The sequence below is a fragment of the Carya illinoinensis genome, chromosome 7 (genome assembly GCF_018687715.1).
Source record: "Carya illinoinensis cultivar Pawnee chromosome 7, C.illinoinensisPawnee_v1, whole genome shotgun sequence".
Classification (NCBI taxonomy): domain Eukaryota; kingdom Viridiplantae; phylum Streptophyta; class Magnoliopsida; order Fagales; family Juglandaceae; genus Carya; species Carya illinoinensis.
The window spans coordinates 13,036,458-13,108,546 of record NC_056758.1 but is presented as its reverse complement, the minus strand read 5'-3'; the positions used below and the strand labels follow the sequence as shown (position 1 = coordinate 13,108,546).

The 72,089-nt window shown below is 35.7% G+C and overlaps 2 protein-coding genes and 1 non-coding gene across 6 annotated transcripts; 2 read left to right on the top strand and 1 right to left on the bottom strand.

Annotated features, from left to right (window-relative positions):
• The first annotated feature begins 30,938 nt into the window (after nt 1-30,938).
• On the top strand, nt 30,939-35,076 carry LOC122316820 (F-box protein At5g03970). 4 transcript variants are annotated; one of them, XM_043133620.1, is made up of 2 exons: nt 30,939-31,105; nt 33,692-35,076. In XM_043133620.1, exon 2 carries the CDS (start codon nt 33,709-33,711, stop codon nt 34,915-34,917), a length of 1,209 nt encoding a protein of 402 aa, XP_042989554.1. In that variant the 5' UTR covers nt 30,939-31,105; nt 33,692-33,708; the 3' UTR covers nt 34,918-35,076. The 4 variants fall into 4 exon arrangements, with proteins under 4 accessions (XP_042989554.1, XP_042989555.1, XP_042989556.1 ...); XM_043133621.1 differs by having other exon boundaries at nt 33,689-35,076; XM_043133622.1 differs by having other exon boundaries at nt 30,949-31,081; nt 33,689-35,076.
• A 742-nt stretch (nt 35,077-35,818) lies between these two features.
• Nucleotides 35,819-52,259, bottom strand: LOC122314893 (myosin-11-like). Its single transcript, XM_043130532.1, has 37 exons — nt 51,728-52,259; nt 50,280-50,408; nt 49,257-49,400; nt 48,991-49,136; nt 48,733-48,889; nt 48,567-48,625; nt 48,099-48,258; nt 47,858-48,007; nt 47,636-47,772; nt 47,396-47,542; nt 47,154-47,255; nt 46,939-46,996; nt 46,753-46,854; nt 46,240-46,277; nt 45,893-46,019; nt 45,633-45,803; nt 45,330-45,461; nt 45,087-45,196; nt 44,896-44,956; nt 44,450-44,627; nt 43,516-43,934; nt 42,441-42,539; nt 41,986-42,207; nt 40,895-41,034; nt 39,117-39,228; nt 38,986-39,033; nt 38,586-38,840; nt 38,322-38,477; nt 38,029-38,235; nt 37,642-37,782; nt 37,314-37,384; nt 37,112-37,211; nt 36,976-37,032; nt 36,815-36,871; nt 36,612-36,692; nt 36,380-36,462; nt 35,819-36,269 (listed from the first exon to the last, which is right to left on the bottom strand). Exons 1-37 carry the CDS (start codon nt 51,728-51,730, stop codon nt 36,146-36,148), a joined length of 4,683 nt encoding a protein of 1,560 aa, XP_042986466.1. The 5' UTR covers nt 51,731-52,259; the 3' UTR covers nt 35,819-36,145.
• Nucleotides 52,260-66,622: 14,363 nt separating this feature from the next.
• LOC122317594 lies at nt 66,623-66,729 on the top strand. Its single transcript, XR_006244522.1, has one exon. It is a non-coding gene; the product is annotated as a small nucleolar RNA R71 (small nucleolar RNA).
• The last annotated feature ends 5,360 nt before the right edge of the window (nt 66,730-72,089 follow it).

The window sequence follows — 72,089 nt, the reverse complement described above, 5'->3', positions numbered from 1 at the left end:
AGAAACATTACGAGGTGGGGGTTTTTCTTTAAAAGTCTTCATTCCTCATAAAATATTTCACACACCTTGTACATTCTTTCATAAAGAGATAAAACATCTCATACATTCAATTAACTCTTATCACTTTTCTTTGGCCGGTATACACTGCTACGCCCTTTGTGTTAGGGTTAGTGGTCTTTTGGACTTGGACTCTGCCCATTGCCACATATGAATCATTTTTCGTTAGGATGGAACCATTGGGTGCACTACCAATGGAATTGATCTGGTATTGCAATCTGCCACTTTCCTCTTTGTACATCATTCATTTGCTCATGCTCGTTACGTAGTTTCATACATTAAAATTTTTCTTTGATTCATTTCCTTTTTATTCAATCATTCATCAGTCTATTTCATTTCATAAAACTTAATTTCATAGCATAAATACAAACATCATCAATAAACGTTATTTCATTGTGTGACGCTCCCAAATTAGGCTTGGGATTGGACGGATTTTGAAGCATTGGGACATGCAATACAAGGTTACCTACATCTATTTATGACAATTAAAGATGCAATGCACCTAACATGCATCTAACAATATGCAATATTCACAGCAAATAACTTTTTTTCTTGAGTAATACTATGCACCAAATGAGATATACCCTAAAATGTCTTATTTACAACATAAGTCCAAAAAGTCTGCAATCACAAAAGTATGGGGGACAAGGCTCCATAAGTATATGCATAAACTAAAACATCTACTGGGCTAATCTGTCAAGTAGTTCACGCAGCTTGGTTAGAGATGCCATAATACTATCAATGAATCAAATCATAAAGACTACGAGCTCCTCATCGTGTTTGCACTGCCTAGTCCTGACACATTGTCTACCATTCTGGGAGAAATGGTAGTTGAGACTACCATGATGAGATTTTAATACAAATCTCAATAAGTTAACAAAGAACTTAACTAACAGTTTAAGGATGCATGCATGACAGTATAAGCATGAATGCATAATATGATTATAAATAAGCTTGATGTGACTTGACATTTAACATGAAGTGTACTAACATAAATTAAATTTGAAAATGAATTGAACTTGAAACTGAATTGAAATTGAACTTGACCTGACATGAATTTGAACATGAACTGAACATAGATTGAATTGAACTGAATGTGAAATAACATGATCTTGAACGTGAAATACATGAATTTGGAATCTTATTCATTAATAGCATGATTAATAAAAGTGACAATGTGGGTGCTATACAATTCCCTTTGAGCCATGCGTCCCTACCAATTACCGCATCACAATATAGCTATCTACACCAGTGATGAGTGCGTTAACATACGTACTAATTCACAAGTATCTGACAAGTATCTGCACCTGCTATGAAAAACATAATGTACGTATTTCATGACAAGTATCTGTACTAGCATGAGTACGTATAACATGAAATTCAAAGTAGGGGCACCATCGACATTAGTGCCTGCTCTGCTCTAGTGACCAATTATTTAGGCGCCATTCAAAACTCATCGATCTTTACCTTGTCAACATAGGGGATTTCACACTAAGGTCGCGATAAACATAAGCATACTTGACTTGACGTGGAAGAACTATTTTCGAGACATACTCTGTACTCAAGACATGACTTGACATGAAATGAAAAGACAAATGACCTGAAGTAACATAATATGACATGTACATGAGACTAATCACATGGCATGACATAAAACAGATAAACATTTTCTGACATAACATAACATGTTACAGACAAACATTTTGGGCATAATATATAATAGATAAACATTGTATAATAGAATATAATGTATAACAGATAAACATTTATGTGACAAAATATAATATATATAACAAATAAACATTGTATGATAGAATATAATATATAGCAGACAAACATGTAGTGACATGATATAACATAACGTATATGATGACATAGGAACATAACCAATTATCCCCTTACCAACACACATAGAGAGTAATAGTAAGTTAAACTTCTAGTTTATTGTGATTGTTGAGTTATAGAGTAAAAATGCGTGAAACACGAGAAGTTGCAAGTAGAGATCTCTAAATGTCTAAAACCTCTCACTAACAATTTAAAAATATAAAAAATATTATCTTAGAGTAAAATTACCATTTTACCTCTAACTTAAAGATTTCACATCCTAACATCAAAACTCATCAAAATTTATATTTCTCATGAAAATTTTTTCCTAAATCCAAAAAATTAGGAAAAATTAAAACACTTCACAATTTTATTAAACATGCCTTGGCCCAAATACACATAGGCCAAATCTCTTGATTTTTGTTGCAATTCTATCTGAAACATTGCATGAAGTAACTCATAAATCAACAACATCATATGGTTAAAAATTAAGTCCTAGAGTATATCCCAGTATTACACTCAAGATCACATGGCCAAAACTAAATCAAAACATCAATCTACCTGAAAACCTCAAATAGATGACCTAACCGAACTCCTTCATGCATAAAAAATCAGATATTCAAAATCAACACAAAAAATCCTTAAAATAACATCCTAGCATGTAAATCAAATTCTTAGGATCATCATACAAAAACATCAAGCCATTAATGTAAGAATTTTATTTAAATTCTATATCCCACATGCCCATCTTAATAGAGTTTGGAATAGCTCACAACTTATCAGTTAATAGATGAGTTATAATGGGATAAGAAAACTCCTAAAAGATAAAATTAAAACTCTATATATCTAATTATAGTTAGACACAAAGTCTGAGATTTTTTTATGGTTAAAAATCTATAAATAGGACTGAGGGGTTCGAAAGTTCTCACCTATAATATTAGAATGCCTTTTACCATCGTGAGACACTTAAGATGTAAAGTTGCTAGGATGATCATTCCCTCATAGCCAGATCTAATTGTTCATCAAATTGATGGAGAAAGGTACGTGTTTATTTATTATTGTTTATTATTGTGGATCATAAAAATCAAAGATCCAATTATTAAAGTTTATCTTAAAATATTTAACATGTGGTATCAGAGACAAGTTATAGATTTTATGATCTCGCTAAAATATTGCACACGCCGTATATCACTTTGATAGTTCTTTTTAGTTGTGAAAGATAAAAACACAGACTGCTTCGTACCAATATTATGCATAAACTGCTACGCCACACATATACGTAAAATTATAATTTTGATTCTGCATATGTAATATTATTGCATTGATATTCATGAACTATATATGAAATATATATATATATATATATATATATATATATATGTGTGAAATTGCATATGTGAATTTATGTGTATTTATGCATATGAAATTGCTCACAATTTTATGAACTCTAAACTGTATTTGAGATGGAAACCGAATGGTGTTTCACGTATGTTTTCCTCGGGTTTCGTTGGCATATATTAAAAAAAAGAAAAAATTAGAAGGTGTGTTTGGTGCCAGGAGGAGGCCAAGAACCTCCTTCCCGATGCCACTGTGACGATGACACAGAGGGCTTCAAAGCCCAGTGGCTGCAGAGTTCGGTTCCATAAAACAAAAACAAAAAAAAAAAAAAAAAAAAAAAGGAAGAAGAAGAAGGGAAACCACGAGTGTAGGTGGACCTTGTCGGTGAGAGGAGGTTAGGGATGCCATACCGTCTCTTCCTCACCAGCAAGAGGAAGCTGAATGAACCTTTACATGAAGTGCAGCGTTGTGTGTTAAGAGAAGCAGAAAAGGGGCGGCGCTGTGTGAAGAAAAGAAAACCTGCTAGGGTTTTCTTATGATATATGAAGGATTTGGGCTGTGGGCTTTGGCCCAATCCAAGATATTAAAATTAGTTTTTCTTCAGATATGTAAAGTATTAGGCAACGGGCTAGGGTGTGGGCTTCGGCCCAGTCAAAGATTTAAATTTTGTTTTTTTTTTTCCTTTTTCTTTCTTTGCTTCTAAAATGTAAATCTTTAGTGGTTGTGGGCCGGGCCGTGGGCTTTGGCCCAATCTAGGAGAAAGAGTAAAAGTGGACAGCAAAAAAAAAAAAGAAAAGAAAAGAAGGGAACGGGCCTAAACAGTAGGCCTAACCCAGGTCAACATATTCAATTGACCATTTAAATAAACTGGGTCTCAGCCTAGTTTTCTAAACCGATCTGGTTCGGACCCAGACCAGTCAGATTAAACTATTATTATTTTACGTTTAAAAAAAATTATGCATGTTGAATTGTTATGTTCATGTATGAAAATCTTTATTAAATTTATATGCATATATTAAAATTTTATGCATGTTACTGTGTATTAAATTTATATGTATGTTATTATTTACATGTGTTAAATTTTATTAACTATCATATACATGCTATTATCATTAAATACATGTATGAATTGTTTGTTTTGACTTTTATTATCATGCCATATATATTTGTTTATCTAAAGAAAAGATTGGTTGCCCAAAGGTATAAGATTTACCAAAGGAGGGTTTTGATAACACTACTAGTTCATCCATCAAAGAAAAGTTAGAGGAAACACTTTGTATGTCAGAGTTTACTCCTAAAGGAGAATTCTGATGATATACATAGTTTATCCATAGAATTTAATATTAGTGAGAACACTTTGTGTATTAAGATCTACTCCCAAAGGAGGGTCTTGATGATACTAATAGTTCATCCATAATTATTTAAATTCTGATTATTGGTTATAAGTGTCTAACTCAAAGCATTATGTAACAAATATTTTCTTGCAGTAAATGTATCGATATCATTACATTCACAAACTTCATCAGTTCCTGTTTTGAATAGCTTTAATTTTTCTGAGTGGGTTGAACGAGTTAGATTCACCTTAGGGGTCCTTGACCTGGACTCATCCCTTACAAGTCCAAAACCACCACATCTCACTGAGGATAGTAATAAAGATGAGAAAGAGTCATTTAAACAGTGGGAGAGATAAAATAGACTGAGTCTAATGTTCATGAAAATGAACATAGCTGAAAATATTAAAAATTCATTCCCTAGTGTTGAGGATGCCCAAAAGTTTTTGAAAAATGCTGAGAAAAGATTTATGTCTACAGATAAGTCTTTAGCAAAAATACTGATGGCTAGACTTACTATCATGAAATATGATGGAGCCAAAGGAATGCAAAAGTATATCCTTGAAATGAAAAATATTGTTGCCAGTTTACAAACCCTAGGAATGAAAGTAGGGGTGCTACCCGCACCATACGATGCGGGGTAGACTCCTTCCAGCCCTTTGTCCTTGCATGGGGCGGATGGGGAATTCCCTCCCGATCCCCCCCTCTGCCACTGTCGAGGAGCCTGGGGTGAGGTACCTCGTCCTGTAATACGAGGTGTGGATTGGGAGGGAGGGCAATCTGTCTGCCCGCACCCTACTGGGCCTTGGGCCTAGAAGCGGTTTTGGCCTAGAAACCGCTGAAATGGGCCTAAAATGGCCCACAAGCTTTTCTTGTAGGCCCAAAAAAGCTTCCAGGCCATTTTCAGCCTATAAAATTATAAGTTAAAAAAAATTTAAAAACTAGATTAAAAAAAAAGTTACATGAATAAAAATTGATTTTATGGCTAATAATTATAAAAAAAAAAAAGTTATATGAATAAAAGTTACTAGTCTAATACCTAATAAACTAATAGTAATAACTAAGCTATTACAAAATTACAAACATAAAAGTGTCTAAGGGACATTGTATTAACATTACAAATCATTGAATACAAAATATGAACAAATGATTCAAATTTTGAATATTCTAAAGAGAGAGTTGTGGCTTGTCTTTGACTGTGACAATTGGGGCGGCTCTGGCTTTAGCACATATTTATATTGCAGCAGAGCTAGACGTCATCTCATGTGTTGCTACAAGAATTAATACTAAAACTAATACCAATGAAATCGAAATGAATATAAATAAATCAAAATAATAAAATAAAAACAATTACTAGGTGGTCTAAATCCAGACTGATCACTACCCTCTTCCTCATCGGTCTCCTTAAAATCTAAAACACCTGAAACATGAATATCCTTTCCTATCGTTCAACTCTGTGTGCATATCAATGCCTCCACAGTTGTAAGAGATAATGAACTACGAAAATGATCTAATATGAGACCTCTAGTACTAAAGGCTGACTCTGAGGCAACGATGCTAATAGGGATGACCAAAATACAGTGGTGATATTTCTTTACTGCAGTCTTCCACCATCCTAATATATCGAAATTATCATCATCATCTTGGACCATATCCGCTGACAAATAGTTGTCTAACTCCAAAACCACCTTCGTAGATTGATGGACTAGTGTGGGATGCTGTGCGAGGGTCTTAGTCCATGACATTCTATGCTTTTTTGTAGGAGGCCTGGTCACAGTGTCTGTATAAGGCGTTGGGGTAGGTGTATGTGTCTTGCATGCAGTACCACCCTTAATTGCATTAAACTCATCATACAATTTAGCCAGAGTATCTCGGGTCATTTCACCAATAAGATCAGCCTATGCCTGATCGTGAGCAAGTCTCAAACCATATAACATGCCTGAAACTTTCAAACGGGGATCAAGAAGAACAACCATATATAACAAAATATTTATTCTAGTCAAATCTCCCCAATACTTATTATATTTTAGCATCATGGTCACTACCATCCCCCTCATCATTTCATTGGAACCCCTACGCATGTCTTCTAATTCTTCTTTCACCTTACATATTTGTTGACAAAACCCATGAGATATAGGGTACAAAGAACCATATATATTCAATGTGACGTTGTAAAAAAGTCAGAGAAAATCAACAAAAGTAGAAACTATCACCCAATCATCATCATTAGGCTTTTCTAATCCCTCGTGCTCATCAAAGTATTTGACATATTGGATGTCTTTATCACCCAATAATTAAAAGGCTGCTTTATATTCTTGGGCCGCCTCCAACATCAAGAAGGTTGAGTTTTATCTAGTAGGAACATCAGTACGAAGACCCTTCTTCGATGTTATGACCGCAGCCTTTGCAGTAACTTTAACTTTCTCCAATCTAGAAGGAGAAGACCTCACAAATTTCACAGCCATTCTAACTCGTGCAACTGAGTGATCAACATCTTTCAATCGCTCAGTCACAATTAAATTCAAAATATGTGCAGCACATCTAACATGCAAATATTCACCACCCAAGAATGTCTTATTTGCCTCTTTAAGATAATTCTTTAGATATCCCAAGGTAACATCATTAAACAACGTATTATCAACCAAAACAGTCAAAACATGTGCCAACCCCCACTCCTTTATTGCAGCCTCCAAGGCCTTCCGAATCGTGTCACCCTTATGATCAGCTATTTGACAAAATTTAATAATCTTTTTGTGAAGAACCCAATCAGAATCAATAAAATGCACAATCAACGACATGTAATTCATATTTTGGATAGAAGTCTAAGTATCGGTAGTGAGACAAACTACCAAACTTGCCAATTGGCCCCTCAAAACATCTTTATATTTTTTGTACATCTTTTTAATGTCCTTTGCCACAGTGTGGCGAGAAGAAAGCGTAAATCTCAGTTCCAACTCTTGGACAAATTCTTGGAACCTTTTACCCTCCACAAACTGAAAAGGCAGCTCATTCATAACAATCATACGAGTTAACTTCCTTCTACACTTACCGGGATTATATTTCGTATACCCATTCAATGTTGGATCCCCGACCCCACTACTCCCATCCACCATTTGTTTTAATCCAATATCTAGTCTTGATTGACCATTTTCTACTAAGGATTTTAATATTGGACTTTTCTTGCATTGTTCCTCTAAATAGACCTTCAGCTAGGATATACCATGTTTCCTATAGTGATATCCATATATTTTCCTACAGTGATTACATTTAGCTTGTGGGTTGTTGGCATCACCACCCTTTAGTTTGGTAAAGTGAGATCAAACTATGGACACATGTTTCTTGCGCTATGTGGGCTTGGGGGCAGGGCAAGGTGTACTACTCGTAGGAGTAGGAGTAGGGTTAGGTTCTGGGTAGGGATATTGGCTGGGGTAAGAGAGCTATCACTGAAATCCGGATCCATTTGAGAAGACATTCCTGATTCTCCAATACAATAAATTATTTTCAAAGTGCAATCTAACACAACACATAAAAATAAAATAAAAAAATAAAAGGCATAGTGCAATCAAACACAAGACATAAATAATAATAATAATAATAATAATAATAATAATAATAATAATAATAATAATACTACACCAAACAATAAACAAGGCAAAGTGCAATGATTGAAACCAATTTAAAAAAAAGTTCACAATATTATTAGGCAACATTTTCTTAATCACTAAATAAAAATAAATAAAAAAATAATTGTAACCGTAAGTATTATGAATTAAAAGAGTAAAATTAAAAATGCATAAATATTTGTGAAAAAACATAAATATTAGTAGTTTTTTAGAAAACAATAAACATTAGTATTAATGATTAAATCGTGCAGTTTTTTTTTATTATTTAAAAATTAGAATCATTGATTTAAGCACACGAAACTCAGCATAATTGTGCTAATATAAACTTCCAATAAAATGGCTAACACATTAAACTGTAGGATGACAAAAAAAAAAAAAAAAGGTAGTGTCATGAGACTTGGACATTTAAAATATAATAAAACTATATTTTGTACAAATTTTAGTGTCATGAGACTTAGACATTTAAAATGTAGTTCATGAGCATATGCTTCTTTTCAATTAAAACCCCTAAATGCAATTTAGGGTTTCCAATCCTAAAAAAAATTAGGGTTTCAGATTGGAACCCTAAATTGACCGAAACCCTAAATTGATTTAGGGGTTTCAATGATTGGAAACCCTAAATTGATTTAGGGTTCCAATCCGAAACCCTAATTGATTTAGAGGTTTTGAACTATTGACTTTTGAGTTTCGAATCCTAAATTAATTTAGGGTTTCCAAAATAATAAAAGCTACAAAAAAAATCAAACAAATTCATAGAATCACAAATACAATACAGTGAATACAAATGCACAATCCACGAATTAACAGCACACAAATTCACAAATTCCCATCCTCCATCTCCGATTCAACCCATCATTCCTCCAATTTCTGATCAAAACTAAAAAAAAAAAAAAAAAAAAAAACGATGGAGAAACTGAAACTCGGTTGCAGAGTCTTACCTTTGCGACGGCGAGAGTGGATACTTGAAATTGGATATCGTGCATCTGGCGTCGTGCGAGTCTGAGAGAGAGAGAGAGAGAGAGAGAGAGAGAGAGAGAGAGAGAGAGAGAGAGAGAGAGAGAGAGGAGTATGAGAGGAGAGTGTTAGAGAAGAAAGCCAAAAAGGGGAAGGGGGGCTGGAGGGGGAAGGGAATTAAAAACTTAATGAAATGGCGCCATTTTTGTCATGTACAAAATGGTACTGTTTCATCATTAAAATGAATATATATATTTTATATATATTATATATACCGGGGCGGGGTGGGGAAATGCAGAGCTGGGGCTAAGCCCCTTCATCCCCTGCCTTCGCTGGGGAACTACTATACGGGGGATGGGCCCTTCCTCCACCCTTGTGGTGCAGATACCCTGCCCTGCATATGGGGGGGTGGGGAGAACGAGGCGGTGCAACGAGGTGTGGGGCCCCGCTACCCACCCCTAAATGAAAGTAGAGGAGTCATTCATTGTATAGTTTATTCTGAACTCATTGCCATCTCAGTATAGTCCATTTCAGATGCATTATAATTCTATTAAGGATAAATGGAATGTGAATGATCTGGCAAGTATGGTAGTTCAGTAGGAAGCAAGATTGAAATAACAAGGACATTACTCTACTAATTTTGTGACCAAAGAAGCTAGAAAGAAAAAGTATCATTATGATAAAAAGAAACGAATTGGACTGCCAAAAGGAGAGGAGCCTGGGAAAGTTAATCAGGTTCAACATAGTAGTACCAAATGCTACTGGTGTGGGGAACATGGATACATGAAATCTGAGTGTTAGAAACAAAGGCTTGGTTTGAAAAGATGGGTAAGCCTCTTGCCCTTATATGTTTTGAATCAAATCTTGTAAATGTTCCTACTAATTCTTGGTGGCTAGATTCAGGTGCTAATGTTCATGTTTCTATAACCATATAGGGATACCTTACAAGCCAAACACTAAGTCCCAGTGATCGATTCATTTTTATGGGAAATGAGAATAAGGCTGAAGTTTTGGCCATAGGGACTTTTCGTTTAGTTTTGAGTACTGGTCATTGTTTAGACCTTCATAACAGTTTTTGTGCCTTCTGTGATGCGTAATTTAATTTCCCTTTCTAGACTGGACACTAATGGTTATTCTTTTTCATTTAATAATGGTAGTTTCAATTTGTTCAGAGACTCTTTATTTATTAGTTCTGGGTTTTTTTCCAATGGTCTTTATCGACTTTATCTCGATAATATATTTGTTCATAATACCTACACCCATAACCATGAAGTGTGTATTGTAATTAAAATAAATATAATGAATGAACATTCTTATGACTTGTGGCATAAAAGATCGGGACACATATCCAAAGAAATGTTAGAGAGATTAGTAAAAGAATGGATACTTCCATATTTAGATTTTACTAATCTTGAAGTATGTGTGGATTAAATTAAAGGAAAGCATACCAAACATACTAAGAAAGGTGCCACAAGAAGTAAGAAGGTTCTTGAAATAATTCACACAGATATATGTGGACCATTCTCCACTGAATATTTTGGTAGAGAAAAGTATTTTATCACCTTTATAGATGATTTTTCACGGTTTGGATATATCTATCTGCTACATGAGAAATCTCAAGCTGTTTCAATACTTGAAGTATTTCTCATGGAGGTGGAAAAAGAATTAGATAGAAAGGTGAAAATCATTAGGATTGATTGAGGTGGAGAATATTATGGAAAGTATGACGAATCAGGTTGTAACCTTGGCCATTCGCGAAACTTCTTGAACAGCGTGGCATTGTTGCACAGTACACGATGCCAAAGATGTCACAGCAGAACAGTATTGCTGAAAGGCATAATTGGACTTTATTGAATGTGGTCAAACGTATGGTAAGCAATTCTATCTTACCCAAGTCTGTGTGGGGTGAAGCCATTAAGATGTCAACATATACTGAGTTCCTAGTAAGTCAATTCCAAAAACTCCTTTCAAACTATGGACTGGTAGGATACCAAGTTCAAGACACATGCATGTTTGGGGTTGCCCAACAGAAGCGAGACTTTACAATCCACATGAAAGGAAATTGGATCCTAGAACAGTAAGCAAATACTTTATCGGCTACCTAGAGAGATCCAAATGGTATAGGTTTTATTGTTCTAATCACAGTTCGAGAATAGTGGAAATAGGGAATGCCAAATTCATTGAACTTGAAAAATCAATGGGAGAATGGAACCTAGAGATGTGATCATTAAGGAAGTACGAGTAGATGTCCCTATACTTGCATTCTAAGAAAAGATAATGGTTCCTCTAATTGATCATCACAATGATACATTGGAACAAGTAAATGATCACCCATCTCAGAATGATAATACCATTGATGAACCAAGTTAGGAGTCACCAAAACAGGTAGTCTTAGGAAAATCTCAGAGAGATTGGAGATTGTTATTTCAGCAGACTATGTGGTGTATCTCCAGGAGAGAGATGTGATTCTAGTAAATAGATCGATGCCATGAAAGAAGAGTTGAAATCCATGGATCAAAATTAAGTTTGGGATCTCGTTGAGTTGCCTGAAGGGTGTGAAATAGTAGGGTGTAAATGGGTCTTTAAGACCAAACGCGACTCAAAAGGCAACGTCGAACGATATAAGGTCAGACTTGTTGTTAAGGGTTTCACTAAAAAAAAAAGGCATTGATTACAGAGACTTTTTCTCCAATATCTAAAAAAGACTCTTTCAGGATCATTATGGCATTGGTGGCTCATTATGATTTAGAGTTACATAAAGTGGATGTGAAATTGGTCTTTTTAAATGGAAGTTTGGATGAAGTGGTCTACATGGAGCAGCCAGAGGACTACTTAGAAAAGGGCAAAGATCACCTAGTATATAGGCTTAAGAAATCAATATACGGGCTTAAATAAGCTTCCCGACAATGGTACTTAAAGTTCAATGATACCATTACTGCCTTTGGATTTAAAGAAAATATCGTTAATCGATGTATATACCTAAAGGTCAATGGAAGTAAGTTCATATTTTTGATCCTGTATGTTGATGATATCTTGTTGGCTAGTAGTGATCTTGGCTTACTTTATGAAACCAAGTGTCTTCTATCTAATAACTTTGAAATGAAAGATATGGGTGATGCATCTTTTGTAATCGGAATTGAAATCCTCCGGCATAAAAAACAAGGACTATTGAGATTGTCTCAGAAAAGTTACATAGAGAGAGTTCTTGAGAGATTTGGCATGAAAAGTTGCTCATCACTTGATACTCCGATGTCAAAAAGTGATAAGTTTAGCCTATCACAATGTCCTAAAACTGAGTGGGAGCGTATAGAGATGGCAAAAATCCCCTATGCTTCAGTTGTGGGGAGCTGGATATATGCACAGATTTGCACGAGATCAGACATTAGTTTTGCAGTTGGCATGCTTGGCGTTACCAGAGTAACCCAGGGATGTCTCATTGGAAAGCAGCAAAGAGGGTATTGCAATATCTACAAGGAACTAAGGATTACCAGCTTACCTTTAGGAGAACTGACAACTTAGAGGTAACTGGATACTTAGACTTTGATTTTGTCGGTTGCTCTGATAGGAGGAAATCTACTTCAGGATATGTTTTCCTACTAGCCGGTGGAGCGATCTCATGAAAAAGTATGAAGCAAACTATCACTGTTTCATCAATAATGGAGGCTGAGTTTGTGGTGTGCTTTGAGGCCACAGTGCATGGTTTATGGCTAAGGAACTTTATCTCAAGGTTTGGAGTTGCCGACTCTATAGCCAGGTCGTTGAGAATTTATTGTGATAATTCATCTGCAGTATTTTTCTATAAAAATGATTGGTATTCTAAAGGTGATAAACACATTGAGCTTAAATACCTAAGTGTCAAGGAGGAAGTACAGAAACAAATAGTATTTATAGAACATACCAGTACTACGCTTATGATAGCAGGCCCATTAACAAAGGGTCTAGTAGCGAAGCAGTTTAAAGAGCATATTGATAGAATGGGTCTTATGATGTAAACATGTTATTGAGCTCATAGATGTTTTTATTTTATTTTTGGACACTTAATGATATCTATTATGGTTGTTTTGTTTCTGTTTTCTTGTCTTCCCACTTATTTGTACATTGAATGGTTTGGAAGAATGATAACAAGATAATGTCTGCAACAGACATGATTTGGAATCCAAGACATCACGGTATTAGCCTTAATTATCTCAATTAAAAATCATGTTAAATTGGTTACTTGTGTTGTGGTACATGGAAGAGAATTTATTGGTATATAATAGAGAACCACCATGACTCGCATTGATAGTTGATTTGACATTGATATTACAGAACTCATGTAATGTATTATGAGTTATGAAAGTTTCAGGAAATGAATTTGCGCAGTATGTTTAATTTCCTGTAATAAACCCATGAATGGAAAATATTATTTTATGGGCATATGGGTCAAGTGGGAAAATGTAAGGATTTTATTTAAATTCTATATCCCACACACCCATCTTAATAGAGTTTAGAATAGGTCAAAACTTATTGGTTAATAGATGAGTTATGATGGGATAAGAAAACTCCTAAGAGATAAGATTAAAACTCTATATCTCTAATTATAGTTAGACACAAAGTCTGAGATTTTTTTATGGTCAGAAATCTATAAGTAGGACTGAGGGGTTCAAGGGTTCTCACCTACAATATTAGAGTGGCTTTTGCCATCGTGAGACACTTAAAATGCAAAGTTGCTAGGGTGATCCTTCCTTCATAGCCAGATCTAATTCTTCACTGAAATAATGGAGAAAGGTATGTGTTTATTTATTATTGCTTATTATTGTGGATCATAAAAATCAAAGATCCAATTATTAAAGTTCACGTTAAAATATTTAACATGAAAGCATGTTTTCACAACAAAAGATTCAAGCTTAGTGAAAATAGAATCTGATTTCATCCTTCTAGTTTTTAACTCTTTTTTTTTTTTTTTTTTTTTTTTTTTTTTTTTTTTATCAAAGTAAAACTTTCACCAAAATCTTATAACATGCAATGAATCTTTATCAAAATTATACATTATCATGTTTTAACTTTACTCCATAAAAAAATACGACCAAGATCTTACCAATAACTTGTTCAAAATTATCAAAATATCACACATTGTTTTGTATATCGCCCAAAATAACCTCTTCATACTTAAACCTACCTTTGACCGATTAAATACCAAAAAAATCAACATAAAGATGCCAAAAAAGAAACTAAACTCAAAGAGAAATAACTTTTGTGAATGATACTTCATGAGAAAATACTTACAACTATTCAGAAAGGTCAATCAAGGTAAGCTAGAAAATTTGCCCGAGAGCTTCTATAGTTTTCTCTCCAAGAAAATAGTTGGAAAGTGATCAAATGAATGCGTAAAGGACTTGGACGCCTCTTACACATCTAGAGGGTGATATAAGGGGTTTGAATGACACTTAGAGTGATGGGTCTGTAAGCTAAAACAAGGGGCAAAACTAGCCCGTGGATTTCTGCCGCAAGCTTCCATGTGAGAGAGAGGAGTGAGGTGGCCTTTGGCCTTCATATCATGTATTGTTTAGGGCTACTTTAGGTAGTGTTTGGACTACCTTGGCAGGAGGGAAATTTTCCTCCACAAGCCATGCTTTGGTGGCTCAATTTTGTGGGCCTTAATCGAATGGGCTTCCGTTTAGGTTTTCAATAGGGTTGGGGTTTGGGTTGCTATCAAACCCAAATTTAATTTTTCTTGACCCAATAAAATTATCAAGATTTAAAATAATAAATAATAATATTATAACATGAATTTGAGTGGTTAATAGTATGTGGAAATGATTTAATCAAGTGATTAAATACTAAACTAAAACCAGGTTCATTTATTAGAGGCAAACATTGGGGAACCATTTGGAGTTTCAGTTTCAACCAAGTTTTTGAAATTTCAATTGGATTCCAAGTGTTTAGAGTTTATTTAGGGTTAAACCCCTCTTTGATTTAGTACAAATTGGATGGATGGATGGAATATGATGATTTATTACAAATTGATCACAAAACTTGATTTCCGTCACTTTTTTCCATCTCATGGTTCCTCTTGGTACCAAGTGTTCAATACTATTTACCAAGTGTGACCCAGATCTTTCTAAGTATCCAAATAAAACTTCTTTATCCTAATTTGAACATTTCACACTGTGATTTTAAAAATACTGCTCTTGGTGCTACTATCAAGGTTACTATTCACTCTGAAAAAGTGAAAAAAAAAACTTTATACGGTAAAATATCAAATAATCATACTAACTTTAGAGTGCAAATTGTTTATCAAAATTTGACCCCGAAGTATCTTGCAATAATCAAAACACGTTTTTGAACAAGCATTTTGCTTGGAAATCTAAAATTTTTTAATTGTGCCATAAAATACTAAATATTCTTTCGAGTCTAACGGCGTAAACCGTATGTCATTTTGACACTTCTAGGTACGTCAAATAAATAAAATTATACTTCTGGCATCATAATGAGTGTCAATACTAACTATGCTGATAGACTAAACCTACGCGATTAGTCGATTTGTGAAAACTTACGGGACTTTCACGAAGTTCCTAAAGTCTAAAGAAATTCCTTTGTTAAATTTTTGGCAGGTTGTTACAAATAGTTTAATATTTCTTACAGTAAAAGTTTTCTAGGGCACCCCAAATGGAATTTCTTTATAAGGGTAGACGATTATAAAGAAAGACAAGATGAACATACAAAAACAATGAATGAAGTTAAAAAATGAACTTCATAATGAGATAATGGTGGATGAAGTCTTGAAAATGGAGCTTTAGGTTCAGAAGATAGAGGATGAAGTCTTGAAAATTGAGTTTCAAGTTTAGAAGATAGAAAATGAACTCATAGAAATGATAAATGAGATGCAAAATGAGCATAATGAGATTAGAAAGCAAATGGTAGAGAACAAGTGTTCATGGCTTGGTTTATGCATGTATTGGAGATTGATTATAATAATCATTTTCAACTACTTTGGCACCATTGGAGGCTCACTTTAAACGACTTTCCACTATGAGGACCATGTTAGCAAAAGCTAGCATACTGCCATTCAGGAGCAAAAATGAAGGCAAAGAAAACAGTATTTCAGTGTCGAGTGGAAGGTAAAGATGATCATTCCTTGATTTGGTGGAAAACAAGGCAGTGGTGATCTGTAGAGTGCAAGTAGTCCAATGGAAGGGTGAGCAAGCACCTAGGTGAGAACGAGGAGATGAAAGCGCTTGTAGTTCTGGAAAGGCACATCTTCCGTACAAAGGTGAAGAACGAGTTTAAGGTGAGCAATGGTCAATGACAGGACCCTTGAATATGTGCAAACTTTTCGAGATCACAAAAACACTCAGAAGGTAGCAGTGCCGTAGAAGCCCACACTTTATCCAAAGAGCCACATCTGGAGTGGGGCTGGAAAAAGGATTACGACTCGGTAGACCATATCATCTTAACCCAGAAGTATGGTCCAACGCCAAGTGGAAAATCCTCACTTGAAGAAAGGCTGGGGATTAGACTTAAAGCATGATGTAAGGAGTTGCTAACTATGCCTTACCAGTTTGCTAAATATAGAGTAAAAGGATGTTAGAAAGACTGTGAAGGTCCCGCCTAACACAAAAGGGGACATGCCATTTCTAGAGTTAAGTGGAAGGAAAACATCAGAAACTCTCCAATGGTCTAAGTAATCAATAGTGGGAGACGTAGAGTATAGCTAGACCAACATTTGGGTGAGCAAACACCTTGTAGAAAGCTCAGTTGACATGTCCCATAGTGAGGTAGAGATGAGTGTGTCGACCATGGTAGGCAAGTTAGAAAAATTGATTGTTGTGAAGGCGAGAACGAGGAGCTAAAAAGGCTGATGAACTTAGATGAAGAGTTACCTGCCCAAGGTGAGATAGTATTAATCGCCCAAGATGAGCAACAGTTAAGGATAGATCAACCCAGATATGGGAACTTTTTGAGATAACATGGAAGAGCTTAGAAAGGTGATAGTGGTGTACACAGAAGACCACAATCCACATGAAGGGTCACATCTGGAGTGGTTTTGCAATGAATGGAGAGGCACGACAAGTCATGTCGTCTGGACTCAGAAGTATGGCCTGATGGAGAACCCTCATTGAAGGAAGGAATGAGAAGTTGGCAGGCCATAGGGGTGTACAAAGCATACCTGGCCATCTGTCTCTATCATCTTGAAGCATAATAGACAAGGACTAAGACTTTTATCCAAGCATACTTGGAGTTAGAGATTTGGCAGAAAGGACATCTGACAGTCGCATCCTATTTAAAGGGCTAGATGTGGAATAAGATCTGAATTTTGAGACTTATTCACCAAAGAGCTCAAGAAAACAATTGATACACAAAGCAAGAAGAAAAGATGAGATGAGAGGACTTCCGATGAGGAAGGTAGGTTAGCTTCTAAGATAGTGCTAGGTAATATAGGGTGAATGTGGTAAGTAAAAGGCATTGCATTATCTCTGTAACTTCTCTCCCCATTCTACAAGCATGAATAAATATTTCAATCATTGTGCTTATATCTATATTATGCACTGATTTTCCAATGTTCTAAATGTTTTAAGGTTTTAACTTTTCACAATACATAACTCTGAATCCCTGTATGGGAACCCAATATCTCTGTGTAAGATTGTCTATCTCTGTGTGAGAATTCGGTAGCATGAATCTATAATCATGGTACAGGATGGAGAATTCCCCATGACTATTTTGCAAAATGTTGCCACGTGCTTTACATGAGAAGAAGAATGCCTCGTGCATATTGGGGTGGAATGATGTCGTACTTTTGATAGTCGAGATGTGGGATCCACTGATGACGTGGTGGTGTCCTTGAGTTGGTTGGTTAGATAGAATCATCCTTGGTGCAACAACTAACTATTTGAGTGACAAACAACTCCCTGTGTGACGAATATCTATGTGATGCGTGTGATGCTCCTAGATTTCCGTTTGGGATCAAAGGGACATCTGAAGCATCGGGACATATAACACAAGGTTACTTGCCTCCATTCATGACATATAGGATGCAATGTTCCTAACATGCATCTAGCATTATGCAATATTTGCAACGGATAATTGTTTTTTGAATATTATGCACCAAACTTTTAATATCCCAAATAATTAAAGCATAATCCATGCATACTTAACAAAATAAACATTCATGATTATAATACTGATCTCAGAAGACTGTAATCTCAAAACATGGGAGACCAAACTCCATATTTACATTACCAAAAGACACTATCGCGCCAATTCGTCAAGTAACTAGCATAACTCGACTAACGAGGCTAGAATACTATCTAAAAAAAACTATCATAGAAGCTATAAGCTCCACATCGCGTATGCGGCGTCTAGTCAACCTCCTCTAGTTTATCGGTGTCTGCTCCTTTCTCTGATCCTAACACATCGCCTACCATTCAGAGGGAATGGTAGTTGCGACTACCACGATAAGATTTGATTACAAATCTTAGAAAATTAATAGGAAACTTCCACACAGATTAATGATGCATGCATAGCAATAAAAGTATGAATGCACAATCAAAGTCAACAATAAACATGACATAGCATAAAATAATAAGTATAAAGTGACTTGACATAACATGGCATGAGCTGACATAACTTGAACTGAAACTTAAACTTAGCTTGAAGTGACATGAACTTGAATCATAACATGGATATGAACTTAAAGCTTGAAACATAACGTAACAAGAAACATGACTTGAACGTGAAATACATGAACTTGGAATCTTGTTCAATAGACTTGATTAATAAAGTGACCATATGGGTGCTACACAGATCCCTTTGAGCAGAGTGTCCCTGGCGATTACTGCATCACAATACAAGTATCTACATCAGCTATGAGTGCATTAATATGTACTCCACAGTTGTTGTGGCCCCACGTATTCTACGTGTCACAGTTGTTATATCTCATGTAGTATATGCTTTATAGTTGTTATGGCCCCATGAACTTGAATCATAATATGGACGTGAACTTGAATCATAACATGAAATTGAATCATGCCATATTGTTTGCGCCACACTTGCTATGAATACATGTAAAATAAAATATGGCTCCATTGGCATTAGCACCTGGCACTCTCTGATGACCAGCTGGTTACGCCCTATTTGCAACCTGTTAACTATACTTCATCAACCTAGGAAATTTCTCACCTATTTAGACACTTCAGTGTGAACAAAGGAGTTCCACTAAGACATTATCTCATTCTAGCACTTAGGGTCGTGATTAATATGTATGACTTAACATGACTATTCTCGAGATACACAAACTGCATTCGAGACCATACGTGACATGAATACGAAAAGACAGAAGTCTTGACGTAGCGTAACATGACATGAATGTAAGACTATAGACATGATGTACTTTGAGACATGAACATAACAGATAACATTTCATAACATGTCATACATGCTTTTTCTTCTTTCATTGGTACAGGTTCAAATAATAAGGCTGAGCTCTTAGCTCTCATTCATGGGCTCAAGGTATGTAAATATTTAGCTATTAATTATGTTGAAATTGAACTTGATTCCATAATTGTGATTTCTTGGTGGAAGAGTAAAAGATGTGGGGTGTGGTACTTGGAAGATTTCTATGAGGAAATCCTCGAGATTATGGGTTCCATGGTTTGCTTGGTTCATCATGTTTACCGTGAAGGTAATAAGGTTGCTGATTGGTTGGCCAAGCGTGGGGCTTCTGGTGAAGATCTAGTCTTTTCTCAGTTGATAGAGACTCCTAGAGGGTTGATTGGATGAATTTGCATGGACTACTCTAGGATACCCTCGTTATGTCTTAGCTAGTCTCGTTTTGGTTTATTTTGTAATGTTTTTGCAGGTTTCTCCTTTCGGTTTTGTGTTTGGTTTTTCTTTGCATATGTTGGGTTTTTCTTGTTTTGTCAACCCCAGATGCTTGATTGTAACCACGATTTTCCTCCGCCACAAGTGAGGGCTTATTAATAAAATTGAGGAGGGGCCACTCTTGGACAGGTGGCTCTAACTCTTTCTAAAAATTAAAAATAACTAAATAAATAACATGACATACATGTAACTGACAACTTCTTGTAACATGACATAACATGTAACAGACAATATTTTATAATATGGCATAAATATGATAGATAATATTTCATAACATGACATACATGTAACAGAAAATATTTTGTAATATGGGATAATATGTAATAGATAATATTTCATAACATGACATAACATGTGATAGAATATATTGTGTAACATATAAGTATTTCATGACAGAATAATTCGTGTAACAGATAAACCTGTAATGACATGGCATGGCATGGCATATATAGCAACATACAAACATAAATTATAGTTTGCTTACCCATTACACATACACAATAAATTGATAGTAAGTTAAGAGTTAACTTACCTTGTTTGTGGCGTTCTATGAAAATAAAATGCGAAACATGAGGAACTGTAAGAGAATATTCTAAAAGTTAGAAATTTAATTACTAACAATTAGAAATGTAAAAGAGAAAAATTAGAGTAAAATTACCATTTTACCCTCTACATATGAGAAAATGACCATTTTACCCCTAATTTAAGGATTTCACATCCTAACTGTAAAAGTTACAAAAGTTTACATTTCTCATAGAAATTTTATCCTAAACTCAAATATCAATTCAGAAAAATTTAAAACAATTCACAACTGTGAAAAACTTACTATGAAACATTCATAAGCTATTTCTCTTCATTTTTGTTGCAATTTCTTCCAATTTTAAAACTCATGATAAAATCAAAATTTTACAACAAATATATATATATATATATATTCCTATCCTAAGTTCAAACTCATACTTAAAACATCCATTAAGAAAAGCAAATAATCAACACCAAACTTTTTATAAAAAGACCACAACTTTTAAACAAATAGCAAACATTTGAATCACAAGCTTTGACCCTAAATCAAAACATTTCCAAGAATTTCAAAAAATCAAATCTTACTTCTAAAATAGTCATAAAATCATCCTAAGATCAACCATTCTTTAAATCATAAAAAAAAAAAGTTGCCAAAAATCACAAAATAACACTTGGAGTTTTTGGTTTTACACTTAGTCCAAAAACATAAACTTTTTTCTTAACTAGTTTTGATCAACCTATTGATCCATGGCTTAAAAAGATGAGGTCTTTAAAATAAAACATCACATGGTTTAAAAATGTGTCCTAAAGAATATCCAACCATCAAACTTAAAATCACATGGCTAAAAATCAATAAAACATGGATCTAACCTAGAAACATCAAATCTTAGGCCTAACCAAAATTCTCTTGTATAGAAAAATTATATCTTTGAAACTAATATTAAATATCCTCAAAATAACATCCTAACATGAAAATAAGAGACTTAAGATCATCATATAAAAATATAAAAGTCTTTAGAATAAGATCAAACCACGAAATATTCAAACTTTCTCCAATGAAAAACTATTTTTCCACTTCCAGTTTTTAAGTTTCTAGATCTAAGAAAAATCTATAATCAAAAGCTTTATTCATGTAACAAAACCTCAATTAATACTAATAAACATATGCTAACAACACTCCATAAAAATTTTGGACCAAGATATGTCCATTAGTTTGGTCAAAAAATCCAAAACATAACATACTCTTCAGTTTCATGCCCAAAATGACTTTTCCATGGTTAAAAATACTTTAAACCAAACCAATTACCATGGAATGAGACAAATAATATATCTACAGAAACTATACTCAAAGAAAAATAACTTTTATGAAGGATTCATCGTGTGAAAATACTTACAAAGGGTAAACAATTACCACGCAAAAAGACTCAAAAATCTACCCGAGAGAGATCTTTTGGGTTTCTCTCTAAAGAACGGGGTGAAGAAGTGATGAAAGAAGTGAAATGTGTCTTGCAAGACTTTAGAATTTTGGAGAAGGGGAGGTATAAACTTGAGTGACCCTTGATTGGAGGTGGCTATGTGACATAAAGTAGAGAATAATGAGGGGCAATGACTGCCTGCAGAAGCTGTGAGGTATGGAGGTTCATGAGATGGATTTCTCCTTCACATCAAGGCACTATTGGGTGCAGCCAAAGGAAGTGGATGGCCTGAGGAAGAAGCATCTTCAAGAAACTTTGCCAAGGTGGCCAAATTCGTGGGCCTTGTTGGGCCTCAACCAAGTGGGCTCAATTTAGGGTTTAAATGGAGTTTGTTTAGGATTTGAGATGCTATCAAACCCAAATCTAATTTTTCTTGGCCAAATCAGATTTGCAAGATTTAAAAGGTTAAATAATGATGTCATAAAAAGAATTTGGTGAATTAATAGCATGTGAAAGTGATTTAATTAAGTGATTAAATATAATGCTAGAAATTGGATAAAAAAGGGTTTGGAGTGGTGGTCTGCAGAGTACAACTAGTCCAATGGAAGGCGAGCAAGCACTAAGGTGAGAATGTGGAACTGAAGAGACTCGTAGTTCTAAAAAGGCGTCTTTGGTACAAAGGCAAAAAATGAGCTTAATGCAAGCAATGGTCAAGGACAAAACCCTTGCAGATGTGTGGGCTTTCTAGGATCATACGAAAATGCTCAGAAGGTGGTAGTGTCGTATGCAAAAGCCCACATTCTATTTGAAGAGTCACATCTAGAGTGGGCTTTTAGAAAGGATACTTGGTAGATCATATCATCTAGACCCAGAGGTATTGTCCAACGCCATGTGGGAGATCCTCACTCAAAGAGAGATTGAGGATTGAACTTAAGTCACGTTGTAAGGACATGCAAACCATGCCCTGCTAGTTTGTCTTCGTCATCCTACAATGGGATGATTGAGATGAGAGGACCCCTATTAAAGCACATCTAGAGCCAAGAGGACACTTGATGAATCGGTACTATAAAAGGCTTAAGGTAAAATCTTCCCACTTTTGAGATCGTAAACACCTAGAGCCCTTGGAGTCAGATTCTATGAAGAAAGCAAGAGAGTTCAAAGAAGACAAAGAAAGGAGGAGCACAGTGCCACCATAATTCCAAGACGGTGAAGTAGATTAGCTTTTAAGACAGTGTCGAGGAATGGGAGGTAAATTTTGTATGAGAATTTTATGGAATTATGGCATATGCATACTCCGTAACCTCCTACTTTTCTAATCATGAAATAATAAATGTTTTGTCATTATATTTTCGAATATTTTTATCCTATGTTTTATGAGATTTGAATGCATTTGTTTTCAGTGCTATCTTTGTATGAGTAAACGTAGCATGTCAATTATCATGGACGGGATGGAGGATTCCTCTAACCATTCCTAGGAAACATCACCCTGAGTTTCATACGTGTAGAGAGATTCCCTGTGAATGATTGGGGTGGGGCAGTGTCTTGTTGGCCTCAACTGATAGACGGAATGAATAATCCCCCAGGCGTATCATGTATAGGTGTCTTTGAGTTGGTTAGTTAGGTAAATGTTCCTTGATGCAAAAGTATATCTCTATGTGAGAGTTGACCTATGTTGGGGATAAGCGAGTTGACTTGCACTATGTTGGTTGGGTGGGAGAGATTCCCTGATTTCAAATGGTGGAGTGGCTCACCCCTATTAGCCTATCATGCTATGTGACGAATATCTATGTGTTAACTTTGTACGTCTATGTGATTGGCATTATGTGTTTTTGTGCTAGAGAAGAGAGTGGATTCCTCGCCTTGTCAACAAGTACAATTATATATATTGAGATTTGCGTAGAGGGTAATTTCTTGAAGGGTGGTTTCTTGCCATTTATACGAATACATGTGTTCTTACCTAAATGAATGATTTCTTGCCACGCACTAATACATGCGTTCACCTACTTCATTACATTAAACAGTTCATTACATATTCATGAGCATTGTTTCTCATTAGCAGTCTTGTCATAGCTGTCTAACTTGTCTATAGTTTCATAGATTTTTATGTAAAATTAGACCTAGGAGTGATACCCAAGGAGAAAGAGCCAACCTAGCCCGAGCAATAGCCGCATAAGCCTATTTCTTATTGTAGAACTTGTTCATTTATCATTTATGGGGGCTATATTTGTAATCACTAATCAGGCGACCGTATGTGTTAGGTCGACCTCGTTTTGGGAATACGAATCAATTTGCAAGATATGTGTACAATTATTTAAGGAATAAAGTGACTTGTGGATATTGTGAGAAAGTTTTTATGGTTTTAGGACTTTTGATACTATAACTTTTAGCCTTCAAATTTAACTTTTACTATTCCACTACAAACCAAATACCTATTTCCTTACATGTGCACTTCCTAGTGAATATAACACACCTAACCCGATTTGAACCTTTTTTTAGGTGTTGCCAAATGATTGGCACCTTTGGCACCACAGATGATCACCAAGTCTTTTATCGAGGGACAATTTGCCACATCCACCATGATAAAAGGGTATTCAGGTCTAATTTCATTGAATAACAAAATATAAGGGTATTAGGATCTAATTCCATTTTTCCAGGTGTCTAATTTCGTTTTTGCATAATGCAATTAGACAAATGTACTTGTTCTGGGTTTCATTATATCTTGGAGGCCAATTCGTTGATAACCCTTGCACATATCATTATTAGTGGGGACGAATATTGTTGTAAGGAAAACAATATTGTAACACACTTTGAAACAAACTTTTCTCTCACTATTTTGTATTTTCTTCTTTTGTAGCCCCCTTGCACCAATAATTTTAAGATGGTACTTTATGTCTAATGGCACATAATTTGAGAAAGTTTGTTGCAGATTTTGTAAAACTTGAACATTTTAGTGGAAACAATTTTCAATGCTAGCAAAAGAAGATGCACTTCCTCCTGGTCAGTCTCAAAGTGGTGTATGTTCTAACCAGTCCTAGGTCTTCTTGAATGAGGATGAGATGATTGCTCCCAGTTGGGTAAGGATCAAATGAGAATAAGCTGACTATATCTGCAAGGAACATATTCGCAATGTATTGTCCGATACACTATTCGACACTTAACAGAACAAATTAACCACCAAGGATTTGTGAGACATACTTGAGGCTAAGTATCTTTTAGACAATGCTACAAGTAAGAAATTTCAGGCTACCAAATTTTCTACATATAACTGATAGACTCTAGGCCTGTTGTTGAACATTTTAATGAAATTATTCATATTTTTTTATCACTTCACTCAACACAATATGAAAATGGATGATTCTATATCAATTTCGTCCATTATTGATAAACTTCCTCTATTATGGAAAGAAGACAAAGAAATTTTGAAACATATAATGAGGAGCTATTTCTGGAAGATCTAGGCCAACATCTTCGTATAGAAGAAGAAATGAAGCTTGGAGACGGTATGGAAGAGCATGACTCTTTAATTTCCAATATGCACTTGGTAGAAGAAGGTAACGCCCACAAGCCGGTACAATCTAATCAATCCAGATATGAAAACTAGAAGAGAAAGAATAACTTTCGAAAAAAACAAAATCACTTCCAAGCCAAGAATCTAAAGAAACTGAGACTAAGGGGATGCTTGTTGAATGAGATAAAATGAGATGAAAACTTTGTGAATAATAATGAAATGATTTGAATAAAGATGTTTTATTAGATTTTGAAAAAGTAGATAGAAAAAATAAATAAAAAATATTATAAAGTTAAATTATTATTAGAATATATTTTTTAATATTATTTTTGTTTTAAAATTTGAAAAAGTAATATTATTTTTTATGTTTTGTTTAGAAGTTTAAAAAGTTGTAATGATTAGGTAATAATTAAATAAAAAAGTTGAATATTTGAAATTAAAAAATATTTGTGTTTGAATGATATTTAAAAGAAAAAACTATAAAAAATTTTGAGATGAGATGAAATGAAGTGTGTTTCCTAAATAACTCTAGCATCGTTTGTATGGTAAAATCATCTCAAATATCTCAATATACTTCATATGGTCGATACTATTCATTCCCAATGCACATAAAATATCTCATCTGATCTCACTTTTTCTTAATATTATTCGTTGAATGACAACTTGTAGCATGGCCGAGGGGAGAGTAATGAGTGAACTCTTTTTAGACGCTACTACAGCCACATACAAAATCCATCAAAGGTGGCCACCCAATAGGCTAAAGGATTTTTGCTTTTTGCTTTTTTTCATACATTTTTTTATATCTTTAAATATTTTTTTTAAAGAATTCATAACATCATTTAAAACCACTTTCTTAATTACTAAATTAAAAAAAAAAAAAAGAATCAGTGGCAACTTTGGTGGGTTTTGTTTATGGGATAATAATTACCCACTCTTTTTTCGTTTCTTGATTGACACTCCTCCTTCCCCCAAAACCCTAAGTATTTGTGGACAAAAAATTGTATTTATCATTTAAATATGTTTATTCTCTTTTCCAATCAATAATTGATTTTTCTGAAGAAAACATATTAAAAAGTAATAATTACGAATAATTATTTAGTCAAAAACAAATAAATTATTAATAGGGTCCACAACATTTTAAAACTTCCATCAAAAGTTAAAATTATCTCAACTTACGTTATACTAGGCTTGTGCAAAAGGGCCCTGGACTCGATCCGACTGAAAGATCTAATTGGGCTTGTTAGAACAAAATCGGGTTGATCAGGTTAGGCAACAAGTTAGGCTTAACAACTCTCAAAGTCGGTCAAAACCGATCACCTAACCGTAAAGTTTTTCTTTCTCCTCAAATTAGTTGCCGTTCTTCCTCTTCTTCCTCTTTGCTACTATACCACCACCCACCAAAACTCATATCCTGCGAAGATGAGCTAAAGGGAAAGGATTCCATAGGCGTGTTCTTCATCGGGGTCGTCTTCTTTTTTCTTCTTACTCTTACCACAAAGAGAACAGATCCTGAGTGGGTTCATCTTCCTCCTTCGAGCAGAGAGAGTATGTGGCTGTACAACTTGTTTCGATTAGACTCTTCACAGTCCTCCATCTGGGTTTCTTCTCTTTGTTGTTTTAATGAATTCTCTGCCATTAGAGAGATCTTTTTTTTTTTTTTTTTTATCTAAAAGATATAATAGAAAGATGGCTCACAAGAATTGCAAAGGACTGCACAAGAATTCTTTTAATGTGTTCTCATCTCTTGATCCAAACACACTCCTACCCAATCTAGTGCCCCTACTTTGACAGTGTGGGCTACGGGGAAAAGGCGGTTCCGATTCTAATTCTGATCCATTGTCTTCCTCCTCGCTTAAGTCATCTTCATTGAAGAGTATGGGAAAGAGGGAGTAGTTCTTGGGTAAGGAGAGGACAAAATTGCCAATGGTGTAGGGGTGGCGACATTTGGGGCAAGGGAGGGTGGGTTTGGGAGGGGCGGAGTAGGAGGTTGAGGAAGAGGAAGAGGAAGAGGAGGGGGGGGGAAGATGTGGGAGAGGCAGAGTTTGTGGAAGCAGTGACCGCAATGAAGCAAGAGATGGGTGTGGGAGTCCTCAATAGGGAGTTTGGCAGATTAAGCAGCTTGGGATCCAGATCTTCTTCTTTGAATTCGATAGAGATTTCTTCGGCATGGCACTTGGTTGATGGAATCAGAGTGGTTGGGAAAAATGAAAGACTTTTCTAGTTGGGAGAGAATTTTGTAGAAAAAGAAACCGGGGGAGATGAAGGGGAAGGGGAGGTGGGAGATGATTTTATAATTAATTTATAAGATCAGAAGATTTTGGAATGGCTTGGGTTTGCAAATGAAGGTGAAGGATCGAAAGCAAAGTAAGAAGAACGGGTCGGGTCAAGTCGGGTCAAACCCAAATATGGTTTGGGAGGGTCGTTGTGTAGGCCTACTTTATACATCTAGATATATCTTAATGGGACCTTAATAAGACCTATACTCTTATACAAAATTCACTCAAATATGTTAACTCACTACTATTCTAAAATACTTGTAACATCCAAAATAAACCTAAGTTACTTTCATTGTGACAAACTTAACCATTACCAACTGGAATTAACTACTTAACCTCACATGGTGCAAATAAAGGCCCCATGTTTTCTCAAGGTGGTAGGGAGGTACTCCTTAAGGCTATGGCTCTAGCCATTACCTCCTATGCTATGAGTTGTTTTAAACTCCATACTAAACTATGTGCTGATATAGAGAATATGATGGCCAAATATTGGTGGGGAAAAATTGAAGAGAGGAAAGTTCACTAGGTTAGTTGGCACAATATGTGTAGTCCTAAAGCTATTGAGGGTCTAGGCTTCAAAGAATTGGAAACTTCTAAAATGACATTGCTGGCTAAACAAGGTTGGAGGCTACTGCAACACAAGGATTCTATTTTCCATAAGCTTTATAGTGCAAAGTACTTTCCAACTTGCAATCTGCTTGATGCCTCCCTTGATAACTCTCCCTCTTATGCATGGAGATGAATATGGGAGGCTAAGAATCTACTTTTAAAATGAGCGAGATGGCATGTAGGGAATGGGAGAAATATACACATCCTAGATGATGTATGGCTGCCTGGTTTTCGAGAGTTGAAAAATGAAATCAGTTATCACAATCCTCAACAAAATTGGTTGACTGAGGAATTGGAAGGACAGGTTTCTTCTCTAATAGATTGCAATACTCATTGGTGGAACCTTTCTAAGATTATATCTCTCTTCAACCCTAAGATTACAGAGGCAATATTGAGGTTGCATCCAAATTATTCAGATGAGGTTGACAAGTGGAAATGAGAGCATGAGAAAAGTGGCATTTTTAGTGTAAAAAGTGCTTACATTTTTTTTTTTTTTATAAAAGTATACTACATTAATTAATAACGGATATTGCAACTGGACCTGAAACATACATTATAAGCCAACTGCAACATTAATAGCTCCCCAGCACATAACCATGATTGACATGGTCTAGTCCATGCTACAAATTTCTACAGACCCACAGTCTGAGAGATAACACAACTTTGTCTAAGACAGAATTAAACAAACCCCATATTCTATGTAAGATGGAGCAGCGGATACACTCTATGGACAAAAGTCCAGGAGACAATGTGTTTTTTTGGTTTTTTATTTTCTAAACCAAAAGACAATACAGAACTTAAATAAAGTGATAACATAGTGGGAAAACTGGAATCGGAATGAAAAATCTGCGATGGACCAAAAGTTTTCCTGCGCCTCTGTAGTGGTGTGTGTGGGCCACTTGCAAAAAAAAAAAACACTACCATGAAAGCATATGCACACCTAGGTAGCGGAAAGGAAAAGGAAAATGAGAAGGAAATGGAGAGGAGAGTGGAGTCGTGGTTCTCACCCTCCTCTCTGGCAAAGGCTATCAAGAAGGTGGGGATGGGTTTTTTCTAGAGAGATGTTAGACCTTCTCTTTCTAAAAAACCAGTGTGGTGGTTGGTATTTGAACAGTCTGAGTTGCTTAATCATGCTTACAGGTTTTTTAAGTCACTTGTTTCTGAGAACGTGGGGGAAATATCATATAGGGCATTCACAAAGAAATTTTGGAATGGTTTATGGAAATTAAAAATCCCTCGTAAACTTAAAATTTTTGTTTGGAGAGCTTGCAAAGAGATACTTCCCATGAAGGTTAATCTTATCAATAAAATGGTAGATGTAGATGGGGCCTACTATTTTTGTGACCACAGTTTGGAAGACTTAGCTCATGCATTATTTTTCTGTCCTTCCATTCATGAATACTGGTCGAGAAAGTTTCCTACCTTGCAACATATGAATCAGTTTATTTCTTTCAGGCCACTGCAATGCATGTATTTTCTGAAGGATCATCAGAGGACTTATCTGACTTTGTTTTGATGGCTTGGGGTTTTTGGCATAGGAGAAATAAGATGATCCGTGAACAAATCAATTTACCACCTCTGCAAGTTATGAGTTTGCTTTTTCAAACAAGGTCATGCAAGTTTCTGGGTTGCAACGACCTGTTAACTCCAAAAAAGTGAATTACAGGTGGTCTCCTCCACCAACTGAATGGTTTAAACTTAATTGTGATGAAGCCTTATTCTTTGATCATAATAAACTAGTATTGGTGCAATTCTCAGAGATTCCTATGGTTCTGTTGTCATAGCACTAAGTAGAGGGGAGGAAGAGTTTCTTGAACCAGAAATTGTGGAAGCTATTGCTGTTTTGAGGGGATTGCAATTTTGTCTAAACATTGGCATCCAAAACCTTATGATCGAAAGTGATTGCAAGCATTTGGTTGAGGAAGTTAATCTTGAAGCAGATTCTTTTACAGTTATGAGAACTATTTTTATTGAAATCAAATGATTAATGCAGGGCTTTAGGAATTGCAAGATACAACATGGTGGTCGACTTTCTAATGCTGCTACTCATCATCTGACCAGACATGCATCGACTAATTCACAAATGCAGATGTGGTGGCACTATGTTCTTGCTTTTATTGAACTTGTTATTTATGTTGATTAGTTATCTTGTACTCATACTTGAGATCATTAGTTCTTCTTTGCAATGAAGTTCAAAATTTCTATAAAAAAGAAAAAGAAAAAAGTGTGTACAACTAGGCGAAAGGGTTGCATGATTACTCGCTCTTGGAAGGCATTACCGTTTGTTTGTTTTTGCCAACTCGGTTTCCTTTCCATTCCATCTGGAAAAGACCTGTCTTGTAAGCTATTTATGCTACTTCCAACATTTGCTTGAAGGAAAAAGGACGCCCCGGGGGCGGGTGGTTGGGGGTTGGGTAAATAAATTATGAAAAAATCTAGTTATAAATATATTTATACATTAATATATATATATAAATTTATTTTAATTAATTAAAAAATAAATTTTATTAAAAATAATATTAATTTAAATTTTAAATATAAAAAAATTAATATTAATATATAGATTAATACTTAATTTTATTTATATATAACAAAACTCATAAACTATAAAACCATACGTTTCTTTCATTATTTTACAAGAGCCAAAGCCGAAGAGCAGAAAGCCAGGGCGAAGAGTCCAAGACCTTTACTTCTGTTCCTCCCTTCTAGAAATTCGATGCTTCCCAAGCTACAACATTCTTCTACCTTTGTCGACTTTTTCCTTTAGTGTAGCTGATTGCAATTTTAGGTTCTCTCTCTCTCTCTCTCTCTCTCTCTCTCTCTGTGTATTAATGCTTTCGTTGCATGCAGATTTATAGTTTAGCTGATAGTAATTTGCTTTCCTGATTCATTTATTTATTTGATCAGTCTTGTTTACCTGGGTTTTGCTTTATCCGCTTTCATTGCTAAGAAATAACAAACTGGAAATTAATTGTTTTGGGTCCTGTGTACTGGATCAGTCGGTTTTACCGGGAAAAAAGTTTCAATTTTTCTTTCTTTTTCTGCATTTTCTGGCGAACAACACAACACCTGATTCGTGCACTTTGTGATATTTTTGCTCGGTTGTTGGCTTATTGTTTTGCTTTACACTGATTACGTTTGAGTCTTGCTGTGACCCATGCATAGAAATAAATAAATAAATAAACAAGAATCATCCCACAAATTTGGTCAAAATCAAAATCAAAATCACTTACAAACTTAAAACCAAATATTTACTAGTAAGGCAAAAATGAGCATAAATATATGATTTGAGGGAAAATAACTAATATTGCCTTTAGTCCAAGTAAGATATTAAGCTTTTTCTTCCATATTTGTACAGATTCATCTTCTTAAGGTAGTACTTCAATGCAATCAACATAGAATCTGGACCTAGATACCCTATATCAAGTTGGGTTTGCATCAACCATTTACATCACAAAGTGAGACAATCATTTTGTAGATATTTTCCCAAACTATAATATTGGTTGAAAATTTAACTATACGATAGAATGAGAAAAGACAAAAACACACCTTAAAGAGAATGCTTAGATCATAAATCTTATGTTCAAATTTTCCTCTTCTCGTAAACTTAGCTTTTGCAATAAGTGGTAACTTAACATGAAATTAAATCCGAGATCCTAAATTTGAACCTTGACTCCATACTTACCTCCCATTTCAATTATATATTTTACATGTCAGGTCCATTTATCAATGGAGAGTTCGACTCACTGGTCAGACATGAGAAGTGTCAGATCTAAAATAAAATTATTAAACTTATGTGTTCCCATTAGTTTTAAGCTTTGAGATAGATCGTAATTTAACAGGAGGGAAGGTTTTGTAACAAGGTGTGTGAAACACATGGGACTCTGATTGTGAAATTACTTGACTATGTGCGCTGAACTGTTTTGCCTTTTTAGTCCACTTGGAGTTGATATTGTTGGTTTTAACATTTGGTGCACTTGCAGTAAACTCCTTGTTGAGGGCCTATGCACCTTGAGATTAGTCGGGGCTTTGTTCCAGACATCCAGTGCCAATAAAAAAAATGTTAGCCTGCTTTGGAGGGGTGAATAGGTCTAATGTAACTGCATTATCAATTCACATTACTTAAAACTAAAGAATGACTCTTTTTTTTTTTTTTTTGATAAGTAACTAAAGAATGACTAAATAATACTCACTCTTTTGTTTTTGCCTCCTCAACATATTCTCCCATGTTCAACCCTCAGTTCCATGCTCCAAACATTAGTCAACAATGTTTTTCTCGCACTATCGAGCATAGCATCTTTATTTATCAGAAAAAAAAAAAAAAAAAACTATTGAGCATAGCATCTTTGGATGCTTATAAAAAAATAAAAATAAAAATCATCTTTGGATTTTATCATGGTTTACATTGCAATGATGAGAATGTAATTCTAAGTTTCTAAGAAAAAAAAGAAAGAATGTGGTTTTATGTGATACACTATCATAACTTATCAAAAAAACTGTGATACACTATTATATGGGATGAGTGCAGGTGGTGTATGGGATCTCACATTGCTTGGGAGGGAGAAATTCTTGCTCTTTATAATGATTCCAATAGGGCTTCAATTGTACCATTGACTAATCATTTTGGGTGTGGCCCATATGTGGCTTGAGCCTTCCCCAGGGGTGTTACATTTTAAGTAAAGTCAATTCTAACCTCTTGATCACAGCAATGTCTTCATGAGTGGATGTGATAAGTTTTCGACCTTTTTTATAAGTCTTCAATCTTTAGATGACAAGATTCGAGAGACATAGGCTTAGGAGCTTACTTTTTTTTATCAACAGAATAAGCCAATTCAACTTTATACCTAACATTATTTTTGGAATGAAACAAAAAAGATTAGAGAGAGAAAGGGAGAGGATAATCATTGGTTCATCATAAACTAGAAATAAACAATCTGAGTGTGCGCACCATTTTACCCTTTTGATCTTTCATCAAATTTAATTAGTCATGGTCAATGATATATTGGAGAGATCTAAAAGAGAGGAATGTATACATGAAAAACTAAGAACAACTCAATTGAATAGCAGTTATAATTATCAGTATCAGTTCTGGAGTTTCACTCCATGGCCCTTGTGTGGTTTAGTACAGAGTGAACCTTTTAAGTGATGAGTTCCATGTCTCACCATATATGGGTGTTAATGTAACATTGTTCTCAGTTTTGTTAAATTAACTTGGCATGAAGTTCAGTTTAGCTCTCCATATCTCTATCTTAGAGATTTGATTTTGGAGTCGGATCCATACCTATTCATGTCAAGGTGATGAAAACAGATTTTTATTATATTAAAAAACCTTGCTTGGTTGTTGCAAAGGTTTAATTGAAATTTCCTTTAGCAGGATATGATCTTGTTGAAATGAAGTCTGGGAGGATAAATCATGATAGTGTTCATACTGCATTAACCTGCGATGATGTCCTATGTGAGATTCTCCTGCGATTGCCAGAAAAATCTGTCTTTAGACTCATTCTTGTATCGAGAAAGTGGCTTCATGTGATATGTAGCAATTCTTTTCGTTCTAGTTACCACTCTCAATGGAAGGAAAGTTTCCATCTTTTGGGCTTCTTTGTATGCAATTTTCTATACCTTGGAAGACCCCGGGATGGCATCCGTCGCCCCCCTTGGGAGCCTGCACTACCATTATTGTCAACTTGTAAAGAAGGTGATGATTTGAAGTTTTCTGGGGTCCTCAAACAGCTTGGTTACTTTATTGATTCTTCCAATGGGTTTCTTCTTTGTGGCCGCCACCCAATGACTTATTATATATGGAGTCCCATCACCAGGAAACAATACCAACTCCCTCAGCCTCAGCAGTATTATCGAAGTTTGTGCATGGCATTCATTGTTGAGGACGCCCATGATGATGTAATCTGCTATAAAGTTATTCGCGCCAAATGTGTATGCAAACCTGTTGAAGTCAACACTGTTTCCATTGAGACTTTCTCTTCAAAGACTGGTGCATGGAAACAATCCACTCTCACTTGCTCTGCAAGTTTTGCGTTATGCCCTCGAACAGTAGCTACCGTGATTGGAGGTGTCATTTACTGGTTTGCAGTACAAAAACATTTAGCTATTTATGACCCATATCTTGGAGTGAGGCGTCTATCTCTGATTAAACTACCAGCTGGTGAGTTGTCATTTGATTATGAAGAGTCTGTACTTGGGGAGTCCTCTGATGGGCTTCTGCAGTATGGCCAGAGCAGTAAGTTGGGCATTGAGATCTGGGTTCTTGAGAAAGAACAAAGTGGCTACTCATCCATGTACAAGAGTGACACACATTGGGAGAAAAGATGGAATTTAAGATACAAACTGAGTTTCAGAGAGATGTGGAAGCAGAATCCAACTTTCACTGACCGTTTAAGCGAATCCCAAATATTGTCTTTTCTTCCTCGGAATTCTGAATCTGTATTCATTAGATCAGGGTCAAATATCTTCCTCTGTCAGCTTGAGAGCAAAAGGCTGGACGTGGTTCATTATCATGGCCGTGGCTCTTCAATTTCATGGGATTCCAGTAAAGTAGTACCATACTTCAGGCCATCTTGGCCTCGTTCTTCTTTATGTCAGTAACAGTATGACATGATTTCCCACCAGTTTTATGGAGAAGTTTGTGAATGTGGTTCAAGAAATGCTTTCTTGTAACCTTTCTGGGTTTTGTAGTTGCCATGTAATAGACTGTAAAGCATTTCTCCCTGCTGTTATATAGTCAATGCTTTGGTTGTTCATACATTTTCGGTTACTTCTTTCTTAGTGAACCCAAATTTTCTTGTACCATTTTTTCAGTGGGCTTGCAAAATAATTGTTGTATCAGTAGGCATAATGAATGAACACCAGGCATTCTCTATAAATGATATGGAGCAAAGGTAAGTCCGTAAAGGCTTTGTAGATTGAGTTCTGAATTTCACTGAGCAGCTTCTTTTTATAACTCGGTTTTAATTGTTTTTAAGTGGAAAAATAGCAGTTTTTAAGTGTGTTTATGGACACTTATGGACTAGGTCTTCAGCTTAGAGTTCACTCTGTTGCTACAGAAGGGGCAAACTCGATATGAATTCAGTGTATAGCACACAAAAACCGCGAGTTAAGCGTACATCTTTTTATTTTTTTTAAGGGAAACTGTCATCTTACATTCATTAGAAATCCTTATGAAACCATAAATTTCGGTGCTTAGCTCTCTAATTTGAAGCTTGAATCTCATGTTCTCTTGTGATAAAATAATCTCAACAATCATTTGATTTATGTGTGTATTGAGCCACCTCATTTAGTTCTACATTAATGATTGTAAATTTAGTCATTTATTTTTAAATAATTTGAAAGTTAATATTAATAAATATTATGCAAATTGAAATTTTATAGGTATAGATCACTTTGCATTCATTCCTATATAACATTACTCTTCTTCCTTCTATATCTCATTTATTACAGTTAGCAATCCAACAATGCAACTTAAAAAAAAAAAAAAAAAAAAAAACTCTAGAGTAAGGTTATAAATCAAATAAAAAATTAACAATTTTTCTGAGCATCGAACCTCTTTAAACAGGAGAGGGCGCTACATCTGTTATGTAAGGCTATACGCTGTTGATTGTTTTCCCTTCACCAAAACCTTGTTTACAAAAAGAAGATTTACAACAATGAACTATGAACTATATGTAGAAAGGTAATCACAAAAAAGAAAACGTTTAGAGAGTAATGAATATATTTTACAACTCGGTGATGACATTCCCAATAGAGGTCTTGTAAATCTACATCTCGATTATGGAGATTGATAGAGGGAAAACCAATCCATTTCTGGAGCGACAGGCTAGTCTGAACGTGGCAACAAGAAAGTGAAGCCTGTGTTATCACGAATAAGTGGTGGAGATTCAACGTCGGAGATGTCTATTTGTTCCATGGACTTTGATAAGTCATCAACTGAAAACGGAATACTGCAGATGGTACTAGTGGCAGGTAAGTTATCATAACAAAGAATCAAACTGAAGCAGTCACGAAAGGAGAGGTTGATGGAATCATCACACAATTGAATGCTGTCACTAACCTTGAATCGTCATCCAATAGGAATGAATTACTTACTGCATTGTTAGAGTCTTCTGTCATGAGCACCCTCATATTGGAAATAACCTAGACAGAAACATTAAGATGGTAAACTCAATGTTGGTCAGTTTTGTGGTAAATGTTTGTAATCTCGAGAAAAATGAAAATCGATAATCCTGTAGGGACAAAGATCACTCTGGACATAGTTTGGGTAATGACATCCATCAAATACTTACATCTGAGGACACGCTATGTGTGCCATATTTGTCATCCCAGTACATTGTACTGATCCGATATAGCTGCTGTACACTGAGGACCTGTAAATTGCAAAATTAGGTTCACTGAGATCCTGGGAAGAGGTGAAGGTGAATTACTAATTTTTGGCTAGTAACGGCAAAGTAGAATGAAGTATATCCATTGCTTCTAATGCATTACTCACTGGGCAAAGATCATGGCTGATTTCATCTAGTGTTTTCTTTGGTTTTTGATGTATGACCTGAATCAGAAAATTGGATATTTCAGAAGACTATTAGTTGCTCCACCATTGTAATAAGCAAATCTGGTAGAAATGGAAAATAACCAAGAACAGAAGAAGGATACCAGAAACCCAATAGCCTGTTTAATATGCTTGAGCTCATCCCAAGAAGAACCTGCATACTGATTTTTTCTTTTTCCTTTGGTTAATTATGAGAGATATATCACAATATCAGACTATGTGGCAGTGAATTCAAGGTACCTCATCTGTGGCATTATAACACCAATGTTCCAATTCAGCCAGCCCAGCTTTCACGTATTCACCATTACTGAAGGAACAGCACTCTCGCCTTAACAGAAGACTGTAAAAAAAATGCGCTATGCTAAATGATAAAGGAAAATTTTCTACTTGCATTAGATTTAAAACCCAAAGGCAAAATGAAATTGTGGCATAGACTCTACACCTGTTGAATAGCTGAACATTGATGAAAGAAAATATTTGTGTGAACACCTTACGAACTAAAAATGAGGGTACCTAGGAGAGAAAATAAAACAATCATAAGCAAAAGTTAATTTGCTGAAAGTACACACTCAAAATGAAATTCAGTAAAATCAAATATATGAAATTCATGATCAACCAAATCAGGGTTAGTTAATCCGCCAATCATGGTCAGCAAAGCCAGAGTTGGCTCATCAGGGTCCCAGCCTACGTCAACTAGTTCCAATACTGAAAAAATACTTCTATCTTATAGCATGAAAAAAAGGAACAGAGCTAAAAGAAATTCCACTAACATGATTTTCTTTCAGAGTGTTTAAGAAGCTTCCAAGGCTTTTCACTATCCCTTGCCAGTGAGCAATTAAAGCTCGCTGGGCTTCAGTGTTTGCAACAGAGCGTGACCCCTTAACCAAGCTTGCTCTGGATGTTCTTGGTGCCTGTTTCATCAGATTCAAATAATAAAGTTTTTAGTTTAAGGAATTTGATAGGAATAAAGCAAGTAAAATAATTTGAGCCAAAGGCCTGTGGCCTGATGGCATAACACCTAAGTCTCTGGCCTGATGGCATAACACCTAAGTCTCCAAAATGGAGGTCTTGGGTTCAACCCCCCTCTCCCAATGTGTATATACACATATAAATAAATAAATAAAAACAGAATAAAAAAGTAAAATAATTTGATCAACCTGGATGCACAATCCAAGCAATGGAGAAATTTCTTTCCTCAAATTATCTCGAATCATTCCATAGATCTTTTCCACATATGCTGTAAGCTGCTGTTTAAAAAGCAAAGCCGGGTACTTGGCTTCAACTTGCCGTAATGTATCCATCCCACCATTCATGTTGCCATTGATTAACGAAAGATTGATTACTTGTGGAGCACCACGGAAACTCTAAATGAAAAAATGCGAAAAACATGAATCAACTGAAGAATCGAAATTCTACGAACAGCTGTGGATATTGAAAAGAAACTTGTTACTTGTGTCATCCTCCCAAATAGAGTAGCTGATGATGAACGGCGTCGTTGTGGAGCCATTCCAGCTGCACCACTTGCTTTCAATGTGCGCTGGAGTAGTAAGAGAAGTGTTGATGCATTGGATAGCCAATAGGCTAAGATATCATTGTTATCCTGGGTCTGAAATCCAAATGGAAACAATAATGTTAAAACAGGTTTCTAAAAAACAAAAACAGGCATCTGAAAAAAAAACAAAGTACTTGGCATATAAATTTGGGTATTAAAAACCTCAATAGCATTGCCAATTGTCTGAATGATCCGATCAAAAACACTAGTTCTCTCAACTTCAAATGATCTCCAGTGCAGAAGGCATTTATATATGATGCACGCAGCAATAGGCCTAGTCCCTGCAAAGCTAAGGTGCTGTGCAATACATTGTATGAGCAACTCTTGGTTTTCCTGCTGCTTCTCATTTAGGGATTTTTGGGGTTTCTCCTCTAGTTCATAAAGATCCCTTTGGTTTGTTGAAGGACCATGCAGATCCTGATATATTTACCAGGTGATCAGCAATAGAGAAAAATCAAGCAGGAACACTCAGATAGCTCATATCACAAGTTTACTTTTATAATCTATATCTTGTTTCTTAAAGAGTGTAAAATGAGAAAATGTTTTTGAGAGCTTTGCTTACCAAAGCTGCCCTTGCGTCCATTCCAAAATGACTGTTTTCAGGACCTCTCTGCCATACATCAAAGAACCAGATAATCTCTACACTATCTGGGTCAATGAATCAATCACAGATATTGATGCTTAATTAATTACCTGAATGATTGATCTAGAGCGTCCTGAGAGGAACTTGTTAGTTGCCATGGATACAGCTTGTTGACGTAAGACTTGATTCTCCGATTCTAAATTGGTAAGCTTCTCTTCTAGCCTAATCAAAGAAATCTAGATGTTCAGTTAAGCACGAAAAATTAAACAAGTGATGATTTTTTTAAAATCAAATTGGGCCATGAAGAATATTGAAATTTTAAATATGTGAATTGGTGCTAGAAAAATATAAATGCATTTTAATATGTTCCAATGGTTTCATACATTCAATAATGTAGTTTATCCTAAAAATCCAATGATTATACATTGAGGGTTGAGGGGATAGCAGGAAAAACATACCTTAAAATGGCTTGTCACAATCTTACATATCATTTCAAGAACAGCATATTTTCGGTTCTTGCAGATTTTCTTTTGTATGTAAGCGTGCTAATTTGGATGGAGTGTCATATGCAATTTGAATGGCCCACTATCTCATATTGAAATCTGATCTTACAATTTACAGTCAATGGTAATCTTTATGTTTTGTTTTGCATCTTGATGAAGTAATGTATGAAGAAAGATAACAATCCTTAATCATAATGACCACAGTTGCCATTGCAATAACTACTCAAATTTAATGTGGAAAATCAAATGGACCAGTAAACAGTGCCACTCAGATAGATGTTCATGCCAATTTTAATTGTTTCTGCCAAATGGAATTTCCAAGAAGTAAGCATCCTATCATTTAGATGTCTAATATTCATTTTAGTCAAGTTTACCCTTTTTTTAATCTTTTCCATCTTTTCCTTTGTTTATTACATCTAATGCGTGACAGGTTTTGCAAAGAGGTTGTGAGTAAGTTTATTGCTATTATTACTATTTATAAATTGGCAAAAGGGAATCCATTGGGTGTAAGGGGAAGATTGAATGAGAAGAGGGAGTGACTGACGTTAGAAGTCTGGAAGTGTAGGCCTGATCTGGGTTGAGCAACGATATTACCTGTAGGCAGAATAAAATGGTGCGTATGACTAAGTGATGCTGTGCGTTTCAGAAGGGGGCAACGATATTACAGTATGAAGATCCAAAATGGTGCGTAAAGGATTTAAGTGAAACGGTGCAAGAAGAGAAATAGATGCAGGGGCTTTTCAAGTGTTGTGTTTGTGTAAATGGCTTGTAAACTTCGTCATTTTACTTCCGTGTAGGAAACTTGTATAAAAGACTGAAAATGCGAGTTTAGCTTTAGTTCTGAGTTCTTGAGATTGAAGTATACTTTGGAGGTTGGAGATTCCTCGAAAATCTCTTCCAAGAATAAGAAGGATCTTGGGTTCCTTGTTCATTGTTTCGATTCTTGATTTCGTTAGTTTTCATTCTTAAAGTGGTTCTTGCTGTGTTCTTACATTCTTGCTGGGAAAACTGAGGAATACCATTACATTGGGTTTCTGTCTGGATTTTTTTTTAATCACTCTAATGAATGAAAAAGAGGATGTTTTTCGTTACATCTAGAATTGAATTGTCTCATCAATCATTATTTAGATGTAACATCACTTCTAAGACTAAACTATAAAAAAGGGTAAAACACATTTAGGAATGTCAATATATATGCTTCTCCATTTGGGATGTTGTAGTATCAACCATATTCGTCGGATAGTTGTGTGAAGATGCCAAACTATTTCAAGAGTCATGACTTTTTTTAGCCACGATAAGTATGTGAAACGATTATGTAAAACATGTGAAAATTTCTTTACATGTAAAATAAGTATGAGTGTGTTATTCTTGAAGAATCATATCACCTGGTCAAAGATTCCTGGAGCTGATGAACTTTGTTCTCTGTTTCTTGTAATTTTTTACGTCGCACTTCACTAGACTCTTCAGCTTCACTATATTTTCTTTTACAGTCATCAGCTCTTTGTCTCTCTAACTCCAATGATGCCTGTGTTGGCATGAGCCCAGTTTATATCACTAGTTGAAATGGCCATGATATATCCTTATGTGTAAAATAACATATAGAATATCTCCATGTATGCATGCAAGAAGCTGGAAGAACTCTATGAACTCTTTGGAAAACTTAATTGTATCCATTCATAGATTGACCAAAAATCTGCCATGGTGATGCTGAATAAATAATGTAATAAATCAAATTGCAACACGTGACCATGTACCATGTCTTGTTACCTAAGTCAGTTAGCCATTTCATTGAAAAAGCAGTGTAAGTTGCAGAAAATGTTGAACTTTTCAGATCTTAAATGATCCGAATCGAAGACACATTATAAATTTGACAAGATGTCGCCACATACTGTCTGCATTGATTTTTTTTTTTTTTGGATTCTATATCCTACAACCTTTGTACCACGTGTTGCCAACTAGGTCACCTTATCCATTTCAAAAATTGTTCAAAAATAGTACTTGAAAATTATCATTACTAAGGTGAAGTGACTTGAATCTATCAACTGCAGGAAAAAGTTAAGATTAGTGTTCCCCAATATTATTACCACTGTATCCTGCTCTGATATTTGAAATACCTAGTCTTGTAAACTTCATATGGCACAAAAGAGATCAAACAAGTATTCATCTTAACAAACATGAGAAATGTGAAGTAACTTCTTGCTCTGTTGAATTGCCAGAAATATTCTGTAGTAACTTTATAACTATCAACCATATACGTCAACCACAAAAGTTTCAATTATCATGACATGACACAGTTATGTGAGATGTAGAGTGTCCTTAAGAACTTTATCACCAATAGACAGTTTGATTTACCATTTCACGCATCATATATGATATAACCAAAAAACTAGTTTTATTTGGTAGCAAAAGGAAAACTATATATCATACACTTGATCCCACAGAAGACATTAGCTGCAGTTTTTGGTAGGTTTCTAACCTTGAGGCTCTGCACTTCTGCTGTTAGAGAATCTATTTTTTGGGTATCTTCGACAAGAACTTGAGTTTCTTTGATAACAGGAGGTGCTTCTTCAATAGCCTGTTTTGCAAACTCTCGTTCCTTGACAAGTAACGCATTTGATTCCTCAACTTTATTCTGCAGTTCTTGCAATGAATTCTGCAATTTTGCTATCTCCTGTGATTTTGCTTCCTCTTGGTCAGTCTGCATATGTGACATTAAGGAATGAGATAATATCCATATAGAAAAGCAGAAATGAGTGTCTCTTCTTCAGATGGTGAAAGGTCAAACAAAAGTCACTGACAATCTTTGAAGTCTCAAAGCATATTTTAATAGATACAAAAGCAAAAGATGCATTAGCGTGGAGCTCCTTTGCAAGGTGTCATAGTGCATGCTTCTATGCCTAAAACTACCTATCTGTAGAAAATCGGTATTACCCTTAAACGTTTTTCCAATTGTAAACGCCAAGTGAGCTCCTCCACTCTTTTTTCAAGCTTATCCTTTGCTTCTTTAAGTGCACCGGTTTCCCTTGCAGCCTGGAAAAGATTGCTTATGGATGTTATATATAAAAGAAGATATAGGATATAATTAACAAAGAAGGTTTAAAAATTTATCAATGTAGAGAAAATTTACTTGGTATACCATGCATGCCAATAGTGGGATCAACATTCTTTTATATCAATTATTGAATTAGTCAAATAGAACAGAAGAGACAAACAGTGAGACTCAGGACTCCATCACATGCACATGCTAAATAGCTCCATAATCTTGCAAGATTTGATATTACACCTCAACTTGTTTGAATGAATATTTAAGAGAACGATTATATTTCTTAAATTCAATCTTTACTATATAGTTGGGAATCTGAAGAAATAAAATGATGATGACTATGATGGTTACAACAAGAAATAACACGATTCAACCTTTTAAGATGCCAAGGATGACACAAAGAGTCACTAGTTTTTTACATTTCCATTGTACCTATGATCCTTCCAGTATCATTTACACATACGTATAATTTTGGAAAAAAGCCCTGGTGCACGTATTATGCTGTATACCATCCTATCATCGAGTCAACATTAGTGCATGTATTATGACTGTGATGACATCTATGCCTATGAAATCTCACTTTCTTGCTTGTTATTTTCCTTGGATGAAAAAAGTATGACTTAAGGCACCGAATAGGAAATCTTATCTTCGGGGGCAATAGAAACAATAGGCCAAAGTATGAGCTTTTTGACATAATGTATAGTTTCACAAATAAATAATACAAAAATTCTTATCAACATACTTGTCAACCTAGGCATATAAAGCGCATGTATACGATAGTGAAAGATACAAGTTACAAAGCTGACTATTAACCTGCAGTAATTGAGAAAAAAAAATCTGTGCAGTGAGATGTGCTCCTTTGTTACTTTGTATTTTTTTAATTTGTGCAAGGATAGTGCCATGCATAACCTTCTCCAGATATATGTTTTCATATAATATTGCAGGAAAATGTATAATACTAACCATTTTGAGCTTTCGTAGTTCTCTCCTTGCAATTCGTCCCCTCCATCTGCATTGTGTGACTATTGAGCCTCTCTTAAGCTTCTTATAGTATGATGCAGCTTTATGACAACGCCATCTTGCCTGCATTTTGTTAGAAAGTGAGTTTTCATTTTTGGACAGTGATAACAGTATACGAGTAGATTTCCAGGCAAAATAAGTTTTGAAGTGTATGACCTGAACAAATATAGCAGCTTTAGTTCGTTTTCTAAGTCTAAATTCTTTACGAGCAGCCAATGCCCTTAAACCTGTTTGCAAGACAAGCATAGAGAGATGGAGATTGCAATAGGTTTTTCTGGCTTGGTATCTTCGTATGTGCTTCTGAATTTTCACAGCAGCTGCCACCCTTTTCAAGAACTCAAAAAGTTTGCAAGCCAGTCTTCCTACAAGTAAATACCAAATAAATAAGAATATCATTCCATTAAGGGGACTATAGATTTAGGGCATGTTTGGATGTTTGGGGCATCTTAGAATTTTGTGAATAATAGTGAAATAGTTTGAGCGAAGATGTTTTATTGGATTATGGGAAAGGAGAGAGAAAAAGTTGAATAAAAATGTATTTTAAAATAAGTATTGTATTGGACTTTGTGAAAGTGAATAGAAAAAGTTAAAAAATTGTTTGAATATAATTTTTTAATATTATTTTTATTTTGAAGTTTGTAAATGTTGTATTGATTTTTGTGTTTTTTTTTTTAAGTTTGTAAAAGTTGTATTAATTTTTGTATTTGAATAATGATTAGGTAATTATTAGATGAAAAATTGAAAATTTGAAATTGAAAAATGTTTTGTATTCGAGTGATGTTTGGGAATGAAATTTTGAGAAGTTTTGACAATTCTCATGTTTGCCAAACATCCCCAAGTCTCCCAAGAAAAGTACTTCATATAGTTAAAGGCTCACCTCTACATATAGATTGCAAATCTATTGTAGCCTTCTGCAGTGCAACAAAATGTCTACGAGCAATATGAGTTCGAACGCGCCACTGAATAGTTTTTGCTGCGCGACTGAGTACCTCAGCCCTCTGTGCATCGAGTTCAGCCATCTGACCAGCTCTTAGGAACACTTTCGTTTTGCCTATCTGAAAAACCATTTTGCCCCATTCAACAATGCCTTTGGCCACAATATGGGATTAGATCAATGGACATTCATTATAATTAGAAACATATACATCCATGCATGCATGGCTTATACATAAATAAAGCCCTGCTGCAATGTGCAGTGCATGTGCGTATGTAACACTGATAAAGCTTAAGTAATTATAGAAGCTTGTACAAGATTGAATGAAAGAGAAGCAGTAATACTTTATCAGCAGTTTCTAAAATCACCAAAGGTACTCCATGTTTTACCTGAAACCCTTTAAGCCCCTTCTTTTCTAGAATATTTTTGCAAACAACCTTTTCGTTGTTTCTGCACATAATGAAACACATCAAGAAAGTAGAACCCTCATGCAATTAATTATATGTAACAAATGTCAAGAGTTACAGGTCATAACTTCTTTTAAACATGAAGGGAAATATATGTGAAAGAGTGTACTTACATTCCTTCTAAGACCTCTGGAGCAAGAAGACCAAATCGATGTATGAATTCATAGAAAGGACGGCGGGTTGGGTATCCAGCACAACTGATTCTGATTGCCTCTAAAACACCCTACAAGAACTAACATCAGTCCAGCAGAATACAGAAAGGGAAAAGAACAAAAAATAAATAAAAACTAAGAGTGATGGGTATGTTTTCAGAACACCAGCTTGAGAGAGAGAGAGAGAGATCAAATTTTACTTACACCACAACGCAGTTGTTGCATGATGTTGACATTCTCAAATATGGCAGGTTTTAGAAGGTTGTTTGGCTTCACACATCTAATGTACTGAGGTTCAGTAGAGTTTAATGTTTCCATCAATTGATGTAGTTGTACCTGCAAAAATTAATCAAACAAACTTTAGTTGTCAAGTTCTTGCAGCATAAAAAGGTTTGATGTGTTAAAAGAAGCGAGATGAGCTGATGCATGCAGATGCATTACTTTAAGTGTAGTATAGTTTCAGGCATATCTACTACAATAACCACCAAGATCACAGAATCAAAGTACCTTAAAACGAGAACCAATAGAAGAAAACTTTGAAGATTTAGTTTTTTCTTCTGGAAGTGGAGGGAAAAGGCCTGCCACAAAAGGACATGTGGAAACACCCAATAAGTCTTGATATTCAGGGACCACATAGTCCTTGTTTTTGTCCAAAAATTGGTCGGATTGATATAGCACCTGAAACAAAAAAGTGGAACCAGGGTAAAAATTACTATGCCACAGTAGCCCACACTAGCCACAATTGATGCCTCGGTAGTCAATCATACCTCTCCAGCATAATGAGCAATGGAGTAATCCGTGCGAGATAGTTTTGGCTTTATGAAACGCTTGTGGTTTTTAAATGTTTGATACAGCTTGTTTGCAAATGTCTCATGTGTTGACTTTGGAAACATGCTGAAAAAGAAAAGGGACGACTTAGTAAGAATGAAATGAAATATCTATCTGGTGTTCGACTAGGAGTTAATCTGGAAGTTCAACATAACCCAACAAAAACTTAGGCTTTTCTTAGAATTTTCTACCCAAAAAGAGAAATGAAAATAGCAACCAAACTAATATAAACTTCCTTTTAGAAGAAAAACCAAAGCTTCATAGAAGTGAAAGAACAATATATTACCAAGCCTCATCAAGTAGAGCAATGATTCCACCTGGTTTCTGCAAAAGATAAGCATTATAAGTAAAAGACATGAGTTAAATACTAGCCCTGAAGCAGATATTCAATCTAAACTTACAAAATGGACACAACAAGCTACTCAAAACTAGTGAAAGAGCACTGCAAGCTGACATGTTTAGCATATGCCTGTCTACAAATCACAAATTTGGAAAAAAAATTCCTACAGAAAATTAAACTGTACAAGTTTGGAGGCACTATTACATCAGAGCGATTGCCATGATGGTTTACCACTCATCCACCTCTATGCTGATTTAGTTTGAAGATAGAACAGTTTATATTGTAATTTTCTCAGGAAAGAGGTAACCTGATAAGGAAGTTTTTACAAATACACTCAAAAGTAACCTTTTGGCTAGATAAATGAAGTGTGGACTTGGTTCCTTAATAATATCGTGTCCAGATTGGATCTGATAACAAAACAAATGGTTAAAGTTGTTAATGGAAGGAAGGAAGATTGACCTTTTCAATAAGATCCAATACATCTTGATTATCCACAAACTCAATGTAGCTCCAATCAATCTCCTCTTTCGTGTATTCTTCCTGTTCCATCTTGAAAACGTGCTGAAAGTAATCACCAGAAAGAGTTAAGTTAAAAAGAATGAATAAACTGAAGCACAAGTACTCAATTTGTTCTAGAGACATTACCTGGTTGAAATGTTGCTGCAACTTCTCATTTGTGAAATTAATGCAGAACTGCTCGAAACTGCACATTGTATGGTAATATCAAATTGTAATGAAATGTGTAACTCATAAGAATTATTTGCTTGAATATCCTCAACAATAGATGTACGGATGTATATGTATGTGTATTTATATGCATATTATGTATAATTATATCTATCGTACTTGCGAGATGTTACCTGTTAGTCTTAAAGCTTTCAAAACCATAGATGTCGAGAACCCCAATCAAAGACTTTGAATTAGGATCTTGTCCAATTGAGACATTAATTTTATCCACCAACCTGCATTTAATCAGAAAATCACGCAGCATTAGATGAATATCCAAGTTACCATGTCCGTAGTGTTTCACATAGTGATCAAGAACCATTTTGAAAACCTGGTGATAAATCTGAAAGCATTACCACAATAGATATTGTCTTACCAGTCAAATAGTCGAGAATATACTGTCTTAGCTAAACCATCTCGGCTAATTGCTGCACTTTGAGGATCAAGGCAGCGTTTTATGACTTCTTCTGGTGTGATCATGACACGCTTACATAATGCATCTTCCAAGGCCACAGCATCACACCTGAAATAAGGAAAAGCTCAATCATTCCAACCAAACGAGAGGGAACATATAAGAAAATGGACCATGGTCATATTATTAGGATGGAACTAATACATGAGAAGCTCTGCAGTCATTCTAAGATGGAATTTGGCTTGGTCATCTTTTGGAACAGATGAATCAACTTCCTTCCCCTTAGCAAACTCAATATTGCCAAGATGAAGTATTGCAGCAACAACTCTGAAAATTGCTTCCTGTGTGTGAGAGGTGGGTGGTCAGAAGATATTCTTTCTTATCTATGCAATAAGCAGTTAATGTTTCCTTTTGAAAAGGCTGAACCTGTTCCATTTCACTAATCCCAACAATGTCCATTGCTCTCCTTGTGTCAAGATAATCACGAGCATCACTTACACCAACCAGTTCATAACAATTTGACTGGTTAAGGTAGTGAAATGATTTAGGGTTTCCCAACTTGTACTTCTCAATTTCCTGTCAACAACATAAATGACTTTAGACGAATGTTCAAATCAAGTGATAATTTGGAAACCACATGAAATCTTCCATTCCAAAAGGAGAATACCTCCTGTGGTGCAGCACAAAGAAGGTAGAAGCAGTGGTAGTTGCGTTCAGGATCAGAAATTTGGCAAACACGAGACCTCTCCAAAAGGTAAGTTCTGATGGCTGCACCTGAGATTCTTCCATGCTTATCAAACTGGATCTCTACAAATTTTCCAAAACGGCTGCAACAACATTTATTTATAGAAACAGGATCAAACCACTCTGACAAAGGAACTGACTATGTGTGGCTTGTTATATATGACATAAAAGGGGTTCGCTCAGGTCAGACTGATAAATCGCACCATCAGTGAGAAATCTGGCACCAAATATGCAGCCATTTGGCTAAATGTTTATTATCAATACATCGGCACAGTATTATGGAACATCTCTGGATTAAAAACCTCTGAAGTTAGAGTTAATTAATTAGTTAGATGTGGAGGGGAATAAAGTCTGCATGTTACCTTATTGCTTAAGAGGAAGAGTGTCTCACCTGGAATTGTTATTCCTTACAGTTTTAGCATTTCCAAATGCCTCAAGGACTGGATTTGACTGCAGTCAGATCATTAAATGCAAAAAGAAAGAAATGTAAACAATAGTAGGTAACATGGAGTAATGGGAATTTCATTTTAAAATGAGATCTAGGTTATTGAACATACTTCAAGAACTTGTTGCTCAACTGTCCGTCCTTCAGTAGCAACCCGACCTCCTAAAAATGCAAGGTATCGCATAAGCATTTTCGTGGTCTCAGTTTTACCAGCTCCACTTTCACCACTGACCAGAATTGAATTGCTTTTCCCCTCATTGATCATTGCCCTGATTTTAGTGTAGGCATTACCATTGAAAGATGGTTCACTGATAAAAGAATATAATGCCCAAAACAAAAACAGAAAATGAAAATGGAGAACGGGGATAACCTGTATGCAACATCAGCAATTGCAAAAACATGAGGGCTTAGTTCTCCAAATGGAGCTCCTTTGTATTGTTGCATCATGTGAGCATCATAAATATGAGGAAGTCTTTGGAATGGATTTATGGCAATTAGAATATTTCCAGTATAAGTCTGGCATAACATAAAAGAGATGCATATTGTTACGGAGACCAAGGTTTCAGAAAAAAGAGTGATTGCTGAGAATGATAAGTTTTGTTTTACTTGATAAATATGGAGGGAAGGAAAGCTTACATAGATTTCATTCAGTTCATATCTAATTTTTAAGTTCTGCAGAACTCCAGGCTCATGCAAATAAGATAGCTTTGTCATGTCATCAACTCCACCAGCAGGAGCTTCCATATCTTTGGGATAAATCTTTGATAGGTTTGCAACAACCTTAGAATTATCATTATTGAAACATGAATCTCAGTATCTAGAATAGTCTTAAGTTAAACATATAAATAATATAATTTTGTTTAAAAGGATTAATGTGAGGCTAAAATCTGTTTTCTAGTTGATACTACAACCGATACCAATAGGCAAAGTAGGGGATAGTTATGAATTACAAAGTTTTTTCAATGTTGATTGTAGAGAAAGAGAAACATGTACGTTCGTTGTTGTTAAAAGGAAAAAAGCCATACCCATGACTCTCTTAAGGCTGTACTTAAAGTTGTTTGAACTGTTTATGAATCATGAAGCACAAGCAAGGAGAGAGAGAGAGAGAGAGAGAGAGAGAGAGAGAGAGAGAGAGAGAGAGAGAGAGATTTTCATATGAACATTGCAGAAAACTAAATAAGAAAATTTAATGGACATGGCCTTGGACATGGCTAATATAGAGCTCCCTTTTCTGTGCATCTTTACTTCTTCTTTCCCTTTCCTCATTCTTTCCAGTATCTAACTGGGGGCTATAGATAATCGGCAGGGGAAAATAGTAGATAACAAAAAAAAAAAAAAAAAAACCTCATTAACCAATCCAAATCATTGATGGGGACATAACAAAGAATCCATTGAAGTCACCAAATATGATAAAACACGCAACTAGAAGCTAGTTCTTTGTATGGTAAAATTTAATTGATGTATGAAATGGTGAAAAACAAAAAGCCACCTTTTCCTCCACCGCAACCCATTATATAAAGTAAAAAATGCATATTTAATTTGTCAATATAGGGGACTAAACATCAAGGATGCAATTATAATGTTAGACTGAAGCACCAGTAACAAGGTATTTCTATTCCAATCAAAGAACACAGAAAGGAACTAAATGTAACTGGGCACCTTCTTCCCATTGGTAGTCTGGATCTCAGCTTCCTGTCCGTTAATCTTTGACACCTGTCCATCAATCCAAGCTAAATCTGGGTCTTCAACCCAGACATGGGAACCTACAATGATATTCACCGGAGTTCCCTACAGATGCATGCAGATATCAGAGCACGAAATTATTGCATAAGAAAATTTATTTAAAACTTAGTTATAGACAAAAAATAAAATAAAATAAAATAAAAATTCACCATAGCTCTGTATATAATCATGAGAAATTTTACTCTGTGCTAATAGAAACTTTACATTTATGTTAAACCGTGTATCAGGTGTTTTAAAAGAAAGTTTCAACTTTTTCCAACGCAGTATTGTCTTCAGAACACATAAGACCTATGCAGCTTTCCACATATAGCTTCAAGCTTAATATGTGACGAGTATAGAAAGCAAAATGGTAGAATACCCAATTGCAAAATGGTACAGAGAGTAGCTGGCTTATTAGAAAATCAAATCCATTGTTCATTACAATCCCATTGCTTCAATGCAACAGCATCTGAATTTCCCAACACCATCTGATTTCAGTAGCCTTGTTTGCCCTCGTCTCTCTTTTCTAAAACCCCTTTTCCTCCTCTTATCTTAGAGACTGATTATGAGTTGTATTATTTTGAGTTACCAAAACCCGCATCATGAAGAAATTGTTGGTGACTACATCTTCATTGGAAATGAGCTTTGGCCAATCTACTAATTGCAGGTTATGCCTCTCAATCCTTGAAATTTGTTAATACTTGGCTGTATACCACCACACATTAAGGAGGTTTTTGTTCCAAAACCCATCTTTCCAGCATTCATATATATTATTAGTCTAAGAATACAGCATTAGTTTTAGCTAAGAAAGCATAGGAGCATCCTCACGATCAAAACTCTTCACAACCTTTTCCCAAAAGAGTCGTATATTCAGTGTTCTCTAGCATGTTAATCCTTTATCATTATCTTTAACTGCTGGTATTGTTACCCTTTTATATTTGGCAGAAGAATGGACGCTTTGAAACTTTCTATCAAGGATGTTACTTTAGATCAAACCTCTTTATGGCTGATTGATCACCTGGTTCTCTTAAATGGTGAATGCTAACATCTGTTCTAAATCCCACAAGCTAAGGTTTTACAAAAATATGCAAATTAAACAATCGTTCCTCATCGTTGTAATCATGTATTCTCATGCTGTAAAGTTTCAACAAATAGTTATCTTAAAAAGGATAATGCTCCCATAAGTTTTATCAAACACAAATGAATGAGAAATGATTGAGTCTTAAAGTACACTGAAAAAGTAAAGACGACTAATCATATTTAGAAACTCGTAATAGCTATACCAGTTACAATTAACGGGGGCTTCCAGAAAAGTTCAACAGTATAGTTTACAGCAAAATAATTAACTCAAAACAAAATCGAGCACTTAAGCGCAGCAAGCATACCATTTTTAAGATTTCGTTCAGAGCTCAGCCATGCATAAGTTCTCGCTTCATAAAATTCATCCGATTGATTCAAACATTCTTAATCACAAGAACCAAAAAAGGAGCCCACCATCTTGGCGAAAATTGACATGTAGTCAAGTATGGTTAAACAAAAGGCAGGGAAACGCCAAACTTCTTAATCATCGACACTACAAAAATGGACTCGAGTATGGTCGAAAAGAAAGCCGAGAAGTGCCATTTTCTGGGAAAAATTGGAGAGAGAGAGAGAGAGAGAGAGAGAGAGAGAGACAGACAGACAGACAGACAGAGTAACCGAGATGTATGTGCGTGGTTTGGGAAGGGAATGGCGGGATACCATCCGAAATGGCTTGTGGGGAGTGACATTCTTCGAGAATACCACTAAGTTCGGTTTGCTTCCCTCTCGTTTCGCGCCAATTAGTGGCTACTAACCAAGTCCTCTCTCTCTCTCTCTCTCTCTCTCTCTCTATGCCTTTCTTAACCGAATGTGAAAGTGTTTACGTACATCGTCTCACCAGTTGCCCTGCGCCAGTCGCCACAGGGCAACTGGTTGTACTCTCGGCTTTTAGAGCTCATCCCTATAGCCGTTGGATTGGGTCCCAGAATATTTTTTAACAGTTTCTCAACATCTGTTCACAACATTTCGGCATCTCATCTCACATATTTTAACGATTTCTCTTTTCCTTTTTTAAAAAATAAACATATTTTAACGATTTCTCTTTTCCTTTTTTAAAAAATAAGATTATTATTATTGGTTTTGTAAATTCCAAACATAATAATAAAGAGAAGTTTCTGAATTAAAAAATCAATGCCAAAACCAGCTAAAATTTCTAGAGATCGAAACAATGATTGATCCTATTTAGTATTGTAACCAAAGTTTTGAAATCCATTTTGGAGACCATTCCCGTTGAGGCACTGGAACGGAATATTTCGGTATCGGTACGTTTCGGTATACCGTTTCGAGATTAATTATATATTATATATAAATATTTATATGTATATATAAACTAACAATTAATAAAATAAATACATATATATGTAAGTGTGTGATATGTATATGTGTATATATATAGAAGAATTAAAGATTTATAAAATGAATATATATTGAAAAAAAATCACAAACTTGAGTTCACTTTTAAAGAATAGACAGATTATTAAAAGTAACAATACTTCTAGTGCACGGAAAGGGGTATTTGAATTCTAAAAGTACAATTTTATTTATTATTTTTCAACTTATTTACGAGAAAGCTTTTTTTTTTTCGGATCGGAATTACTATTCCAGCAGGAATACTGGAATTCCGGCCGGAATTGACAGAAACGGCTGGAATTTGACCCGGAACGGAATAGATACCTATCCCATTCCGGTCACTGTTCCGGCATGAAAAATTCCGGCCATTCCGGCCGGAACAGAACGATTTTTAAAACATTGGTTGTAACTAGGCATGTGTAGAAAAGTGTAGAACCCGACCCGTCTGCTAAAATCGGGTTTAAATCAGATAAGGGTTTAATGAGCTCTCTAGCAGGCGAAACCGTAGCCCGCATCCAACCCCCTAATTGTAACTCTCTTATTTAGAAAAGGAAAATGATAAACTTACTTCTTATTAACAACTTGTATACAACTATGCAATAAAATAATATTATTTTAAAATTTTCTTTGACTTTTTTTTATTTGATGTGTTTAAAAATAATAAAAAAATGTTATTATATTTAAAGTTGTTTATAAGTTGTTAGCCTATCATTAAACGAAAAGAAAAGCCCATAGCCTCTCTCTCTCTCTATTTCGCAATATCTCCATTTTCTTCCCCAGTGACAACTTCGTCGTCAACGACCCAGTGATCCACATGGCGAGCTAAAGGAACCTAGTGACCCATTTCAAATAAGAGGTGGAATATCCAAGCCTGCATCTCCATGTTGAGTACTGTGGAGTCTGGTCCACACCGCTCGAGCGGAGGCATTGGCCGCTCGAGCGAAATCAGGCAGAGTCAAACGCTTGACGTCAGCTCGACAGTGAGCTCGAGCGGGATGCGGAAGGGAAGTTCGCTCGACGCGCGCTCGACACGCCGCTCGAGCGAACATACGATTTAGGGATTCCGCCGTTTGAACTATATATATGATTTTTTGCCTCTTAAGTCCACACAGAGCAGATACGAAACACTGTGGATGAACAGTATTGTGACCCATCTTGTAGTGTGATTCCTCAATAATAAAATCCTCTGCAGCTCCCGTGGACGTAGGCAATTTGCCGAACCACGTACATCTTGTGTCGTGTGTGATTGCGTGTGTGATCGTTTTTCTTTCTCATTCGGTGTTATTTCAATTCATTGTCATCGTTTTTCACAACAATTGGTATCAAGAGCCAAGGTTCGGGTCTGAGGAGAAACGATGGCTGGAGATGAATTGAAGGTATCGGGGATCGAGAAGTTTGATGGCACGGATTTTGGATACTGGAGGATGCAGATAGATGACTATCTCTATGGGAAGAAACTTCATCTTCCACTATTGGGGCAGCAACCGGAAAAGATGGATGATGCTAGTTGGAACCTGTTGGATCGATAGGTTCTGGGGGTTATTCAATTAACCCTGTCGAGATCCGTTGCACACAACGTCATCAAGGAGAAGACGACGGCGGATCTCATGGCGGCTTTGTCAGGTATGTATGAAAAGCCGTCAGCGAATAACAAGGTACATCTGATGAAAAAGCTATTCAATTTGAAAATGGCAGATAGTACGTCTGTTGCACAACATCTGAATGATTTTAATACTATCACAAATCAATTGTCGTCTGTTGAAATTGAATTTGATGACGAGATACGTGTACTGATACTATTGGCTTCATTGCCAAATAGTTGGGAAGCCATGAGAATGGCTGTTAGTAATTCTGCTGGTAAAACTAAACTGAAATATGATGTTATTAGTGATTTGATTTTGGCTGAGGAGGTGCGCAGGAAAGATTCAGGTGAGACCTCGGGTTTGAGTTCAGCCCTAAATGTTGACTCTCGAGGGAGATCACATGACAGGAATTCAAACAGAGGAAGATCAAAATCAAAGTACAGGGGCAAGAGCAAGTCGAGGCCTGGTCAGCAGGCAACTTGCTGGAATTGTGGCAAAGCTGGCCACATAAAGAAAAACTGCAAAAACCCCAAGAAGACGGAGAATGATAGTGCTAATGTGGTAACTGAAGAAGTACAGGATGCACTATTGCTTGCAGTTCATAGTCCAGTTGATGACTGGATACTGGATTCAGGGGCTTCCTTCCATACATCTTCCCACCGGGAACTAATGCGGAATTATGTTGCAGGCAATTTTGGGAAGGTATATTTGGCTGATGGTGAGGCTTTGAACGTAGTGGGGATGGGAGACATTGACATTGCACTCCCTGGCAAGAACAAATGGACCTTGCAAAAGGTCAGGCACATTCCTGAGTTGAAGAAGAACCTCAATTCTGTTGGGCAGCTTGATGAGTGTGGTCATTCAGTGGTGTTCTCAGATAGCACCTGGAAGGTCACAAAAGGGGCATTGGTACTAGCTCGGGGTAAGAAAACTGGTACACTTTATATGACTACTGATTTAATTGACACTATTGCTACTACCGTTGCAGAGAGCACAGCAGATTTGTGGCATTGTAGGCTTGGCCATATGAGTTAGAAGGGTATGATAGAACTTCTGTCTAGAGGCAAGCTACCAGAACTGAAGACAGTTGATCTCGGTATGTGTGAGAGTTGTGTTATGGGGAAACAAAAGAAGGTCAGCTTCTTGAAAAGTGGCAGGACGCCAAAGACAGGAAGACTTGATCTTGTGCACACAGATGTTTGGGGTCCTTCTCCAGTTGCATCTCTTGGAGGTTCTCGCTACTATGTTACGTTCATTGATGACCATAGTAGGAAGGTATGGATTTATTTTTTGAAACATAAATCTGAAGTATTTAATGTTTTCAAAATTTGGAAAGCCATGGTTGAGACAGAGACAGGCTTGAAACTGAAGTGTTTGAGGTCTAACAATGGTGGTGAGTATGTTGATGGCGGGTTCAAGGAGTACTGTGCAGCTCTGGGTATCAGAATGGAGAAGACCATTCCTGGGACACCACAGCAAAATGGAGTTGCTGAGCGTATGAATAGGACTATTAATGAGTGTGCTAGAAGCATGAGGTTGCACGCTGGACTACCACCCACTTTCTGGGCAGATGCAGTCAGCACTGCCGTTTATTTGATAAACAGAGGGCCATCAGTTCCACTGGATTGTGGATTGCCTGAGGAGGTTTGAAGCGGGAAAGAGGTTAAGTTTTCTCACCTTAAAACCTTTGGTTGTCTTTCTTATGTGCTTGTTGATTCTGATGCTCGTAGTAAGCTTGAGGCTAAGTCAAAGAAATGTTATTTCATTGGCTATGGAGACGAGGCATTTAGCTATCGTTTCTGGGATGATCAGGGTCGGAAAATCATAAGAAGCAGGAATGTGATTTTCAATGAGAAAATGATGTACAAGGATAAGTCGAGTACAGTTCCTGCAGTAGGTCCTCAGGAGTCCGAGTTTGTAGGATTGGATGACCTACCAGAGGTCACAGTGCAGTGTAGAGATGTGAGTGACGGGGAGAGTGGGTCCAGTACACCCATTCCTATTATTCCGCAGGCAGTTTCAGAACCGTCTACTCCTACAGTTGCAGTTCGCAGGTCAGTTAGGACTATACGTCCTCCACAGCATTTCTCACCTACTTTGAATTACATTCTGTTGACAGATGGTGGAGAACCGCAGAGTTATGAAGATACCTTGCAAGATGAGAATTCTAGCAAGTGGGAGCTGGCCATGAAAGACGAGATGGATTCCTTGCTAGGGAATCAGACATGGGAGTTGACAGAACTTCCATCAGGGAAGAAGGCATTACACAACAAGTGGGTGTACCGGGTGAAAACTGAGCATGACGGCAGTAAGAGGTACAAGGCTAGACTTGTTGTAAAAGGCTTTCAGCAAAAGCAGGGTATTGACTACTCTGAGATCTTTTCTCCTGTGGTAAAGATCACAACTATCAGGATGGTACTGGCTATGGTTGCCACTGAAGATCTATTTCTTGAGCAGTTAGATGTGAAGACAGCTTTTCTTCATGGAGACCTTGAAGAAGACATCTACATGCACCAGCCTGAGGGGTTTGTGGTACAGGGAAAGGAAGGTTCAGTTTGCAGACTGAAGAAGAGCTTGTATGGCCTGAAGCAAGCTCCTAGACAGTGGTACAAGAAATTTGACAACTTTATGCACAGTGCAGGGTATATTAGATGTCAGGCAGATCACTGTTGCTATGTCAGGCATTTTGACAATTCTTACATTATTTTGCTGTTGTATGTGGATGACATGCTTATTGCAGGGGCTAGTATTGATGAGATCAATAATCTGAAGAAGCAGATGTCAGAGCACTTTGCAATGAAGGATTTGGGAGCTGCAAAGCAAATCCTTGGCATGAGAATTGTCAGAGACAGAGTCAGAGGTACGTTGAGACTCTCACAGGCTGAGTATGTGAAAAAGGTACTCAGCAGGTTCAATATGGACAAGGCCAAACCAGTTGGCACACCCTTGGGAAGTCACTTCAGACTCAGCAAGAATCAGTCACCAGAGTCAGAGGAGGAACGAGATTACATGAGTAAGGTTCCTTATGCCTCAGCCATTGGTTCACTTATGTATGCTATGGTTTGCACAAGACCGGATATTGCCCATGCAGTGGGAGTTGTGAGTAGATACATGAGTAACCCAGGAAAGCAACATTGGGAAGCAGTGAAGTGGATTTTGAGGTACCTAAAGGGTTCCTCATAAACCTGTTTATGTTTCTCTGGAGAGAGCTTGGAGGTGCAGGGCTATGTTGATGCTGATTTAGCTGGAGATATTGACAGCAGAAAGAGTACCACGGGCTTTGTTTATACACTTGGTGGTACTGCAGTGTCATGGGGTTCTAATTTACAGAAAACAATTTCTTTGTCTACAACAGAAGCTGAGTATATTGCAGTGTCAGAGGCTGCAAAGGAGATGGTATGGCTACAAGGCTTCTTGGAAGAATTGGGTAAGAAGAATCAGAAAGGCACTCTCTACAGTGACAGTCAGAGTGCCATATTCCTTGCCAAGAATCCAGCATTCCATTCCAGGACCAAGCACATTCAGATCAGGTATCACTTCATACGGTCATTGTTAGATGACGGACTATTGTTACTTGAGAAGATATGTGGAAGCAAGAACCCTGCTGATATGTTGACAAAGGGTGTTACGCTTGAGAAACTGAAGTTGTGCGCAACTTCAGTTGGTCTTCTAGAATGAAGACAGGAGCAGTGAGTTGCAGAGGTGGAGGATATCATGTTTGAGGAAGACGGCAATACAGCGAGTGTACCAGTCTCCAAGTGGGAGAATTGTTGAGTACTGTGGAGTCTGGTCCACACCGCTCGAGCGAAATCAGGCAGAGTCGAACGCTCGACGTCAGCTTGACAGTGAGCTCGAGCGGGATGCGGAAGGGAAGTTTGCTCGACACGCCGCTCGAGCGAACATACGATTTAGGGATTCCGCCGTTTGAACTATATATATGATTTTTTGCCTCTTAAGTCCACACAGAGAAGATACGAAAACACTGTGGATGAACAATGTTGTGACCCATCTTGTAGTGTGATTCCTCAATAATAAAATCCTCTGCAGCTCCCGTGGACGTAGGCAATTTGCCGAACCACGTACATCTTGTGTCGTGTGTGATTGCGTGTGTGATCGTTTTTCTTTCTCATTCGGTGTTATTTCAATTCATTGTCATCATTTTTCACAACACTCCACGGTGACATTCTTCGGCAACGGCGGCAGTAAGTTTCCTTGTTTCGTCTTATGCTCTGTTTGGTTGCCACGGAAGCTTCCCTTTTGTTTTCCTCATAGCCAAACAAGTTTCAAAAATTGAATAATATTTGCCCCGAGAACTTTTTTATATAAATAAAAACGGTGAATCCTAAAGTTGTAATGCATTACCAAAAGGAAATTAAATATTAAATATAAAATTCTCTTTATATCCTTCATCCCATTTTTTAAGGGAGTAGCAAAAGAGTGAAGAACTAGTGAGGTTTTGGTTTAGGTGATAAACAAAAATATAAGAAGTTGATGATTACTGAGAGGTGGTTGTTTTATTTGAAACAAGACACCCATTGATAACCAACGGTAGTGGAGGAGGGACCAAAGCAGTGAGCAGTAACTGAACTAGCTTGGAGAAAGAAGAAATCATAACTAGTGACTATACATTACTTGTGGTTGAAGACCCTTGTAGATATTTAATGGCTTTCTAAATCCGTGTTCCAAGTGCATAAGCTATCAAAGTAATACATGGATGTGTTCCGAAGTCATTTTCATAGGGACAATAATGTTCATGAAGAGCAATAATATAATGAGTTGTGTTTGTGTGAGGAGCGTATTTGTAAAAGGGGCTATTTACACAACTAAGAAAAGAAATAAGAAAATGGAATTTATGTAATGATGTGGAGTGTATTAATGGAGAATGCTTTAGATCTTTTCTTTCTTTTTTTAACGAAATAATTTTCTAAATGCTTGTAAGATTAAAAGAAATGTGTAAAGGATTAAATGCTAGAGAAACGAGTGCAAGGAAAATAAAAGTGGCAAAAATCTAAACTGAAAATACTTGGGATTTCAAAAGGAAATTCTAAGAAACAATTTATCAAACACCTAAGCTTCAGCTTTCACCCATTCATGAATTAGAATTGAACATTCCTCACATTCCTTTTTACTCAATCATTTACTCATTCAAAGAGATGATGAATGGAAGTTAAAACAATTCAAGTCTGTTTTATAGTTTATCCAAAATTTCCTACTGAGTTGCAAAGCAAGTTTGGTCAATGTAAGAGGAAAGAAATCTATGAAGTCTTAAGTCACAATCAAGTATTAGTTGTGTTTTACATCAACAACAAATCAAGATCAACAAGAAGCACTCCAAAATTTCACAAATATAACTTGTTTCACAAAGCAATTGGGTATGAAAAAGAAATCAATGGATGAAGTGTGAGAAATCAACTCTAATCCAAATCTAGGTTACTCCCTAAAACTTAGGCTAAAAAATTTAGCCTAACATTTCAAAATGGTTGTTCTCTCTAAACATTTGTGAGTCTATTGAAAACTGAAGTAAAATAAACAAGACAAAAAAAAAAAGAAATAGAACCAAGAAGCTATTGTGCAGAAAGCAAAACTGCAAAAACATAAAATGCCGAGAAAATTAAATTGGCCGAAAAGATCTGATAACGAAAACTTAAACTCAAATAAAATAAAATCAGCCGAAAGCCAATATTGACCGAAAGGTCTGGAATGAAAACATAAAGCAAAGAAAAATAAATCTAGCTATTGACCCAAGTTCTCCAAATAAACCCAGCAAAAAATTAAAAATGAAACCAACCCCGTAGTCTACCAACCGAGTCCACTAAGAACGAAAAGCAAACTAGAAAAACCAAAAATATAAAATAAAACCAAGAGAGAGATAAAGCTCTCGTTCGTCTCCTAAGTTCTGGAAAAAAAATAGAGAAAAAAAAAATGAAACCAAGTGAGAGAGTCCCCCTCACCCCACACTAACTCAACCCAATAAATCCAAACGAAAAAAAAGTGCCGAAATGAATGGAAAAAAATTCTATAGAAAAAATCAAAATTGCCCCTACATCTTCGTGAAGTCTACTCTGCATTGCTTTTCTTACATGCCAGCTCGTGCCTTGCAACATTTAAATAAGATACAAAATGAGTAAACTTGAGGTATTAATTCTGACGTGAAATAGCTGTATTATAAATCTTTTTAAGTGCAAAAATATCAGAATTTATTAATTTACTCAAGTGTCATAATCTACTCCATAATTAAGTACTAATTCATTTTGATTAAACAATTTAATCACTTTAACAACTTAATTATGTAGTTTTGACACCTCATAACACCCCCAACTAGCTTATTGCTAGTCTCTAGCAAATAATGCGATAACAAATGAAGGATCCAAGAGTGAGCCACTAAACTCAAAAATCTCTACAAAAGATCAAATCATATTGAAAACCTGGGTATTAGAATGTAGTTAGGTCAAGTAGCTCAACACAAAAGCTTATAAAATTCTCAAGAACTCAAACAAGGTGAATGTATCTAAGCTGTAGATCTTTGAATGCATCAAGTATGTGAACAGATTGCCATTTGTTGGTTTCAATATTTCTCACAATAATTTTAGCCTAGCAACTTTTTCAAGAATAACCAAAAAGGTCTTTACTCCAATTCAAAACCATTAATTGACAGCTTTTACGCTATCACACTTTGAAAGACCCATTTTTTCCTTTTTTTTTTCTTTTAACGGATCCCAGTGATAGGCAACATTTTCTAATGTACTTGCACTATTTTTTTGATTTCTAGTCTGTCCCTTTTCTCATGTATTTTTACCTCCAGTTTTTTTTTTTTTTTTTTTTTTTTTTTTTTTGAGTTTCTCATTCACTTTTCCTAGGTCATTAAGATATGGTTCATTGTAGTTCTTGCTAGTTGTTTAAATGAAAACTACTGATTGACATCAATCAAACAACAAAAGTATCTATCTTGTGTCTATTAGGGTCATCAATCAATAGCTTTGAAATACATTGCCTAAGTTTGAGTGCTAAGAATTATCATAAGCTCATGTGTTGAACTTAAACCTAAACCAGTGGGAATTAGTGTAACCCAAGACTGCAACTATCTAATCTTAAGTAGAGAAGTGTGAAATCAGTAACTTGTCAGGAAAAAAAAAATTCTGACCTCACAATTATAAATCCTAAGAAACTAAGTGGTAGAATACTCTCCTTACCCCCAACTAAAAATGGGCAGTATCCTCACTACAAATCATAAATAAACAAGGCATGAAAGAGAATAGGGTCAAAGTAAATACCTGAGATGGCTGAGTGGATCATGAAAGTAAAAATGAAACCAAAAAAAAAAAAAAAATGAACTAAATAGTGCTGAACCTGAAGAGATAGAATGAAGAAAAAGAAAGAAAGAGAAAAAGAAAACAAAAGAATGAACAAAACATAAAAGTGAAATAAACAAGAACAGAAAAAGAAAAGAAAGAAAAAAATTAAAGCAAAACATAAATGAACTAAAGATCATGAGAATAAGTAGGATCTTCCAAAGGAATGGAATTATCCTTAGGTGAAAGTTTTTCCAAAAAATGTTTAAGTCGTTGGCCATTTACTTTGAAAGTGTTTCCATTTTGAGGATTAGTAATCTCAACGGAAACAAAGCTTTAACTAAATAAGGACCACTCCACGTCAATCTTAATTTGCCTAGAAATAGGTGAAGGCGAGAATTGTAAAGTAAAACTTGTTCATTGGGCTCAAAATTCTTTCTTTGGATGTGCTTGTCATGTAACATCTTCATGCGTTCCTTTGACAATTTGGAATTGTCATATGCATCTCGTATGAGCTCATCCAACTCTGAAATCTGAAATTTTCTCATAGAACCAGCATGATCAATAGAAAAATTGAATTGTTTAACAGCCCAATATGCCTTATGTTCAAGCTCAACAGGAAGATAACATGTGTTTTCATATACAAAGTGATAAGGGGACATGTTAAGAGAGGTTTTAAAAGCTGTCCTATAAGCCCAAAGTGCATCAATCAACCTTAAAGACCAATCCTTTCTATTGGGGTTGACTGTCTTTTCTAAGATGTGCTTAAACTCTCTATTAGCTAATTCAGCTTGCCCATTTGTTTGAGGGTGATATGGAGTGGAAACCTTATGGTGTATACCATATTTTTTCATGAGGGTAGCGAAGGGTTTGTTGCAAAAATGGGTTCTATTATCACTAATGATAGCTCTAGGCATGCCAAATCTAGCAAAAATGTTTCTTTCAAGAACTTAAGCACGACCTTATGGTCATTTGTTTTACAAGGAATGGCTTTAACCCACTTAGAAACACAATCAACCGCCTTTAGGATATACAAATAACCAAAAGAAGATGGAAATGACCCCATAAAATCAATCCCCCAACAATCAAAAATCTCAATGATCAAAATGGGTTATAGAGGCATCATGTTCCTTTTAGTGACCGTGCCTAATTTTTGACATGGTTCACAAGTCTTGCAAAAATTGTATGCATCTTTAAACATATGAGGCCAATAAAATCCACTTTGTAAAATTTTTCTAACAGTTTTATGTGCAGAAAAATGTCTCCCACATGCCTCAGTATGACAAAAGGAAAGAACAGCTTGTATTTCATGATCAGGCATAGATTTCCTTATGATTTGGTCAAAACAATACTTAAACAAATAAGAATCATCATAGAAGAATGACTTTACCTCATGCTTGAATTTTCGTATGTCTTGAGCACTCCAATGGGGTGGAGTTTGTCCTGTCACCAAAAAATTAACTATGTCAATTAACCAAGGTAAGTTTTCAACTAACATTAATTGATCATAAGGAAAAGGGTCAAGGATAGGAAAAGTGTGCTCATTTTCAGCAAATGTAAGCCGAGACAAGTGGTTAGCAACTACGTTTTTAGCGCTCTTTTTGTCCTTGATGATAAGGTCAAATTCTTGGAGAAGAAGAATCCATCGAATCAATCGTGGTTTGACATCCTTCTTTGACAATAGATACTTTAATGCTGCATGGTCAGTGAAAACAACCATAGGAGAACCAAGAATATAAATTCGAAACTTGTCTAATGCAAAAACTACAGCAAGTAACTCTTTTTCTGTGGTAGAATAATTTCTTTGGGCTCCATTAAGAGTTCTACTTGCATAAGAAATGACATGTGGGAACTTATTTCTATGCTGTCCAAGTACAGCTCCTATGGCTACATCGCTAGCCTCACATATTATCTCAAAGGGGATAGACCAAATTGGGGGGTTGCACGATAGGGGCTGTAGTAAGCAAGATTTTCAGCTTATCAAAGGCATTTTGACAAGGAGTCCATTCAAAAGCAACATCATGCATAAGTAAATCACACAAGAGCTTAGAGATAGAACTAAAATTTTGAATGAACCTTCTATAAAACCCAGCATGCCCAAGAAAAGATCTGATTTCCTTTACCGTCTTGGGTATAGGAAGCTTGGAGATAAGCTCAATCTTAGTTTTGTCAACCTCAATACCTAGGGATGAGATTATGTGACCAAAAACTATGCCTTGTTAAACCATGAAGTGACACTTCCCAATTGAGAAGCAATTGCTTCTCTTCACACCTGGCTAAAACAGCTTGTAAGTTAGTCAAACATGCCTAAAAAGAACTACCATACACTGAAAAATCATCCATGAATACATTCAAACTGTTTTCAATCATTTCGCTGAAAATATTAAGCACACATCCTTGGAAAGTAGCTTGTGCATTACATAGTCTAAAAGGCATTCTTTTAAATGCAAAAGTGTCAAACGGGCAAGTGAATGTAGTTTCTCCTTGATCCTCAGGTGCTATTTCTATTTGGTAGTAACCAGAAAATTCATCAAGCAAGCAATAAAAAGCATGGCCAACAACCTTTTCTAAAACTTGATCAAGAAATGGTAAGGGAAAATGGTCTTTTCTAGTTGTGGCATTTAACTTCTTATAATCTATGCACATGTGCCAACAGTAGAAATCCTAGTAGAGATCAGTTCATTTTGCTCATTTTTCACAATGGTGAGTCCAGATTTTTTTGGAACTACATGAATGGGGCTTACCCACTTGCTGTTCGCAATAGGGTAGATAATTCCTACATCAAGTAGTTTCAAAACTTTCATTTTTACTACTTCCTTCATGGTAGGATTTCATTTCATTTGCATCTCCCTAGAGACTTTTACATTTTCTTCTAAATAAATCCTATGAGTGCACACAAGAGGTTTTATACCTTTCATATCCACAATCGTCCATCCAATAGCACTTTTGTGTTGCCTCAAAACTTCCATTAGTTTACCTTCTTGGTTATGAGTGAGCTGGGCTAAAATCACTACTAGGAAGGTGATGTTCGGGCCTAGGAATGCATACTTCAAGTCAATCGGCAATAGTTTCAGCTCCAGTGTTGGGATTTCATCTGTTGAAGGCTTCAAACTTGCTATCAATGGTGGAAGATGCTCAATTTTAGGCCTCCATTTAGCTTCAAATTTATTTTCTGCATAAAAAACAGGAGAAGCATCAATAAGGGTGTCATCAATGATGAGGTCACAAATATTTTCTAACTCAAACAGAAGGTTTGTGGGCTGGTACGCCAAATAAGCCTCTTCCTCAAGGATGCTTTCCAGCAAATTGACCTCCTATACATCTTCCAAATCTTGAGGTTGCCTACAAATGTTAACAATATTCAGTTCGAGGGTCATGTTCCCAAAACTCAGCTTTAAAACACCACTCTTACAGTTTATCAATACATTTGAAGTAGCAAGAAAATGTATCCCAAGAATCACAGGTGCTTGAAAGGAAGACTTTGGTGTCAAGTGAACATTTAGCACAACAAAATCTATGGGGCAAAAAAGTTTATCCACTTGAACTAAGACATCCTCAATAACCCCCCTTGGCATTTTAATTGATCTGTCAGCTAGTTGTAAAATGATTAGAGTTGGTTTTAATTCCCCCAAACCAAGTTGCTCATACACATTATAAGGCAGCAAATTCACACTTGAAGCAAGATCTAACAAAACTTGACCAATTTTTGAACTTCCTATAACACAAGCAATTGTAGGTGAACTGGGGTCTTTATATTTTGGTGGGGTATTACTCTGAATTATGGCACTGACCTGCTTAGTAAGAAAGGCTTTCTTTTGCACATTTAATTTTCTTTTAACAGTGCACAAATCTTTTAGAAACTTTGCATAGATAGGAATTTATTGAATAGCATTCAATAATGGAATGTTAATCCTAACTTGCTTGAATATTTCTAAAATTTCAGATTGGTGTTTATCTTTGTGCAGGGGAGCTAATCTTTGAGGAAAATGAGCGGGTACAAGACATATAATCTTTTTAGTTTCAGTTTCAGCTTGTTCAACATCACTCTTTTCAGCCTCAATTTGTACAGGTTTAGAGACCTTACCAACCTTGTCTAAACCTTGAGCTGGAATGTTCACCACCCTATCATTTCTCAAAGTAATGACTGCCTTCACTTGCCTTAAATTTGAACTCTCAACTGCTCCTTGAAGTGGCTGACTTTGTGGATTGGGTTGAGGTTGTGCAGGAAATTTTCCTTTCTCTTGGGAACTCAAGACGGTAGTCATCTTTGTAAGTGTGTTCCAAATATCGTTTACCGCTTGAGAATTTTGATTGTTGATTGTTGTTTGACCTTGCATAAACTGCTATAAGGTGTTTGACAGCTGCTGCACCATCTCCTCAAGTCCATTCTTTTACATTAGAGGTGCCTGAATTGTGAGTTGAGAGGGCCCCGGAGCCAAGGTTGCTAGAGCTACATGCTGGTCACCCCTCCAACTGAAATTTGGGTAATTCCTCCATCCTGGATTATAAGAATTAGAGTAAGGACCAGAATATGGTTTATGTATCATGTTTATAGCATTAGATTGGTCCAACAATTCTTCTTTGAAGGCAGGGATCGTAGGACATTCATTAGTTAAATGCCCATGATCCTCACATATGCCACACTTCTTAGAAAATTTAGGGACAGCATGCACTTCATTTACTTTTTTCAATTCCATGGCTTCCATTTTTCTAGACAACAATGTTAATTTAGCATGCAAATCATCATCTTTCTTTAAAATATATTTTCTATGACCAGACTCAACTTGCCTAGACCTATCATGCACATCAGTTGTGTCCCAAGATTGAGCATTTTCAGCAAGATAATCAAAATATTCAAATGCCATCTCAGGCTCTTTGTCAAAAATTCTCCATTACAAATGGTTTGTACAAATTGGGACATTTTAGGTGTCAAACTTTCATAAAAAAAAAAAAAAAACTTATCAATCAATAATTTTCATAACCATGATGAGGACAAGCATTTAAAAGATCTTTGAACCTTTCCCAACTTTGATAAAAAGTTTCAGGATCTTTTTGGGTAAAGTTCATGATTTGTCTTTTAAGTGCATTTGTCATGTGTATTGGAAATTTTTTTTATAAAAATTTAGTTTGCATTTCCTACCATGTGCCTATGGTTCTAGGTCTTAATGAATTCAACCATGTTTTAGCTTTATCTTTCAAGAAAAATGGAAACAACTTTAGTCTAATAACCTCCTCAATGTAGGTTCGGTCCATGAATGTAGAACAAACCTCTTCAAACTCTTTGATATGCAAATAAGGGTTCTCAGATTCCATGCCATGAAAATGTGAAATTAATGGAATCATTCCAAGTTTTAAATTAAAATTGTTTGCATTCAAAGGTTGAATTATGCATAAGGGTGTGCTAGTTCTGATAGGTTGCAAATAATCTTTGAGTGTCTTGTTTTGATTCACAATTTCCCTATCATGATTCTCATTTTCAGGTATGGTGCTATGAGTGTCAGAAAATGATTCAAGAGAAAGAGATGCAGAGTTAAAAGATGATAGTGATTCTGTCCTAAACAACCGAGAAGTTTGGTCCCTAGTCCAACCAGTCATACAAACAAAAATAGAAAATACAGCAAAATGTAAGAAAAATAGAAAAAATAAATTAAAAATAAGAAAAATATCACCTAAGCTGTGAAGAGGTTCACAGCACTACAAACATCCTCTCGGCAAAAAGAGAATGCTCTGATAAACACTAGTTGTCCCTTGCAACGGCCCCAAAAACTTAATGACTTTCTAAATCTGTGTCCCAAGTACAGAAGCTATCAAAGTAATACATGGATGAGTTCCAAGGTCATTTCCACAAGGACAATAATGTTCATGAAGAGCAATAATATAATGAGTTGTGTTTGTGTGAGGAGCATATTTGTAAAAGTGGCTATTTACACAACTAAGAAAAGAAACAAAAAAATAGAATTTATGTATGATGTGGAGTGTATTAATGGAGAATGTTTTGGATCTTTTCTCTATTTTTTCAATGAAATAATTTTCTGAATGCTTGTAAGATTAAAAGAAATGAGTAAAGGAATAAATGCTAGAGAAATTAGTGCAAGGAAAATAAAAGTGGCAAAAATCTAAACTGAAAATTCTTGGGATTTCAAAAGAGAATTCTAAGAAACAATTTATCAAACACCTAAACTTCAGATTTCACTCATTCTTGAATTAGAATTGAAAATTCCTCACATTCCCTTTTACTCAATCATTTACTTATTCAAAGAGATAATGACTGGAAGTTAAAACAATTCAAGTCCGATTTATAGTTTATCCAAAATTTCCTACTGAGTTGCAAAGCAAGTTTGGTCAATGTACGAGGAAAGAAATCTATGCAGTCTTAAGTCACAATCAAGCATTAGTTCTGCTTTACATCAACAACAAATCAAGATCAGCAAAAAGCACTCCAAATTTTCACAAATATAACTTGTTTCACAAAGCAATAGAGTATGAAAAAGAAATCGATGGATGAAGTGTGAGAAATCAACTCTAATCCAAATCTGGGTTACTCTCCAAAACTTAGGCTTAGAAATTTAGCCTAACATCTCAAAATGGTTGTCCTCTCTAAACATTTGTGAGTCTATTGAAAACTGAAGTAAAATAAACAAGAGAAAAATAAACAAAAGAAATAGAACCAAGAAGCTATTGTGTAGAAAGCAAAACTGCAGAAACATAAAATGCCGAGAAAATTAAATTGACTGAAAAGATCTGATAATGAAAACTTAAACTCCAATGAAATAAAATCAGCTGAAAGCCAATATTGACTAAAAGGTTGGAATGAAAACGTAAAGCAAAGAAAAATAAATCCAGTTGCCGACCCAAGTTCTCCAAATAAACCCAACAAAAAAATAGAAATGAAACCGACCCCCTGGCCTGCCAACCGAGTCCACTATGAACTCAAAGAAAATAGGGAAAACCAAATAAAACCGAGAGAGAGAGATAAAACTCTCGTTTGTCTCTAAGTTCTGGAAAAAAAAGGGAGAAAAAAATAAAATGAAACCAAGTGAGAGAGTGCCCGTCACCCCACACCGACTCAACCAATAAATCCAAATGAAAAAAAAAAAAAAGTGCCGAAATGAATGGAAAAAAATTCTATAGAAAAAAATCAAAATTGCCCCTGCATCTTCATGAAGTCTGCTCTGCGTTGCTCTTCCTACGTGCTAGCTCGTGCCCTACAACATTTAAATAAGATACAAAATGAGTAAACTTGAAGTATTAATTTTGATGTGAAACAACTATATTATAAATATTTTTAAGTGCAAAAATATCAGAATTTATTAATTTACTCAAGTGTCATAATCTACTCCATAATTAAGTGCTTAATTCATTTTGGTTAAACAATTTAATCACTTTAACAACTTAATTATGTAGTTTTGACACCTCATCAATATTTTTCTTTATCTTTCACTTCTCCGATTCTTTTGGTATTCGAAATGAGACAACAAAGTATCAGTTCCATTATCAATCTTGGACAGTGTTCACAAAGAGAAGTCCCAACTCTAGCAATGGATTCGGGTTGAGTTGGTATTGGTTTGGTTTTTTACTCTCTCTCTCTTTCTATGGGAATTGAAAGGGAATAGAATTCGGATGTTGTTGATGAAAAAAAATTAAATAAATAAATGAATAAAAACTCCAACCCAACCATTTTCCATGTCGGGTCGGGTCGGGTCAATCCCATGTTGTATGGCCTTCATATTGGGTCAGGTCGAGAAAAATAAATAAATAAATAAAGCCATTGTGTGGGCTGGGTTGCAGGGCTAATTGTAACACTCATTCTTGGAGGTAAGGAATGTTACGTACTAAGACTAACATACATACGTAGCGCAATGTCCTGAAAAGAGATTCAACATAAAAAAATAAAAAACCCTCATTTATTGAATTATAAGATTTGCATAGCATAATACAGATTCATAAAATAAAAAACTAAAATGTAATAAAGTAATATAAACTAGTTCTATGTGACAAAATCACTTATTCAAATGTCTAAACATAACTAAACCCTTATTCAAGGTCTAAGTCTCTAGAAGAATAATCTACTCATGGCACTCCTACTCTGTATCCACGCAATCATAATCTGGGACATTAAAACATAAAAACAAAGAAATAAATGAGTTGAAGACTTAATAATAGCACATCATATTGTAAACTTAGCTTAACATTTGGCTTGACTTTAATAACTTTCATGCATAACCATACATACAGTGTAACATCCCGTTCCCCCAAGGTTATGAATAAAGTCTATTTTAGAAATCTTGGGTAAGGTGTGCTACTAAACTTGACTTAAATTTTTTTTTTTTAACCGAATGACAGATACTAAAGACTTCATAAATAAATAAAGTCAATTTTTATTAAAATACTTAAAATCCAAAAGAGAGTTTGTAATAGCCCGCCAGAAATTCAATTGATGAATTTCTTTAGGCTTTAGGAATGTCGTGAAAACCCCCAAAAAGTCTGGCCAATCAAACAATCGTGTAGGTTTTAGTTTGTCAACTTAGTTTAGTTCTTACCCATTTTGGTGACAGAAACACGATTTTATTTATTTGAGATACTTAGGAGTATAGGATTGAGAAATGGTTTACGCCATTACTCATAGATAAATATTTAGGATTTTACAGTACAATCATACAATTTTTATTTTCTAGATGATAGTTATTTGAAAACGCATTTTGATTTATTCGAGACACTTAGGAGTCAAAATTTGTGAAATGAATTGCACTATTAGTTTCGCAGGATTATTTAAAATTTTATGGTGTAAAACTATTTTCGCCATTTTCAGAGTGAATAGTAGCACCAGTGGTAGCACCCAATCCAATCGTTTTCAAATCACAATGTAGATTGTCCAAATTAGTCTAGAAAATTTTTATTTAGACATATGCAAGCTTTTAGCCACATGGTAAATAGTATAGAACAATTGGCACCAAGAGGAACCATCAAATGGAAAATATGAAAGAAAGGAAGGAAAATCAAGGATTGTAATCATGTCATCTAAGCCAAACGCTATTCCATCCAACCATTCATTTTTGTACCAAACCAAATAGGGGTTTTAACCATAGTGAAACCATGAATCTTTGAGATCCAATTGAAATTCTAAAATCTTAGTAAAAACTGAAACTCTAAGAGGTTTTCCCAAACCGCAAATGGTTACCCCAAACCCTAAGTGTTGGCCAGTTTTAACTTAGTGTTTAATCACTTTCACATACCATTTGACTAAGTACCAGAATTTTTCTATGTTTAATACAAACCCGTTCAAAACATACATAATAAAATATTACAATCCTCACATAACGTTTCAAACCAAACTACAAGACATAAAACTCCGAATCAATACTCCGGCGGAGCCGCCTCCTCGGGCTCAGCCTACTCCTCCTCTTCGACCTCTGCATCAAAATCTACGGTACCAAAATGGTGCCGCAGGTAAGTAAAGATCCAAACGCTACAAGATAAAAACATATTAAATCTTCTTTTTTCTTTCTTTCTTTTTTTTTTTTTTATTTTTTTTAGCATGGCTCGGTAGTCCTGTAGTTTACTTCTCCTGTGTTAAATCAGTGGACAGTAAATGATGAACACTACAAGTGCAAGCATGTGTAAACTGTCCTTCAAACTTTTCCCTTTGTTCTACATAAATCTTACTAAGTCTCATCTCAATAAGTATAGCATCCCGGTGTTTCAAATCACATACCAACAAAATATGATGCATCAGAAATCATGCACTATGCTCAGGCTTGAAAATAAATTCTCACAAAATAATTTTGCTCAACCACTCTACCAAGGTGCTCAAATTTCACAAAATGCTATAAACAAAGTGTGTGTCAATCATTTGTGTATCAATGCAAAAATTGTGTTATCCTGTGCATACAAACTACCCCCTAACTAATGAGAGACATGGTCCTCAATGAATCGGATGAAAGAATACAAAGTGCACAAGAATAAGTAAGCAACACAGACAACCAATCAAGTGATATAAAATCAAGGCAAAACAACGAATAAATATAAAAGACAAAATGCATTTAAAGAAAGCCATGTAAGGAAGAAAATATATAAATCAAAATAAAAAAAATTCTCCAGGGTCTTGCACAAACAAGATATCTTCGTTTGAATCAAAGGCAGTAGTCATAAACGGCTCTAGACGTTGTCCATTGACAGTGAAGTTGATGTGAACCCCAACAGACTTGTTTTGAGACCCAACAACAATACTGGAAAAACAACCCCAAGAAAGCCAAACTCAGGTATATGGATGGAGAATCTAGACCCGATGAGAACTTGTTCAAAGAACCTAGATTATATCAAAATCTAGATTCATTGAAGAACCCGTCTCAAAAACCTAGATTACAAAGGAAGAACGCCACAAAGGTTTTGATTTACCTTTGATAAGTTCAGAAGTTCAAGAAGAACAAGAGGAGATAACTCAACTC

What these genes read in the sequence shown, in the direction of transcription:
- LOC122316820 (XM_043133620.1), top strand. Translation starts at nt 33,709, where the DNA reads ATGAAGTCTGGGAGGATAAATCATGATAGTGTTCATACTGCATTAACC.
- LOC122314893 (XM_043130532.1), bottom strand. An exon ending in CTATTGGTTCTCGTTTTAAG is followed by an intron (nt 45,462 to 45,632) that starts GTACTTTGATTC and finishes TAATTTTTGCAG; the next exon opens with GTACAACTACATCAATTGAT. An exon ending in CTATTGGATGACGATTCAAG is followed by an intron (nt 36,270 to 36,379) that starts GTTAGTGACAGC and finishes TACCATCTGCAG; the next exon opens with TATTCCGTTTTCAGTTGATG.